The sequence below is a fragment of the Schistocerca gregaria genome, unplaced genomic scaffold, assembly GCF_023897955.1.
Source record: "Schistocerca gregaria isolate iqSchGreg1 unplaced genomic scaffold, iqSchGreg1.2 ptg000066l, whole genome shotgun sequence".
Taxonomy (NCBI): Eukaryota; Metazoa; Arthropoda; class Insecta; order Orthoptera; family Acrididae; genus Schistocerca; species Schistocerca gregaria.
The window spans coordinates 16640794-16712882 of NW_026061707.1; positions in this window are offsets into that span (position 1 = coordinate 16640794).

Sequence of the window (72089 nt, forward strand, 5' to 3'; positions counted from 1 at the left end):
ATCCCGACGCAATTTCTGTGTTTCATCAACACTCAGATAGTTCACAGATTACAGAATGCCTCCAGATGTGCATCGGAAACTACTACTGGTCTTCCAGGGAATGAACAAAGCGTAGACTGTTACAGACATTACTGCCATGGAGGAAAGTGCGCATGACGACTGTTGTATTTAATCCCGATGCAATTTATGTGTTTCATCAACACTCTGATAGTCCACAGATTACAGAATGCCTCCAGATGAGCATCGGTAACTACTACTGGTCTTCCAGGGAACGATCAAAGCGTAGACTGTTTGAGACACTGCTCCCTTGGAGGAAAGTGCGCATGGTGACTGTTATATTCAATTCCGATGCAATTTCTGTGGTTCATCAACACTCAGATAGTCCACAGATTACAGAATGCCTCCAGATGTGCTGCGGAAACTACTACTGGTCTTCCAGGGAACGATCAAAGCGTAGACAGTTTGAGACATTACTCCCATGGAGGAAAGTGCGCATGGTGACTGTTGTATTTAATCCCGATGCAATTTCTGTGTTTTATCAACACTCTGATAGTCCACAGATAACAGATTGCCTCCAGATGTGCATCGGAAACTACTACTGGTCTTCCAGGGAGCGATCAAAGCGTAGACTGTTGGAGACATTACTCCCATGGAGGAAAGTGCGCATGGTGACTGTTGTATTCAATCCCGATGCAATTTCTGTGTTTCATTAACACTCTGATAGTCCACAGATTACAGAATGCCTCAAGATGAGCATCGGAAACTACTACTGGTCTTCCAGGGAACGATCAAAGCGTAGACTGTTTGAGACATTAATCCCATGGAGGAAAGTGCGCATGGTGACCGTTGTATTCAAACCCGATGCAATTTCTGTGTTTCATCAACACTCTGATTCTCCACAGATTTCACATTGCCACCAGATGTGCATCGGAAACTACTACTGGTCTTCCAGGAACGATCAAAGCGTAGACTGTTTGAGACACTGTTCCCTTGGAGGAAAGTGCGCATGGTGACTGTTGTATTTAATCCCGATGCAATTTCTGTGTTTTATCAACACTCTGATAGTCCACAGATAACAGATTGCCTCCAGATGTGCAACGGAAACTACTACTGGTCTTCAAGGGAACGATCAAAGCGTAGACTGTTTGAGACATTACTTCCATGGAGAAAAGTGCGCATGGTGACTGTTGTATTCAATCCCGACGCAATTTCTGTGTTTCATCAACACTCAGATAGTTCACAGATTACAGAATGCCTCCAGATGTTCATCGGAAACTACTACTGGTCTTCCAGGGAATGAACAAAGCGTAGACTGTTACAGACATTACTGCCATGGAGGAAAGTGCGCATGATGACTGTTGTATTTAATCCCGAAGCAATTTATGTGTTTCATCAACACTCTGATAGTCCACAGATTACCGAATGCCTCCAGATGAGCATCGGTAACTACTACTGGTCTTCCAGGGAACGATCAAAGCGTAGACTGTTTGAGAATTACCCCCATGGAGGAAAATGCGCATGGTGACTGTTGTATTCAATCCCGATGCAACTTCTGTGTTTCATCAACACTCTGATAGTCCACAGATTTCAGATTGCCACCAGATGTGCATCGGAAACTATTACTGGTCTTCCAGGGAACGATCAAAGCGTAGACTGTTTGAGACACTGTTCCCTTGGAGGAAAGTGCGCATGGTGACTGTTGTATTGAATTCCGATGCCATTTCTGTGTTTCATCAACACTCTGATAGTCCACAGATTACAGATTGCCTCCAGATGAGCATCGGAAACTACTACTGGTCTTCAAGGGAACGATCAAAGCGTAGACTGTTTGAGACATTACTTCCATGGAGAAAAGTGCGCATGGTAACCGTTGTATTCAATCCCGATGCAATTTCTGTGTTTCATCAACACTCTGATAGTCCACAGATTGCAGAATGCCACCAGATGTGCATCGGAAACTCTTACTGGTCCTCCAGGGAACGATCAAAGCGTAGACTGTTTGAGACATTACTCCCGTGGAGGAAAGTGCGCATGGTGACTGGGTATTCATTCCAGATGCAATTATTGTGTTTCATCAACACTTTGAACGTGAACAGATTACAGAATGCCTCCATATGTGCATCGGAAACTACTACTGGTCTTCCAGGGAAGGATCAAAGCGTAGACTGTTTGAGACACTGCTCCCTTGGTGGAAAGTGCGCATGGTGACTGTTATATTCAATTCCGATGCAATTTCTGTGGTTCATCAACACTCAGATAGTCCACAGATTACAGAATGCTTCCAGATGTGCATCGGAAACTACTACTGGTCTTCAAGGGAACGATCAAAGCGTAGACTGTTTGAGAATTACCCCATGGAGGAAAGAGGGCATGGTGTCTGTTGTATTCAATCCCGCTGCAATATCTGTGTTTCATCAACACTCTGATAGTCCACAGATTACAGATTGCCTCCAGATGTGCTTCGGAAACTACTACTGGTCTTCCAAGGAACGATCAAAGCGTAGACTGTTTGAGACATTACTTTTATGGAGGAAAGTGCGCATCGTGACTGTCGTATTCATTCCCGATGCAATTTCTGTGTTTCATCAACACTATGATAGTCCACAGATTACAGAATGCCTCCAGATATGCATCAGAAACTACTACTGGCTTCCAGGGAACGATCAAAGCGTAGACTGTTTGAGACATTACTCCCATGGAGAAAGTGCGCATGGTGAATGTTGTACTCAATCCCGATGCAATTTCTGTGTTTCATCAACACTCTGATAGTCCACAGATTACAGAAAGCCTCGAGATGTGCATCGGAAACTACTACTGGTCTTCCAGGGAACGATCAAAGCGTAGACTGTTAGAGACATTACTCCCATGGAGGAAAGTGCGCATGGTGGCTGTTGTATTCAATCCCGATGCAATTTCTGTGTTTCATTAACTCTCAAATAGTCGACAGATTACAGAATGCCACCAGATGTACATTGGAAACTACTACTGGTCTTCCAGGGGACGATCAAAGCGTAAAGACTTTGAGACATTACTCCCATTGTGAAAGGTGCGCATGGTGACTGTTGTATTCAATCCCGATGCAATATCTGTGTTTCAACAACAGTCTGATTCTCCACAGATTACAGAATTCCTCCAGATGTGCTTCGGAAACTACTACTGGTCTTCCACGGAACGATCATAGCGTAGACTGTTTGAGACATTACTCCCACGGAGGAAAGTTCACTTGGTGACTGTTGTATTCAATCCCGATGCAATTTCTGTGTTTCATCAACACTCTGATAGTCTACAGATTACAGAATGCCACCAGATGTGCATCGGAAACTACTACTGGTCTTCCAGGGAACGATCAAAGCGTAGACTGTTTGAGACATTACTCCCGTGGAGGAAAGTGCTCATGGTGACTGGGTATTCAATCCAGATGCAATTATTGTGTTTCATCAACACTTTTGAAGGGCCACAGATTACAGAATGCCTCCATATGTGCATCGGAAACTACTACTGGTCTTCCAGGGAACGATCAAAGCGTAGACTGTTGGAGACATTACTCCCATGGAGAAAAGTGCGCATGGTCACTGTTGTATTCAATCCCGAGGCAATTTCTGTGTTTCAATCCACACTTTGAAGGTCCAGAGATTACAGAATGCCTCCAGATGTGCATCGGAAACTACTACAGGTCTTCCAGGGAACGATCAAAGCGAAGACTGTTTGTGAATTACCCCATGGAGGAAAGAGGGCATGGTGTCTGTGGTATTCAATCCCGATGCAATATCTGTGTTTCATCAACACTCTGATAGTCCACAGATTACAGATTGCCTCCAGATGTGCTTCGGAAACTACTACTGGTCTTCCAGGGAACGATCAAAACGTAGACTGTTTCAGACATTACTTTTATGGAGGAAAGTGCGCATGGTGACTGTTGTATTCAATCCCGATGAAATTTCTGTGTTTCATCAACACTATGATAGTCCACAGATTACAGAATGCCTCCAGATATGCATCAGAAACTACTACTGGCTTCCAGCTAACGATCAAAGCGTAGATTGTTTGAGACATTATTCCCATGGAGGAAAGTGCGCATGGTGAATGTTGTACTCAATCCCGATGCAATTTCTGTGTTTCATCAACACTCTGATAGTCCACAGATTACAGAAAGCCTCGAGATGTGCATCGGAAACTACTACTGGTCTTCCAGGGAACCATCAAAGTGTAGACTGTTAGAGACATTACTCCCATGGAGGAAAGTGCGCATGGTGACGGTTGTATTCAATCCCGATGCAATTTCTGTGTTTCATCAACACTCAAATAGTCGACAGATTGCAGAATTTCACCAGATGTGCATCGGAAACTACTACTGGTCTTCCAGGGGACGATCAAAAAGTAAAGACTTTTAGACATTACTCCCATTGTGAAAGGTTCGCATGGTGACTGTTGTATTCTATCCCGATGCAATTTCTGCGTTTCAACAACAGTCTGATTCTCCACAGATTACAGAATTCCTCCAGATGTGCTTTGGAAACTACTACTGGTCTTCCAGGGAACGATCAAAGCGTAGACTGTTTGAGACATTACTCCCTAGGAGGAAAGTTCACTTGGTGACTGTTGTATTCAATCCCGATGCAATTTCTATGTTTCATCAACACTCTGATAGTCTACAGATTACAGAATGCCACCAGATGTGCATCGGAAACTACTACTGGTCTTCCAGGGAACGATCAAAGCGTAGACTGTTTGAGACATTACTCCCGTGGAGGAAAGTGCTCATGGTGACTGGGTATTCAATCCAGATGCAATTATTGTGTTTCACCTCACTTTTGAAGGTCCACAGATTACAGAATGCCTCCATATGTGCATCGGAAACTACTACTGGTCTTCCAGGGAACGATCAAAGCGTAGACTGTTTGAGACACTGCTAATTTGGAGGAAAGTGCGCATGGTGACTGTTATATTCAATTCCGATGAAATTTCTGTGGTTCATCAACACTCAGATAGTCCACAGATTACAGAATGCTTCCAGATGTGCATCGGAAACTACTACTGGTCTTCCAGGGAATAATCAAATCGTAGTCTGTTAGAGACATTACTACAATGGAGGAAAGTGCGAATGCTGACTGTTATATTCAATTCCGATGCAATTTCTGTGTTTCATCAACACTCAGATAGTCCACAGATTACAGAATGATTCCAGATGTGCATCGGAAACTACTACTGGTCTTCAAGGGAACGATCAAAGCGTAGACTGTTTGAGAATTATCCCCATGGAGGTAAGTGCGCATGGTGACTGTTGTATTCAATCCCGATGCAATTTCTGTGTTTCATCAACACTCTGATAGTCCACAGATAACAGATTGCCTCCAGATGTGCATCGGAAACTACTACTGGTCTTCCAGGGAACGATCAAAGCGTAGACTGTTGGAGACATTACTCCCATGGAGGAAAGTGCGCATGGTGACTGTTGTATTCAATCCCGATGCAATTTCTGTGTTTCAATCCACACTTTGAAGGTCCAGAGGTTACAGAATGCCTCCAGATGTGCATCGGAAACTACCACAGGTCTTCCAGGGAACGATCAAAGCGTAGACTGTTAGAGAATTACCCCATGGAGGAAAGAGGGCATGGTGTCTGTTGTATTCAATCCCGCTGCAATATCTGTGTTTCATCAACCCTCTGATAGTCCACAGATTACATATTGCCTCCAGATGTGCTTCGGAAACTACTACTGGTCTTCCAGGGAACGATCAAAGCGTAGACTGTTTGAGACATTACTTTTATGGAGGAAAGTGCGCATGGTGACTGTTGTATTCAATCCCGATGCAATTTATGTGTTTCATCAACACTATGATAGTCCACAGATTACAGAATGCCACCAGATATGCATCAGAAACTACTACTGGCTTCCAGCTAACGATCAAATCGTAGACTGTTTGAGACATTATTCCCATGGAGGTAAGTGCGCATGGTGACTGTTGTACTCAATCCCGATGCAATTTCTGTGTTTCATCAACACTCTGATAGTCCACAGATTACAGAAAGCCTCGAGATGTGCATCGGAAACTACTACTGGTCTTCCAGGGAACGATCAAAGCGTAGACTGTTAGAGACATTTTTCCCATGGAGGAAAGTGCGCATGGTGACTGTTGTATTCAATCCCGATGCAATTTCTGTGTTTCATCAACACTCAAATAGTCGTCAGATTACAGAATGCCAAAAGATGTGCATCGGAAACTACTACTGGTCTTCCAGGGGACGATCAAAGCGTAAAGGCTTTGAGACATTACTCCCATTGTGAAAGGTTCGCATGGTGACTGTTGTATTCAATCCCGATGTAATTTCTGTGTTTCAACAACAGTCTGATAGTCCACCGATTACAGAATGCCTCCAGATGTGCATCGGAAACTACTACTGGTCTTCCAGAGAACTATCAAAGCGTAGACTCTTTGAGACATTACGCCTATGGAGGAAAGTGCGCATTGTTGTATTCAATCCTGTCGCAAATTCTGTGTTTCATTAACACTCAGATAGTCCACAGATTACAAAATGCCTCCAGATGTGCATCGGAGACTACTACTGGTCTTCCAGGGAATGATCAAAGTGTAGACTGTTTGAGACATTACGTTTATGGGGGGAAAGTGTGCATGGTAACTGTTGTATTAAATCCCGATGCAATTTCTGTGTTTCATCAACACTCTGATAGTCCACAGATTACAGAATGCCTGAAGATGTGCATCGGAAACAAACACTGGTCTTCCAGGGAACGATCAAAGCGTAGACTGTTTGAGACATTACTACCATGGAGGAAAGTGCGCATGGTGACTGTTGTATTCAATCCCGATGCAATTATTGTGTTTCATCAAAACTTTGAAGGTCCACAGATTACAGAATGCCTCCAGATGTGCATCGGAAACTACTACTGGTCTTCCAGGGAAGGATCAAATCGTAGACTGTTTGAGACACTGCTCCCTAGGAGGACAGTGTTCATGTTGACTGTTGTATTGAATCCCGATGTAATATCTGTCTTTCATCAACACTCTGATAGTCCACAGATTACAGAATGCCTCCAGATGTGCATCTGAAACTACTACTGGTCTTCTAGGGAACGATCAAAGCGTAGACTGTATCAGGGTTACTCCCATGGAGGAAAGTGCGCATGGTGACAGTTATATTCAATTCCGATGCAGTTTCTATGTTTCATCAACACTCAGATAGTCCACAGATTACAGAATGCTTCCAGATGTGCATCGGAAACTACTACTGGTCTTCCAGGGAATGATCAAAGCGTAGACTGTTTGAGACTTTACTCTCGTGGAGGAAAGTGCGCATGGTGATGGGTATTCAATCCCGATGCAATTTCTGTGTTACATCAACCCTCTGATACTCCACAGATTACAGAATTCCTCCAGATGTGCTTCGGAAACTACTACTGGTCTTCCAGGGAACGATCAAATCGTAGACAGTTTGAGACATTACTCCCACGGAGGAAAGTGCACTTGGTGACTGTAGTCTATCCCGATGCAATTTCTGTGTTTCATCAACAGTCTGATAGTCCACAGATTACAGAATGCCTCCAGATGTGCATCGGAACCTACTGCTGGTCTTCCAGGGTACGATCAAAGCGTAGACTGTTTGAGACATTACTCTCATGGAGGTAAGTGCGCATGGTGACTGTTGTATTCAATCCCGATGCAATTTCTGTGTTTCATCAACAGTCTGATAGTCCACAGATTACAGAATGCCTCCAGATGTGCATCGGAACCTACTGCTGGTCTTCCAGGGTACGATCAAAGCGTAGACTGTTTGAGACATTACTCTCATGGAGGTAAGTGCGCATGGTGACTGTTGTATTCAATCCCGATGCAATTTCTGTGTTTCATCAACAGTCTGATAGTCCACAGATTACAGAATGCCTCCAGATGTGCATCGGAAACTACTGCTGGTCTTCCAGGGAACGATCAAAGCGTAGACTGTTTGAGACATTACTCCCATGGAGGAAAGTGCGCATGATGACTGTTGTATTCAATCCCGATGCAATTTCTGTGTTTCATCAACACTCTGATAGTCCACAGATTACAGAATGCCACCAGATGTGCATCGGAAGCTACTAGGGGTCTTCCGGGGAATGATCAAAGCGTAGACTGTTTGAGACACTGTTCGCATGGAGGAAAGTGCGCATGGTGACTTTTGTATTAAATCCGATGCCATTTCTGTGTTCCATCAACACTCTGATAGTCCACAGATTACAGAATGCCTCCAGATGTGCATCGGTAAGTACTACTGTTCTTCCAGGGAACGATCAAAGCGTAGACTGTTTGAGACATTACTCCCATGGTGGAAAGTGCGCATGGTGACTTTTGTATTCAATCCCGAGGCAATTTTTGTGTTTCAATACACACTTTGAAGGTCCACAGATTACAGAATGCCTCCAGATGTGCATCGGAAACTACTACTGGTCTTCCAGGGAACGATCAAAGCGTAGACTGTTTGAGAATTACCCCCATGGAGGAAAGTGCGCATGGTGACTGTTGTATTCAATCCCGATGCAATCTCTATGTTTCATCAACACTCTGATAGTACACAGATTACAGAATGCCTCCAGATGTGCTTCGGAAACTACTACTGGTCTTCCAGGGAGCGATCAAAGCGTAGACTGTTTGAGACATTACTCCCATGGAGGAAAGTACGCATGGTGACTGTTGTATTAAATCCCGATGCAATTTCTGTGTTTCATCAACACTCTGATAGCCCACAGATTACAGAATGCCACAAGACCTGCATCGGAAGCTACTACTGGTCTTCCAGTGAACGATCAAACCGTAGTCTGTTAGAGACATTACTCCCATGGAGGAAAGTGCGCTTGGTGAATGTTGTATTCAATCCCGATGCAATTTCTGTGTTTCATCAACAGTCTGATAGTCCACAGTTTATAGAATGCCTCCAGATGTGCATCGGAAACTACTTCTGGTCTTCCAGGGAGCGATCAAAGCGTAGACTGTTTGAGATATTACTCCCATGGAGGAAATGCGCATGGTGACTGTTGTATTCAATCCCGATGCAATTTCTGTGTTTCATCAACACTCTGATAGTCTACAGATTACAGAATGCCTACAGATGTGCATCGGAAACTAATACTGGTCTTCAAGGGAACGATCAAAGCGTAGACTGTTTGAGACATTACTTCCATGGAGGAAAGTGCACATGGTGACTGTTATATTCAATTCCGATGCAATTTCTGGGTTTCATCAACACTCAGATAGTCTACAGATTACAGAATGCATCCAGATATGCATCGGTAACTACTACTGGTCTTCCAGGGAATAATCAAAGCGTAGACTCTTAGAGACATTACTACAATGGAGGAAAGTGCGAATGCTGACTGTTATATTCAATTCTGATGCAATTTCTGTGTTTCATCAACACTCAGATAGTCCACAGATTACAGTATGCTTCCAGATGTGCATCGGAAACTACTACTGGTCTTCCAGGGAATGATCAAAGCGTAGACTGTTTGAGACATTACGTTTATGGAAGAAAGTGTGCATGGTGACTGTTGTATTCAATCCCGATGCAATTTCTGTGTTTCATCACCACTCTGATAGTCCACAGATAACAGATTGCCTCCAGATGTGCATCGGAAACTACTACTGGTCTTCCAGGGAACGATCAAAGCGTAGACTGTTGGAGACATTACTCCCATGGAGGAAAGTGCGCATGGTGATGTTGTATTCAATCCCGAGGCAATATCTGTGTTTCAATCCACACTTTGAAGGACCAGAGATTACAGAATGCCTCCAGATGTGCAGCAGAAACTACTACTGGTCTTCCTGGGAACGATCAAAGCGTAGACTGTTTGAGACGATACTCCCATGGAGGAAAGTGCGCATGGTGCCTGTTGCATTCATTTCCGATGCAATGTCTGTGTTTCATCAACACTCTGATAGTCTACAGTTTACAGAATGCCACTAGATGTGCATCGGAAACTACTACTGGTCTCCCAGGGAACTATCAAAGCGTAGACTGTTTGAGACATTATTCCCATGGAGGAAAGTGCGCATGGTGACAGTTGTATTAAATCCCGCTGCAATTTCTGTGTTTCATCAACACTCTGATAGTCCACAGATTACAGAATGCTACGAGACCTGCATCGGAAACTACTACTGGTCTTCCAGTGAACGATCAAACCGTAGACTGTTTGAGACATTACTCCCATGGAGGAAAGTGCGCTTGGTGAATGTTGTATTCAATCCCGATGCAATTTCTGTGTTTCATCAACAGTCTGATAGTCCACAGATTATAGAATGCCTCCAGATGTGCATCGGAAACTACTTCTGGTCTTCCAGGGAGCGATCAAAGCGTATAGACTTTGAGACATTACTCCCATTGTGAAAGGTGCGCATGGTGACTGTTGTATTCAATCCCGATGCAATTGCTGTGTTTCAACAACAGTCTGATAGTCCACCGATTACAGAATGCCTCCAGATGTGCATCGGAAACTACTACTGGTCTTCCAGGGAACGATCAAAGCGTAGACTGTTTGAGACACTGCTCCCTTGGAGGAAAGTGCGCATGGTGACTGTTGTATTGAATCCCGATGCAATATCTGTCTTTCATCAACATTCTGATAATCCACAGATTACAGAATGCCTCCAGATGTGCATCGGAAACTACTACTGGTCTTCTAGGGAACGATCAAAGCGTAGACTGTTTTGGGGTTACTCCCATGGAGGAAAGTGCGCATGGTGGCAGTTATATTCAATAGCGATGCAATATCTGTGTTTCATCAACACTCAGATAGTCCACAGATTACAGAATGCTTCCAGATGTGCATCGGAAACTACTACTGGTCTTCCAGGGAATGATCAAAGCGTAGACTGTTTGAGGCATTACTCCTGTGGAGGAAAGTGCGCATGGTGACTAGGTATTCAATCCGGATGCAATTTCTGTGTTTCATCAACACTCTGATATTCCACCGATTACAGAATGCCTCCAGATGTGCATCGGAAACTACTACTGGTCTTCCAGGGAACGATCAAAGCGTAGACTGTTTGAGACACTGCTCCCTTGGAGGAAAGTGCGCATGGTGACTGTTGTATTGAATCCCGATGCAATATCTGTCTTTCATCAACATTCTGATAATCCACAGATTACAGAATGCCTCCAGATGTGCATCGGAAACTACTACTGGTCTTCTAGGGAACGATCAAAGCGTAGACTGTTTTGGGGTTACTCCCATGGAGGAAAGTGCGCATGGTGGCAGTTATATTCAATAGCGATGCAATATCTGTGTTTCATCAACACTCAGATAGTCCACCGATTACAGAATGCCTCCAGATGTGCATCGGAAGCTACTACTGGTCTTCCAGGGAACGATCAAAGCGTAGACTGTTTGAGACATTACTCCCATGGAGGAAAGTGCGCTTGGTGAATGTTGTATTCAATCCCGATGCAATTTCTGTGTTTCATCAACAGTCTGATAGTCCACAGATTATAGAATGCCTCCAGATGTGCATCGGAAACTACTTCTGGTCTTCCAGGTAGCGATCAAAGCGTAGACTGTTTGAGACATTACTCCCATGGAGGAAATGCGCATGGTGACTGTTGTATTCAATCCCGAAGCAATTTCTGTGTTTCATCAACACTCTGATAGTCTACAGATTACGGAATGCATCCAGATGTGCATCGGAAACTACTACTGGTCTTCCAGGAAACGATCAAAGCCTAGACTGTTTGAGACATTACTCCCGTGGAGGAAAGTGCGCATGGTGACTGGGTATTCAATCCAGATGCAATTATTGTGTTTCATCAACACTTTGAATGTCCACAGATAACAGAATGCCTCCATATGTGCATCGGAAACTACTACTGGTCTTCCAGGGAACAATCAAAGCGTAGACTGTTTGAGACACTGCTCCCTTGGAGGAGAGTGCGCATGGTGCCTGTTGTATTGAATCCCGATGCAATATCTGTGTTTCGTCAACACTCTGATAGTCCACAGATTACAGAATGCCTCCAGATATGCATCGGAAACTACTACTGGTCTTCTAGGGAATAATCAAAGCGTAGACTGTTAGAGACATTACTACAATGGAGCAAAAGTGCGAATGCTGACTGTTATATTCAATTCCGATGCAATTTCTGTGTTTCATCAACACTCAGATAGTCCACAGATTACAGAATGCATCCAGATATGCATCGGAAACTACTACTGGTCTTCCAGGGAATAATCAAAGCGTAGACTGTTAGAGACATTACTACAATGGAGGAAAGTGCGAATGCTGACTGTTATATTCAATTCCGATGCAATTTCTGAGTTTCATCAACACTCAGATAGTCCACAGATTACAGAATGCTTCCAGATGTGCATCGGAAACTACTACTGGTCTTCCAGGGAATGATCAAAGCGCAGACTGTTTGAGACATTGCTTTTATGGAAGAAAGTGTGCATGGTGGCTGTTGTATTCAATCCCGATGCAATTTCTGTGTTTCATTAACACTCTGATAGTCCACAGATTACAGAATGCCTCCAGATGTGCATCGGTAAATACTACTGGTCTTCCAGGGAACGATCAAAGCGTAGACTGTTTGAGACATTACTCCCATGGAGGAAAGTGCGCATGGTGCCTGTTGCATTCAATCCTGAGGAGATTTCTGTGTTTCAATCCTTACTTTGAAGGTCCACAGATTACAGAATGATTCCAGATGTGCATCGGAAACTACTACTGGTCTTCAAGGGAACGATCAATGCGTAGACTGTTTGAGAATTATCCCCATGGAGGAAAGAGGGCATGGTGTCTGTTGTATTCAATCCCGCTGCAATATCTGTGTTTCATCAACACTCTGATAGTCCACAGATTACAGATTGCCTCCAGATGTGCTTCGGAAACTACTACTGGTCTTCCAGGGAACGATCAAACCGTAGACTGTTTGAGACATAACTTTTATGGAGGAAAGTGCGCATGGTGACTGTTGTATTCAATCCCGATGCAATTTCTGTGTTTCATCAACACTATGATAGTCCACAGATTACAGAATGCCTCCAGATATGCATCGGAAACTAGTACTGGTCTTCCAGGAAACGATCAAATCGTAGACTGTTTGAGACGTTACTCCCATGGAGGAAAGTGCGCATGGTGACTGTTGCATTCATTTCCGATGCAATGTCTGTGTTTCATCAACACTCTGATAGTCTACAGATTACAGAACGCCACGAGACCTGCATCGGAAACTACTACTGGTCTTCCAGTGAACGATCAAACCGTAGACTGTTTGAGACATTACTCCCATGGAGGAAAGTGCGCTTGGTGAATGTTGTATTCAATCCCGATGCAATTTCTGTGTTTCATCAAAACTCTGATAGTCCACAGATAACTGATTGCCTCCAGATGTGCATCGGAAACTACTAATGGTCTTCTAGGGAACGATCAAAGCGTAGACTGTTGGAGACATTACTCCCATGGAGGAAAGTGCGCATGGTGACTGTTGTATTCAATCCCGAGGCAATTTCTGTGTTTCAATCCACACTTTGAAGGACCAGAGATTACGGTATGCCTTCAGATGTGCATCGGAAACTACTACTGGTATTCCAGGGAACGATCAAAGCGTAGACTGTTTGAGAATTACCCCATGGAGGAAAGAGGGCATGGTGTCTGTTGTATTCAATCCCGCTACAATATCTGTGTTTCATCAACACTCTGATAGTCCACAGATTACAGATTGCCTCCAGATGTGCTTCGGAAACTACTACTGGTCTTCCAGGGAACGATCAAAGCGTAGACTGTTTGAGACATTACTTTTATGGACGAAAGTGCGCATGGTTACTGTTGTATTCAATCCCGATGCAATTTCTGTGTTTCGGCAACACTATGATAGTCCACAGATTACAGAATGCCTCCAGATATGCATCGGAAACTAGTACTGGTCTTCCAGGAAACGATCAATTTGTAGACTGTTTGAGACGTTACTCCCATGGGGCAAAGTGCGCATGGTGACTGTTGCATTCATTTCCGATGCAATGTCTGTGTTTCATCAACACTCTGATAGTCTACAGATTACAGAATGCCACGAGACATGGATCGCAACTACTACTGGTCTTCCAGCGAACGATCAAAGCGTAGACTGTTTGAGACATTACTCCCATGGAGGAAATGCGCATGGTGACTGTTGTATTCAATCCCGATGCAATTTCTGTGTTTCATCAACACTCTGATAGTCTACAGATTACAGAATGCATCCAGATGTGCATCGGAAACTACTACTGGTCTTCCAGGAAACGATCAAAGCGTAGACTGTTTGAGACATTACTCCCGTGGAGGAAAGTGCGCATGGTGACTGGGTATTCAATCCAGATGCAATTATTGTGTTTCATCAACACTTTGAAGGTCCACAGGTAACAGAATGCCTCCATATGTGCATCGGAAACTACTACTGGTCTTCCAGGGAACGATCAAAGCGTAGACTGTTTGAGACACTGCTCCCTTGGAGGAGAGTGCGCATGGTGACTGTTGTATTGAAACCCGATGCAATATCTGTGTTTCGTCAACACTCTGATAGTCCACAGATTACAGAATGCCTCCAGATATGCATCGGAAACTACTACTGGTCTTCTAGGGAACGATCAAAGCGTAGACTGTTTCAGGGTTACTCCCATGGAGGAAAGTGCGCATGGTGACTGTTATATTCAATTCCGATGCAATTTCTGTGTTTCATCAACACTCAGATAGTCCACAGATTACAGAATGCATCCAGATATGCATCGGAAACTACTACTGGTCTTCCAGGGAATAATCAAAGCGTAGACTGTTAGAGACATTACTACAATGGAGGAAAGTGCGAATGCTGACTGTTATATTCAATTCCGATGCAATTTCTGTGTTTTATCAACACTCAGATAGTCCACAGATTACAGAATGCTTCCAGATGTGCATCGGAAACTACTACTGGTCTTCCAGGGATTGATCAAAGCGTAGACTGTTCGAGACATTACTTTTATGGAAGGAAGTGTGCGTGGTGACTGTTGTATTCAATCCCGATGCAATTTCTGTGTTTCATCAACACTCTGATAGTCCACAGATTACAGAATGCCTCCAGATGTGCATCGGTAACAACTACTGGGCTTCCAGGGAACGATCAAAGCGTAGACTGTTTGAGACATTACTCCCATGGAGGAAAGTGCGCATGGTGCCTGTTGTATTCAATCCCGAGGCAATTTCTGTGTTTCAATCCACACTTTGTAGGCCCACAGATTACAGAATGATTCCAGATGTGCATCGGAAACTACTACTGGTCTTCAAGGGAACGGTCAATGCGTAGACTGTTTGAGAATTATCCCCATGGAGGAAAGTGCGCATGGTGACTGTTGTATTCAATCCCGATGCAATTTCTGTGTTTCATCAACACTCTGATAGTCCACAGATAACAGATTGCCTCCAGATGTGCATCGGAAACTACTACTGGTCTTCTAGGGAACGATCAAAGCGTAGACTGTTGGAGAAATTACTCCCATGGAGGAAAGTGCGCATGGTGACTGTTGTATTCAATCCCGAGGCAATTTCTGTGTTTCAATCCACATTTTGAAGGACCAGAGATTACAGAATGCCTCCAGATGTGCATCGGAAACTACTACAGGTCTTCCAGGGAACGATCAAAGCGTAGACTGTTGGAGAATTACCCCATGGAGGAAAGAGGGCATGGTGTCTGTTGTATTCAATCCCGCTGCAATATCTGTGTTTCATCAACACTCTGATAGTCCACAGATTACAGATTGCCTCCAGATGTGCTTCGGAAACTACTACTGGTCTTCCAGGGAACGATCAAACCGTAGACTGTTTGAGACATAACTTTTATGGAGGAAAGTGCGCATGGTGACTGTTGTATTCAATCCCGATGCAATTTCTGTGTTTCATCAACACTATGATAGTCCACAGATTACAGAATGCCTCCAGATATGCATCGGAAACTAGTACTGGTCTTCCAGGAAACGATCAAATCGTAGACTGTTTGAGACGTTACTCCCATGGAGGAAAGTGCGCATGGTGACTGTTGCATTCATTTCCGATGCAATGTCTGTGTTTCATCAACACTCTGATAGTCTACAGATTACAGAACGCCACGAGACCTGCATCGGAAACTACTACTGGTCTTCCAGTGAACGATCAAACCGTAGACTGTTTGAGACATTACTCCCATGGAGGAAAGTGCGCTTGGTGAATGTTGTATTCAATCCCGATGCAATTTCTGTGTTTCATCAACAGTCTGATAGTCCACAGATTATAGAATGCCTCCAGATGTGCATCGGAAACTACTTCTGGTCTTCCAGGGAGCGATCAAAGCGTAGACTGTTTGAGACATTACTCCCATGGAGGAAATGCGCATGGTGACTGTTGTATTCCATCCCGATGCAATTTCTGTGTTTCATCAACACTCTGATAGTCTACAGATTACAGAATGCATCCAGATGTGCATCGGAAACTACTACTGTTCTTCCAGGAAACGATCAAAGCGTAGACTGTTTGAGACATTACTCCCGTGGAGGAAAGTGCGCATTGTGACTGGTTATTCAATCCAGATGCAATTATTGTGTTTCATCAACACTTTGAAGGTCCACAGGTAACAGAATGCCTCCATATGTGCATCGGAAACTACTACTGGTCTTCCAGGGAACGATCAAAGCGTAGACTGTTTGAGACACTGCTCCCTTGGAGGAGAGTGCGCATGGTGACTGTTGTATTGAAGCCCGATGCAATATCTGTGTTTCGTCAGCACTCTGATAGTCCACAGATTACAGAATGCCTCCAGGTATGCATCGGAAACTACTACTGGTCTTCTAGGGAATAATCAAAGCGTAGACTGTTAGAGACATTACTACAATGGAGGAAAGTGCGAATGCTGACTGTTATAATAAATTCCGATGCAATTTCTGTGTTTCATCAACACTCAGATAGTCCACAGATTACAGAATGCATAAAGATATGCATCGGAAACTACTACTGGTCTTCTAGGGAATAATCAAAGCGTAGACTGTTAGAGACATTACTACAATGGAGGAAAGTGCGAATGCTGACTGTTATATTCAATTCCGATGCAATTTCTGTGTTTCATCAACACTCAGATAGTCCACAGATTACAGAATGCTTCCAGATGTGCAACGGAAACTACTACTGGTCTTCCAGCGAACGATCAAAGCGTAGACTGTTTGAGACATTACTCCCATGGAGGAAATGCGCATGGTGACTGTTGTATTCAATCCCGATGCAATTTCTGTGTTTCATCAACACTCTGATAGTCTACAGATTACAGAATGCATCCAGATGTGCATCGGAAACTACTACTGGTCTTCCAGGAAACGATCAAAGCGTAGACTGTTTGAGACATTACTCCCGTGGAGGAAAGTGCGCATGGTGACTGGGTATTCAATCCAGATGCAATTATTGTGTTTCATCAACACTTTGAAGGTCCACAGGTAACAGAATGCCTCCATATGTGCATCGGAAACTACTACTGGTCTTCCAGGGAACGATCAAAGCGTAGACTGTTTGAGACACTGCTCCCTTGGAGGAGAGTGCGCATGGTGACTGTTGTATTGAAACCCGATGCAATATCTGTGTTTCGTCAACACTCTGATAGTCCACAGATTACAGAATGCCTCCAGATATGCATCGGAAACTACTACTGGTCTTCTAGGGAACGATCAAAGCGTAGACTGTTTCAGGGTTACTCCCATGGAGGAAAGTGCGCATGGTGACTGTTATATTCAATTCCGATGCAATTTCTGTGTTTCATCAACACTCAGATAGTCCACAGATTACAGAATGCATCCAGATATGCATCGGAAACTACTACTGGTCTTCCAGGGAATAATCAAAGCGTAGACTGTTAGAGACATTACTACAATGGAGGAAAGTGCGAATGCTGACTGTTATATTCAATTCCGATGCAATTTCTGTGTTTTATCAACACTCAGATAGTCCACAGATTACAGAATGCTTCCAGATGTGCATCGGAAACTACTACTGGTCTTCCAGGGATTGATCAAAGCGTAGACTGTTTGAGACATTACTTTTATGGAAGGAAGTGTGCGTGGTGACTGTTGTATTCAATCCCGATGCAATTTCTGTGTTTCATCAACACTCTGATAGTCCACAGATTACAGAATGCCTCCAGATGTGCATCGGTAACAACTACTGGTCTTCCAGGGAACGATCAAAGCGTAGACTGTTTGAGACATTACTCCCATGGAGGAAAGTGCGCATGGTGCCTGTTGTATTCAATCCCGAGGCAATTTCTGTGTTTCAATCCACACTTTGTAGGCCCACAGATTACAGAATGATTCCAGATGTGCATCGGAAACTACTACTGGTCTTCAAGGGAACGATCAATGCGTGGACTGTTTGAGAATTATCCCCATGGAGGAAAGTGCGCATGGTGACTGTTGTATTCAATCCCGATGCAATTTCTGTGTTTCATCAACACTCTGATAGTCCACAAATAACAGATTGCCTCTAGATGTGTATCGGAAACTACTAATGGTCTTCTAGGGAACGATCAAAGCGTAGACTGTTGGAGACATTACTCCCATGGAGGAAAGTGCGCATGGTGACTGTTGTATTCAATCCCGAGGCAATTTCTGTGTTTCAATCCACACTTTGAAGGACCAGAGATTACGGTATGCCTTCAGATGTGCATCGGAAACTACTACTGGTCTTCCAGGGAACGATCAAAGCGTAGACTGTTTGAGAATTACCTTATGGAGGAAAGAGGGCATGGTGTCTGTTGTATTCAATCCCGCTACAATATCTGTGTTTCATCAACACTCTGATAGTCCACAGATTACAGATTGCCTCCAGATGTGCATCGGAAACTACTAATGGTCTTCTAGGGAACGATCAAAGCGTAGACTGTTGGAGACATTACTCCCATGGAGGAAAGTGCGCATGGTTACTGTTGTATTCAATCCCGATGCAATTTCTGTGTTTCGTCAACACTATGATAGTCCACAGATTACAGAATGCCTCCAGATATGCATCGGAAACTAGTACTGGTCTTCCAGGAAACGATCAAATCGTAGACTGTTTGAGACGTTACTCCCATGGAGGAATGTGCGCATGGTGACTGTTGCATTCATTTCCGATGCAATGTCTGTGTTTCATCAACACTCTGATAGTCCACAGAATACAGAAAGCCTCGAGATGTGCCTCGGAAACTACTACTGGTCTTCCAGGGGACGATCAAAGCGTAAAGAATTTGAGACGTTACTCCCATTGTGAAAGGTGCGCATTGTGACTGTTGTATTCAATCCCGATGAAATTGCTGTGTTTCAACAACAGTCCGATTGTCCACCGATTACAGAATGCCTCCAGATGTGCATCGGAAACTACTACTGGTCTTCCAGGGAACGATCAGAGCGTAGACTGTTTGAGACATTACTCCCACGAAGGAAAGTGCGCATGGTGACTGTTGAATTCAATCCCGATGCAATATCTGTGTTTCATCAACACTCTGATAGTGTACAGATTACAGAATGCCACGAGACATGCATCGCAACTACTACTGGTCTTCCAGCGAACGATCAAAGCGTAGACTGTTTGAGACATTACTCCCACGGAGGAAGGTGCGCATGGTGACTGTTGTATTCAATCCCGATGTTATTTCTGTGTTTCATCAACTCTCTGATAGTCCACAGATTACAGAATGCCTCCAGATGTGCTTCGGAAACTGCTACTGGTCTTCCAGGGAACGATTAAAGCGTAGACTGTTTGAGACATTACTCATACGGAGGTAAGTGCACTTGGTGACTGTAGTCAATCCCGATGCAATTTCTGTGTTTCATCAACAGTCTGATAGACCACAGATTACAGACTGCCTCCAGATGTGCATCGGAAACTACTGCTGGTCTTCCAGGGAACGATCAAAGCGTAGACTGTTTGAGACATTACTCCCATGGAGGTAAGTGCGCATGGTGACTGTTGTATTCAATCACGATGGAATTTCTGTGTTTCATCAACACTTTGAAGGTCCACAGATTACAGAATGCCTCCAGATGTGCATCGGAAACTACTACTGGTCTTCCAGGGAACGATCAAAGCGTAGACTGTTTGAGACACTGCTCCCTTGGAAGAAAGTGCGCATGGTGACTGTTGTATTGAATCCCGATGCAATATCCGTGTTTCATCAACACTGTGATAGTCCACAGATTACAGAATGCCTCCAGATGTGCATCGGAAACTACTACTGGTCTTCCAGGGAACGATCAGAGCGTAGACTGTTTGAGACATTACTCCCACGGAGGAAAGTGCGCATGGTGACTGTTGAATTCAATCCCGATGTAATATCTGTGTTTCATCAACACTCTGATAGTGTACAGATTACAGAATGCCACGAGACATGCATCGCAACTACTACTGGTCTTCCAGCGAACGATCAAAGCGTAGACTGTTTGAGACATTACACCCACGGAGGAAGGTGCGCATGGTGACTGTTGTATTCAATCCCGATGTTATTTCTGTGTTTCATCAACTCTCTGATAGTCCACAGATTACAGAATGCCTCCAGATGTGCTTCGGAAACTACTACTGGTCTTCCAGGGAACGATTAAAGCGTAGACTGTTTGAGACATTACTCATACGGAGGTAAGTGCACTTGGTGACTGTAGTCAATCCCGATGCAATTTCTGTGTTTCTTCAACACTCAGATAGTCCACAGATTACAGAATGCCTCCAGATGTGCATCGGAAACTAACACTGGTCTTCCAGGGAACGATCGAAGCGTAGACTTTTTGAGACATTACTACCATGGAGGAAAGTGCGCATGGTGACTGTAGTATTCAATCCCGATGCAATTACTGTGTTTCATTAACACTTTGAAGGTCCACAGATTACAGAATGACTCCAGATGTGCATCGGAAACTACTACTGGTCTTCCAGGTAACGATCAAAGCGTAGACTGTTTGAGACACTGCTCCCTTTTAGGAAAGTGCGCATGGTGACTGTTATATTCAATTCCGATGCAATTTCTGTGTTTCATCAACACTCAGATAGTCCACAGATTACAGAATGCTTCCAGATGTGCATCGGAAACTACTACTGGTCTTCCAGGGAATGATCAAAGCGTAGACTGTTAGAGACATTACTCCCATGAAGGAAAGTGCGCATGGTGACTGTTGTATTCAATCCCGAGGCAATATCTGTGTTTCAATCCACACTTTGAATGTCCACAGATTACAGAATGATTCCAGATTTGCATCGGAAACTACTACTGGTCTTCCAGGGAACAATGAAAGCGTAGACTGTTTGAGAATAACCCTCATGGAGGAAAGTGCGCATGGTGACTGTTGTATTCAGTCCCGATGCAATTTCTGTGTTTCCTCAACACTCTGATAGCCCACAGACAACAGATTGCCTCCAGATGTGCTTCGGAAACTACTGCAGGTTTTCCAGGGAACGATCAAAGCGTAGACTGTTTGAGACATTACTCCCATGGAGGAAAGTGCGCATGGTGACTGTTGTACTCAATCCCAATGCAATTTCTGCGTTTCATCAACACTCTGATAGTCCACAGATTACAGAAAGCCTCGACATGTGCATCGGAAACTACCACTGGTCTTCCAGGGAATGATCAAAGCGTAGATTTTTAGAGACATTACTCCCATGGAGGAAAGAGCGCATGGTGACTGTTGTATTCAATCTCGATGCAATTTCTGTGTTTCATCAACACTCTGATAGTCTACAGATCACAAAATGCCACCAGATGTGCATCGGAAACTACTACTGGTCTCCTAGGAAACGACCAAAGCGTTGACTGTTTGAGACGTGGCTCCCATGGAGAAAAGTGCGCTTGGTGACTGTTGTATTCAATCCCGATGCAATATCTGTGTTTCATCAACATTGTGATAGTCTACAGATAACAGAATGCCTTCAGATGTGCTTTCGAAACTAATACTGGTCTTCCAGGGAACGATCAAAGCGTAGACTGTTTGAGACATTACTTTTACGTAGGAAAGTTCGCATGGTGACTGTTGTATTCAATCCCGATGCAATTTCTGTGTTTCATCAACACCCTGATAGTCCACAGATTACAGAATGCCACCAGATGGGCATCGCAAACTACTACTGGTTTTCCAGGGAAAGGTCAAAGCGTAGACTGCTTGAGACATTACTCCCATGGAGGAAAGTGCGCATGGTTACCATTGTATTCAATACCGATGCAATTACTGTGTTTCATCAACACTCTGATAGTCCACAGATTACAGAATGACTCCAGATGTGCATCGGAAACTAATACTGGTCTTCCAGGGAACGATCAAAGCTTAGACTGTTTGAGACTTTACTCCCATGATGGAAAGTGCGCATGGTGACAGTTGTATTCAATCCCGATGCAATTTCTGTGTTTCATCAACACTCTGATAGTCCATAGATAACAGATTGCTTCCAGATGTGCTTCGGAAACTACTACTGGTCTTCCAGGGAACGAACAAAGCGTACACTGTTAGAGACATTACTTCCATGGAGGAAAGTGCGCATAGTGACTGTTGTATTCAATCCCGAGGCAATTTCTGTATTTCAATCCACACTTTGAAGGTCCACAGATTACAGAATGATTCCAGATGAGCATCGGAAACTACTACTGGTCTTCCAGGGAACGATGAAAGCGTAGACTGTTTGAGAATTACCCCCATGGAGGAAAGTGCGCATGGTGACTGTTGTATTCAATCCCGATGCAATTTCTGTATTTCATCAACGCTCTGATAGTCCACAGATTACACAAAGCCTCGAGATGTGCATCGGAAACTACCACTGGTCTTCCAGGGAAAGATCAATGCGTAGACTATTAGAGACTTTACTCCCATGGAGGAAAGAGCGCATGGTGACTGTTGTATTCAATCCCTTTGTAGTTTCTGTGTTTCATCAACACTCTGATAGTCCACAGACAACAGATTGCCTCCAGATGTGCTTCGGAAACTACTACTGTTCTTCCAGGGAACGATCAAAGCGTACACTGTTTGAGACATTAGTCCCATGGAGGAAAGTGCGCATGGTGTCTGTTATACTCAATCCCGATTCAATTTCTGTGTTTCATCAACACTCTGATAGTCCACAGGTAACAGATTGCTTCCAGATGTGCTTCGGAAACTACTACTGGTCTTCCAGGGAACGATCAAAGCGTAGACTGTTAGAGACATTACTCCCATGCAGGAAAGTGCGCATGGTGACTGTTGTACTCAATCCCGATGCAATTTCTGTGTTTCATCAACGCTCTGATAGTCCACAGATTACAGAGAGCCTCGAGATGTGCATCGGAAATTGCCACTGGTCTTCCAGGGAATGATCAATGCGTAGACTGTTGAAGACTTTACTCCCATGGAGGAAAGAGCGCATGGTGACTGTTGTATTCAATCCCTATGCAATTTCTGTGTTTCATCAACACTCTGATAGTCCACAGACAACAGATTGCCTCCAGATGTGCTTCGGAAACTACTACTGGTCTTCCAGAGAACGATCAAAGCGTAGACTGTTTGAGACATCAGTCCCATGGAGGAAAGTGCGCATGGTGACTGTTGTACTCAATCCAGATGCAATTTCTGTGTTTCATCAACACTCTGATAGTATACAGATAACAAAATGCCACCAGATGTGCATCAGAAACTACTACTGAACTCCCAGGAAACGATCAAAGCGTAGACTGTTTGAGACATTGCTCCCATGGAGGAAAGTGCGCATGGTGACTGTTGTATTCAATCCCGATGCAATTTCTGGGTTTCATCAACATTGTGATAGTCCACAGATAACAGAATGCCTTCAGATGTGCTTTCGAAACTACTACTGGTCTTCCAGGGAACGATCAAAGAGTAGACTGTTTGAGACATTAATTTTACGGAGGAAAGTGCGCATGGTAACAGTTGTAATCAATCCCGATGCAATTACTGTGTTTCATCAACACTCTGATAGTCCACAGATTACAGAGTGACTCCAGATGTGCATCGGAAACTAATACTGGTCTTCCAGGGAACGATCAAAGCTTAGACTGTTTGAGACTTTACTCCCATGATGGAAAGAGCGCATGGTTACTGTTGTATTCAATCCCGATGCAATTTCTGTGTTTCATCAACACTCTGATAGTCCACAGGTAACAGATTGCTTCCAGATGTGCTTCGGAAACTACTACTGGTCTGCCAGGGAACGAACAAAGCGTACACTGTTAGAGACATTACTTCCATGGAGGAAAGTGCGCATAGTGACTGTTGTATTCAATCCCGATGCAATTTCTGTGTTTCATCAACACTCTGATAGCCCACAGATTACAGAATGCCTCCAGATGTGCATCGGAAACTACTACTGGTCTTCCAGAGAACGATCAAAGCGTAGACTGTTTGAGACATCAGTCCCATGGAGGAAAGTGCGCATGGTGACTGTTGTACACAATCCAGATGCAATTTCTGTGTTTCATCAACACTCTGATAGTATACAGATAACAAAATGCCACCAGATGTGCATCGGAAACTACTACTGAACTCCCAGGAAACGATCAAAGCGTAGACTGTTTGAGACATTGCTCCCATGGAGGAAAGTGCGCATGGTGACTGTTGTATTCAATCCCGATGCAATTTCTGTGTTTCATCAACATTGTGATAGTCCACAGATAACAGAATACACTAGATCGCGTGTTCGAAACTACTACTGGTCTTCCAGGGAACGATCAAAGAGTAGACTGTTTGAGACATTACTCCCATGGAGGAAAGTGCGCATGGTGACTGTTGTATTCAATCCCGATGCAATTTCTGTGTTTCATCAACACTCTGATAGTCTACAGATTACAGGAAGCTACTAGATGTGCATCGGAAACTACTACTGGTCTTCCAGGGAACGATCAAAGCGTTGACCGTTTGAGACATTACTCCCGTGGAGGAAAGTGCGGTTGGTGACTGTTGTATTCAATCCCGATGCAATTTCTGTGTTTCATCAACACTCTGATAGTCCACAGATTACAGAAAGCCTCGAGATGTGCATCGGAAACTACTACTGGTCTTCCAGGGAACGATCAAAGCGTAGACTATTAGAGACATTACTCCCATTGAGGGAGGTGCGCATGGTGACTCTTGTATTCAATCCCGATGCAATTTCTGTGTTTCATCAAGAGTCTGATAGTCCACAGATTACAGAATGCCTCCAGATGTGCATCGGAATCTACTACTGATCTTCCATGGAACGATCAAAACGTAGACTGTTTGAGACATTACTCCCATGGAGGAAAGTGCGCATGGTGATTGTTGTATTCAATCCCGATGAATATCTGTGTTTCACCAACACTCTAAGAGTCCACAGATTACAGATTGCCTCCAGATGTGCATCGGAACCTAGTACTGGTCTTCCAGGGAACGATCAAAGCATAGACTGTTTGAGACATTACTCCCATGGAGGAAACTGCGCATGGTGACTGTTGTATTCAATACCGATGCAATTTCTGTGTTTCATTAACACTCTGATAGTCTACACATTACAGAATGTAACCAGATGTGTATCGGAAACTACTACTGGTCTTCCAGGGAATGATCAAAGCGTAGATTGTTTGAGACATTACTCCCGTTGAGAAAAGTGCGCATGGTGACTGTTGTATTCAATCCCGATGCAATTTCTGTGTTTCATCAACACTCTGATAGCCCACAGATTACAGAATGCCTCCAGATGTGCATCGGAAACTACTACTGGTCTTCCAGAGAATGATCAAAGCGTATACTGTTTGAGACTTTACTTTTATGGAGGAAAGTGTGCATGGTGACTGTTGTATTCAATCCCTATGCCATTTATGTGTTTCATCAACACTCTGATAGTCCACAGACAACAGATTGCCTACAGATGTGCTTCGGAAACTTCTACTGGTCTTCCAGGGAACGATAAAAGTGTTGACTGTTTGAGACATTAGTTCCATGGAGGAAAGTGCGCATGGTCACTGTTGTACTCAATCCCAATGCAATTTCTGTGTTTCATCAACACTCTGATAGTATACAGATAACAAGATGCCACCAGATATGCATCGGAAACTACTACTGAAGTCCCAGGAAACGATCAAAGCGTAGACTGTTTGAGACATTGCTCCCATGGAGGAAAGTGCGCATGGTGACTGTTGTATTCAATCCCGATGCAATTTCTGTGTTTCATCAACATTGTGATAGTCCTCAGATAACAGAATGCTTTCAGATGTCCTTTCGAAACTACTACTGGTCTTCCAGGGAACGATCAAAGCGTAGACTGTTTGAGACATTACTTTTACGGAGGAAAGTGCGCATGGTGACAGTTGTATTCAATCCCGATGCAATTTCTGTGTTTCACCAACACCCTGATAGTCCACAGATTACAGAATGCCACCAGATGGGCATCGCAAACTACTACTGGTCTTCCAGGGAACGATGAAAGCGTAGACTATTAGAGACATTACTCCCATTGGGGAAGGTGCGCATGGTGACTGTTGTATTCAATCCCGATGCAATTTCTGTGTTTCATCAACACTCTGATAGTCCACAGATTACAGTATGCCTCCAGACGTGCATCAGAATCTACTACTGATCTTCCATGGAACGATCAAAACGTAGACTGTTTGAGACATTACTCCCATGGAGGAAAGTGCGCATGGTGATTGTTGTATTCAATCCCAATGAATTTCTGTGTTTCACCAACACTCTAGTAGTCCACAGGTTACAGAATGCCTCCAGATGTGCATCGGAAACTACTACTGGTCTTCCAGGGAACGATCAAAGCGTAGACTGTTTGAGACATAACTCCTATGGAGGAAACTTCGCATGGAGACTGTTGTATTCAATCCCGATGCAATTTCTGGGTTTCATCAACACTCTGATAGACCACAGATTACATAAAGGATCCTGATGTGCATAGGAAACTACTACTGGACATCCAGGGAACGATCAAAGTGTAGACTATTAGAGACATTACTCCCTTGGAGGAAAGTGCGCATGGTGACTGTTATATTCAATTCCGATGCAATTTCTGTGTTTCATCAACACTCAGATAGTCCACAGATTACAGAATTCTTTCAGATGTGCATCGGAAACTACTACTGGTCTTCTAGGGAACGATCAAAGCGTAGACTGTTTCAGGGTAACTCCCATGGAGGAAAGTGCGCATGGTGACTGTTATATTCAATTCCGATGGAATATCTGTGTTTCATCAACACTCAGATAGTCCACAGATTACAGAATGCTTCCAGATGTGCATCGGAAACAACTACTGGTCTTCCAGGGAATGATCAAATCGTAGACTGTTAGAGACATTACTCCCATGGAGGAAAGTGCGCATGGTGACTGTTATATTCAATTTCGATGCAATTTCTGTGTTTCATCAACACTCAGATAGTCCACAGATTACAGAATGCTTCCAGATGTGCATCGGAAACTACTACTGGTCTTCCAGGGAATGATCAAAGCGTATACTGTTTGAGACTTTACTTTTATGGAGGAAAGTGTGCATGGTGACTGTTGAATTCAATCCCGATGCAATTTCTGTGTTTCATCAACACTCTGATATTCCACAGATAACAGATTGCCTCCAGATGTGCATCGGAAACTACTACTGGTCTTCCAGGGAACGATCAAAGCGTAGACTGTTGGAGACATTACTCCCATTGAGGAATGTGCGCATAGTGACTGTTGTATTCAATCCCGAGGCAATTTCTGTGTTTCAATCCACACATTAAAGGTCCAGAGATTCCAAAATGCCTCCAGATGTGCATCGGAAACTACTACTGGTCTTCCAGGGAACGATCAAAGCGTAGACTGTTTGAGAATTACCCCATGGAGGAAAGTGGGCATGGTGTCTGTTGTATTCATTCCCGCTGCAATATCTGTTTTTCATCAACACTCTGACAGTCCACAGATTACAGATAGCCTCCAGATGTGCTTCGGAAACTACTACTGGTCTTCCAGGGAACGATCAAAGCGTAGACTGATAGAGACATTACTCCCATGGAGGAAAGTGCGCATGGTGACTGTTATATTCAATTCCGATGCAATTTCTGTGTTTCATCAACACTCAGATAGTCCACAGATTACAGAATGCTTCCAGATATGCATCGGAAACTAATACTGGTCTTCCAGGGAATGATCAAAGCGTATAGTGTTTGAGACTTTACTTTTATGGAGGAAAGTGTGCATGGTGACTGTTGTATTCAATCCCGATGCAATTTCTGTGTTTCATCAACACTCTGATAGACCACAGATTACATAAAGGATCCAGATGTGCATAGGAAACTACTACTGGACATCCAGAGAACGATCAAAGTTTAGACTATTAGAGACATTACTCCCATGGAGGAAAGTGCGCATGGTGACTGTTATATTCAATTCCGATGCAATTTCTGTGTTTCATCAACACTCAGATAGTCCACAGATTACAGAATGCTTCCAGATGTGCATCAGAAACTACTACTGGTCTTCCAGGGAACGATCAAAGCGTAGACTGTTGGAGACATTATTCCCATGGAGGAAAGTGTGCATGGTGACTGTTGTATTCAATCCCGAGGCAATTTCTGTGTTTCAATCCACACTTTAAAGGTCCAGAGATTTCAAAATGCCTCCAGATGTGCATCGGAAACTAATACTGGTCTTCCAGGGAACGATCAAAGCGTAGACTGTTTGAGAATTACCCCATGGAGGAAAGTGGGCATGGTGTCTGTTGTATTCAATTCCACTGCAAAATCTGTGTTTCATCAACACCCTGACAGTCCACTGTTTACAGATTGCCTCCAGATGTGCTTCGGAAACTACTACTGGTCTTCCAGGGAACGATCAAAGCGTAGACTGTTAGAGACATTACTCCCATGGAGGAAAGTGCGCTTGGTGACTGTTGTATTCAATCCGGAGGCAATTTCTGTGTTTCAATCCACACTTTGTAGGTAAACAGATTACAGAATGATTCCAGATGTGCATCAGAAACTACTACTGGTCTTCAAGGGAACGATCAAAGCGTAGACTGTTTGAGAATTACCCCATGGAGGAAAGTGGGCATGGTGTCTGTTATATTCAATCCCGCTGCAATATCTGTGTTTCATCAACACTCTGGCAGTCCACAGATTACAGATTGCCTCCAGATGTGCTTCGGAAACTACTACTGGTCTTCCAGGGAACGATCGAAGCGTAGACTGTTAGAGACATTACTCCCATGGAGGAAAGCGCGCATGGTGACTGTTGTATTCAATCCCGAGGCAAATTCTGTGTTTCAATCCACACTTTGAAGGTCCACAGATTACAGAATGATTCCAGATGAGCATCGGAAACTACTACTGGTGTTACAGGGAACAATGAAGGCGTAGACTGTTTGAGAATTACCCTCATGGAGGTAAGTGCGCATGGTGACTGTTGTATTCAATCCCGATGCAATTTATGTGTTTCATCAATAGTCTGATAGTCCACAGATTACAGAATGACTCCAGATGTGCATCAAAAACTAATACTGGTCTTCCAGGGAACGATCAAATCGTAGACTGTTTGAGACATTACTCCCATGGAGGAGAGTGCTAATGGTGACTGTTGTATTCAATCCTGTCGCAATTTCTGTGTTTCATCAACACTCTGATAGTCCACAGATTACAGAATGCCTCCAGATGTGCATCGGAAACTACTACTGGTCTTCCAGGGAATGATCAAGGCGTAGACTGTTAGAGACATTACTCCCATGGAGGAAAGTGCGCATGGTGACTGTTGTATTCAATCCCGATGCAACTTCTGTGTTTCATCAAAACTCTGATAGTACACAGATTACAGAATGCCTCCAGATGTGCATCGGTTACTACTACTGGTCTTACAGGGAACGATCAAAGCTTAGACTGTTTGAGACTTTACTCCCATGAAGGAAAGTGCGCATGGTGACTGTTGTATTCAATCCCAAGGCAATTTCTGTGTTTCAATCCACACTTTGAAGGTCCACAGATTACAGAATGATTCCAGATGTGCTTCGGAAACTACTACTGGTCTTCCTGGGAACGATCAAATCGTTGACTGCTTGAGAATTACCCCCATGGAGGAAAGTGTGCATGGTGACTGTTGTATTCAATCCCGATGCAATTTCTGTGTTTCATCAACACTCTGATAGTCCACAGGTAACAGATTGCTTCCAGATGTGCTTCGGAAACTACTACTGGTCTTCCAGGGAACGATCAAAGCGAAGACTGTTACACACATTACTGCCATGGAGGAAAGTGCGCATGGTGACTGTTGTATTCAATCCCGAGGCAATTTCTGTGTTTCAATCCACACTTTGAAGGTCCACAGATTACAGAATGATTCCAGATGAGCATCGGAAACTACTACTGGTCTTCCAGGGAACGATCAAAGCGTAGTCTGTTTGAGACATTACTCCAATGGAGGAATGTGCGCATGGTGACTGTTGTATTCAATCCCGATGCAATTTATGTGTTTCATCAACACTCTGATAGTCTACAGATTACAAAATGCCACCAGATGTGCATCGGAAACTACTACTGAACTCCCAGGAAACGATCAAAACGTAGACTGTTTGAGACATTCCTTCCATATTGGAAAGTGCGCATGGTGACTGTTGTATTCAATCCGTATGCCATTTCTGTGTTTCATCAACATTGTGATAGTCCACAGATAACAGAATGCCTTCAGATGTGCTTTCGAAACTACTACTGGTCTTCCAGGGAACGATTAAAGCGTAGACCGTTTGAGACATTACTCCCGTGGAGGAAAGTGCGCATGGTGACTGTTGTATTCAATCCCGATGCAATTTCTGTGTTTTATTAAGACTCTGATAGTATACAGATTACAGAAAGCCTCGAGATGTGCATCGGAAACTACTACTGGTCTTCCAGGGAACGATCAAAGCGTAGACTATTAGAGACATTACTCCCATTGAGGAAGGTGCGCATGGTGACTGTAGTATTCAATCCCGATGCAATTTCTGTGTTTCATCAACAGTCTGATAGTCCACAGATTACAGAATTGCTTCAGATGTGCATCGGAATCTACTACTGATCTTCCATGGAACGATCAAAACGTAGACTGTTTGAGACATTACTCCAATGGAGGAAAGTGCGCATGGTGATTGTTGTATTCAATCCCGATGAATTTCTGTGCTTCACCGACACTCTAATAGTCCACAGGTTACAGAATGCCTCCAGATGTGCATCGGTAACTACTACTGGACTTCCAGGGAACGATCAAATCGTAGACTATTAGAGACATTACTCCCATGGAGGAAAGTGCACATAGTGACTGTTGTTTTGAATCCCGGTGCAATTACTGTGTTTCATCAACACTCTGATAGTCTACACATTACAGAATGCCACCATATGTGTATCGGAAACTACTACTGGTCTTCCAGGGAATGATCAAAGCGTAGATTGTTTGAGACATTACTCCCGTGGAGGAAAGTGCGCATGGTGACTGTTGTATTCAACCCCGATGCAATTTCTGTGTTTCATCAACACTCTGATAGTCCACAGATTACAGAATGCCACCAGATGTGCATCGGAAACAACTACTGGTCTTCCAGGGAACGATCAAAGCGTAGACTGTTTGAGACATTACTCCCATGGAGGAAAGTGCGCATTGTGATTGTTGTATTCAATCCCGATGAAATTCTGTGTTTCACCAACACTCTAATAGTTTACAGGTTACAGAATGCCTCCAGATGTGCATCGGAAACTACTACTCGTCTTCCAGGGAACGATCAAAGTGTAAACTCTTTGAGACATTACTCCATCGGAGGAAAGTGCGCATGGTGACTGTTGTATTCAATCCCGATGCATTTTCTGTGTTTCATCAACACTCTGATAGTCCACAGATTACAGAATGCCACGAGATGTGCATCGGCAACTACTACTGGTCTTCCAGGGAACGATCAAAGCGTAGACTGCTTGAGAATTACTCCCATGGAGGAAAGTGCGCATGGTGACTGTTGTATTCAATCCAGATGTAATTTCTGTGTTTCATCAACACTCTGATAGTCCACAGATTACAGAAAGCCTCCTGATGTGTAACGGAAACTACTGCTGCTCTTCCAGATAACGATCAAAGAGAAGACTGTTTGCGACATGACTCCCATGGAATAAAGTGCGCATGGTGACTGTTGTATTCAATCCCGATGCATTTTCTGTGTTTCATCAACATTCTGATAGTCTACAAATTACAGTATGCCACCAAATGTGCATCGGAAACTACTACTGGTCTTCCAGGGAACGATCAAAGCGTAGACTGTTTGAGACTTTACTACTGTATAGGAATGTGCGCTTGGTGACTGTTGTATTCAATCCCGATGCAATTTCTGTGTTTCATCAACACTCTGATAGTGAACAGATTACAGAATGCCTAAAGATGTTCATCGGAAACTACTACTGGTCTTCCAGGGAACGATCAAATCGTAGACTGTTTGAGACATTACTACCGTGGAGGAAAGTGCGCATCGTGACTGTTGTATTCAATCCCGATGCAATTTCTGAGTTTCATCAATACTCTGATAGTCCATAGATTACTGAATGCCACCAGATGTGCATAGGAAATACTACTGGTCTTCCAGGGAACGATCAATGCTTAGACTGCTTGAGAATTACTCCTATGGAGGAAAGTGCGCATTGTGACTGTTGTATTCAATCCCGATGCAGTTTCTGTGTTTCATCAACACTCTGATAGTCCACAGATTACAGAATGCCTCCAGATGTGCATCGGAAACTACTACTGTTCTTCCAGGGAACGAACAAAGCGTAGACTGTTTGAGACATACTCCCATGGAGGAAGATGCACATGGTGAGTGTCGTATTCAACCCCGATACAATTTCTGTGTTTCATCAACACTCTGATAGTCCACAGATTAAAGAATGCCTCCAGATGTGCATCGGAAACTACTACTGGTCTTCCAGGGAACGATCAAAGCGTAGACTGTTTCAGACATTACACCCATGGAGGAATGTGCGGATGGTGACTGTTTTATTCAAATCCGATGCAATTTCTGTGTTTCATCAAGTCTCTGATACTCCACAGATTACAGAATGCCTCCAGATGTGCATCGGAAACTACTACTGGGCTTCCAGGGAACGAATAAAGCGTAGTCTGTTTGAGACATTGCTTTTATGGAAGAAACAGCCCATGGTGACTGTTGTATTCAATCCCGATGCAATTTCTGTGTTTCATCAACACTCTGATAGTCCACAGATTACAGAATGCCTCCTGATGTGCATCGGAAACTACTACTGGTCTTCCAGGAAACGATCAAAGCGTAGACTGTTTGAGACATTACTTTTATGGAGGAATGTACGCATGGTGACTGTTGTATTCAATCCCGAAGCATTTTCTGTGTTTCATCAACAATCTGATAGTCCACAGATTACAGAATGCCACGAGATGTACTTCGGAAACTACTACTGGTCTTCCCGGGAACGATCAAAGCGTAGACTGCTTGAGACATTACTCCCATGGATGAAAGTGCGCATGGTGACTGTTGTATTCAATCCCGATGCAATTTCTGTGTTTCATCAACACTCTGATAGTCCACAGATTACAGAATGCCACGAGATGTGCATCGGAAACTACTACTGGTCTTCAAGGGAACGATCATAGCGTAGACTGTTAGAGACATTACTCCCATGGAGGAAAGTGAGCATGGTGACTGTTTTATTCAATCCCGATGCAATTACTGTGTTTCATCAACACTCTGATAGTCTAGCCATTACAGAATGCCACCAGAAGTGCATCGGAAACTACTCCTGGTCTTCCAGGGAACGATCAAAGCGTAGATTGTTTGAGACATTACTCCTGTGGAGGAAAGTGCGCATGGTGACTGTTGTATTCAATCCCGATGCATTTTCTGTGTTTCATCAACACTCTGATACTCCACAGATTACAGAATGCCTCCAGATGTGCATCGGAAACTACTACTGGTCTTCCAGAGAACGATCAAAGCGTAGAGTGTTTGAGACGTTACTCCCAGGGAGGAAAGTGCGCATGGTGACTGTTGTATTCAATCCCGATACAATTTCTGTGTTTCATCAACACTCTGATAGTCCACAGATTACAGAATGGCTCCAGATGTGCATCGGAAACTACTACTGGTCTTCCAGGGAACGATCAAAAGGTAGCCTGTTTGGGACATTACTCCCATTGAGGAAAGTGCGCATGGTGACTGTTGTATTCAATCCCGATGCAATTTCTGTGTTTCATCAACACTCTGATAGTCCACAGATTACAGAGTGCCTCCAGATGTTAATCGGAAACTACTACTGGTCTTCCCGGGATCGATCAAAGCGTAGACTCTTTCAGACATTACTCCCATGGAGGAAAGTGCGGATGGTGACTGTTTTATTCAATCCCAAAACAATTTCTGTGTTTCATCAACTCTCTGATACTCCACAGATTACAAAATGCCTCCAGATGGGCATCGGAAACTACTACTGGTCTTCCAGGGAACGATCAAAGCGTAGACTGTTTGAGACATTACTGCCATGGAGGAAAGTGTGCATGGTGACTGTTGTATTCAATCCCGATGGAATTTCTGTGTTTCATCAACACTCTTATAGTCACCAGATTACAGAATGCCTCCAGATGTGCATCGGAAACTTCTACTGGTCTTCCAGGGAACGATCAAATTGTAGACTGTTTGAGACTTACTCCCATGGAAGAATGTGCGCATGGCGAATGTTGTATTCAATCCCGATGCAATTTCTGTGTTTTATCAACACTCTGATACTCCACAGATTACAGAATGCCTCCAAATGTGCATCGGAAACTACTACTGGTCTTCCAGGGAACGATCAAACCGTAAACTCTTTGAGACATTACTCTGATGGACGAAAGTGCGCATGGTGACTGTTGTATTCAATCGCGATGCATTTTCTGTGTTCCATCAACACTCTGATAGTCCACAGATTACAGAATGCCACGAGATGTGCATCGGAAACTACTACTGGTCTTCCCGGGAACGATCAAAGCGTAGACTGTTTGAGACATTACTCCCATGGAGGAAAGTGCGCATGGTGACTGTTGTATTCAATCCCGATGCCATTTCTGTGTTTCTTCAACACTCTGATACTCAACAGATTACAGAATGCCTCCAGATGTGCAGTTGAAACTACTACTGGCCTTCCACTGAACGATCAAATCGTAGACTGTTTGAGACATTACTCCCACGGAGGAAACTGCGCATGGAGAATGTTGTATTCAATCCCGATGCAATATCTGTGTTTCATCAACATTCTGATAGTCCACAGATTACAGAATGTCTCCAGATGTTAATCGGAAACTACTACTGGTCATCCAGGGAACGATAAAAGCGTAGACTGTTTGGGACATTACTCCCATGGAGGAAAGTGCGCATGGTGACTGTTGTATTCAATCCCGATGCAATTTCTGTGTTTCATCAATACTCTGATAGTCCACAGATTACAGAATGCCACTAGATGTGCATAGGAAATACTACTGGTCTTCCAGGGAACGATCAATGCGTAGACTGCTTGAGAATTACTCCTATGGGGGAAAGTGCGCATTGTGACTGTTGTATTCAATCCCGAAGCAATTTCTGTGTTTCATCAACACTCTGATAGTACACAGATTACAGAATGCCTCCAGATGTGCATCGGAAATTACTACTAATCTTCCAGGGAACGATCAAAGCGTAGACTGTTTGAGACATTACTCAAATGGAGGAAGGTGCACATGGTGAGTGTTGTATTCAATCCCGATACAATTTCTTTGTTTCATCAACACTCTGAAAGACCACAGATTACAGAATGCCTCCAGATGTTAATCGGAAACAACTACTGGTCTTCCCTGGGAACGATCAAAGCGTAGACTGTTTCAGACATTACACCCATGGAGGAAAGTGCGGATGGTGACTGTTTTATTCAATCCCGATGCATTTTCTGTGTTTCATAAACACTCTGGTAGTCCACAGATTACGGAATGCCACGAGATGTGCATCGGAAACTACTACTGGTCTTCCCGAGAACGATCAAAGCGTAGACAGTTAGAGACATTACTCCCAAGGAGGAATGTGCGCATAGTGACTGTTGTATTCAATCCCAATGCAATATCTGTGTTTTATCAACACTCTGATACTCCACAGATTACAGAATGCCTCCAAATGTGCATCGGAAACTACTACTGGTCTACCAGGGAACGATCAAAGCGTAAACTCTTTGAGACATTACTCCCATGGAGGAATGTGCGCATGGTGACTGTTGTATTCAATCCCGATGCATTTTCTGTGTTTCATCAACACTCTGATACTCCATAGATTACAGAAAGCCTCCAGATGTTCATCGGAAACCACTACTGGTCTTCCAGGGAACGATCAAAACGTAGACTGTTTGGGACATTACTCCCATGGAGGAAAGTGCGCATGGTGACTGTTGTATTCAATCCCGAAGCAATTTCTGTGTTTCATCAACACTCTGATAGTCCACAGATTACAGAATGCCTCCAGATGTGCATCGGAAACTACTACTGGTCTTCCAGGGAACGATCAAAGCGTAGACTGTTTGAGACATTACTCAAATGGAGGAAGGTGCACATGGTGAGTGTTGTATTCAATCCCGATACAATTTCTGTGTTTCATCAACACTCTGATAGTCCACAGATTACAGAATGCATCCGGATGTGCATCGGAAACTAATACTGGTCTTCCAGGGAACGATCAAAGCGTAGACTGTTTGGGACATTACTCCCATGGAGGAAAGTGCGCATGGTGACTGTTGTATTCAATCCCGATGAAATTTCTGTGTTGCATCAACACTCTGATAATCCACAGATTACAGAATGACTCCAGATGTTAATCGGAAACTACTATTGGTCTTCCCGGGAACGATCAAAGCGTAGACTGTTTCAGACATTACACCCATGGAGGAAAGTGCGGATGGTGACTGTTTTATTCAATCCCGATGCAATTTCTGTGTTTCATCAACACTCTGATAGTCCACAGATTACAGAATGCCTCCAGATTTGAATCGAAAACTACTACTTGTCTTCCAGGGAACGAATAAAGCGTAGACTGTTTGAGACATTGCTTTTATGGAAGAAACATCGCATGGTGACTGTTGTATTCAATCCCGATGGAATTTCTGTGTTTCATCAACACTCTGATAGTCCACAGATTACAGAATGCCTCCAGATGTGCAGCGGAAGTTACTACTGGGCTTTCCGGGAACGAGCAAAGCGTAGACTGCTTGAGACATTACTCCCATGGAGGAAAGTGAGCATGGTGACTGTTTTATTCAATCCCGAGGCAATTACTGTGTTTCATCAACACTCTGATAGTCTAGACATTACAGAATGCCACCAGAAGTGCATCGGAAACTACTACTGGTCTTCCAGGGAACGATTAAAGCGTAGAATGTTTGAGACATTACTCCCTTGGAGGAAAGTGCGCATGGTGACTGTTGTATTCAATCCCGATGCAATTTCTGTGTTTCATCAACACTCTGATAGTCCACAGATTACAGAATGCCTCCAGATGTTAATCGGAAACTACTACTGGTCTTCCCGGGAACGATCAAAGCGTAGACTGTTTCAGACATTACTCCCATGGAGGAAAGTGCGGATGGTGACTGTTTTATTCAATCCCGATACAATTTCTGTGTTTCATCAACTCTCTGATACTCCACAGATTACAGAATGCCTCCAGATGGGCATCGGAAACTACTACTGGTCTTCCAGGGAACGATCAAAACGTAGACTGTTTGAGACATTACTGCCATGGAGAAAGTGTGCATGGTGACTGTTGGATTCGATCCCAATGCAATCTGTGTGTCATCAACACTCTGATAGTCCACAGATTACAGAATGCCTCTAGATGTTAATCGGAAACTTCTACTGGTCATCCAGGGAACGATCAAAGCGTAGACTGTTTGGGACATTACTCCCATGGAGGAAAGTGCGCATGGTGACTGTTGTATTCAATCCCGATGCAATTTCTGTGTTTCATCAATACTCTGATAGCCCACAGATTACAGAATGCCATCAGATGTGCATAGGAAATACTACTGGTCTTCCAGGGAACGATCAATGCGTAGACTGCTTGAGAATTACTCCTATGGGGGAAAGTGCGCATTGTGACTGTTGTATTCAATCCCGAAGCAATTTCTGTGTTTCATCAACACTCTGATAGTCCACAGATTACAGAATGCCTCCAGATGTGCATCGGAAACTACTACTGGTCTTCCAGGGAACGATCAAAGCGTAGACTGTTTGAGACAATACTCCCATGGAGGAATGTGCGCATGGTGACTGTTGTATTCAATCCCGATGCAATTTCTGTGTTTTATCAACACTCTGATACACCACAGATTACAGAATGCCTCCAAATGTGCATCGGAAACTGCTACTGGTCTTCCAGGGAACGATCAAACCGTAAACTCTTTGAGACATTACTCCGATGGACGAAAGTGCGCATGGTGACTGTTGTATTCAATCGCGATGCATTTTCTGTGTTTCATCAACACTCTGATAGTCCACAGATTACAGAATGCCACGAGATGTGCATCGGAAACTACTACTGGTCTTCCCGGGAACGATCAAAGCGTAGACTGTTTGAGACATTACTCCCATGGAGGAAAGTGCGCATGGTGACTGTTGTATTCAATCCCGATGCCATTTCTGTGTTTCTTCAACACTCTGATACTCAACAGATTACAGAATGCCTCCAGATGTGCAGTTGAAACTACTACTGGAATCCACTGAACGATCAAATCGTAGACTGTTTGAGACATTACTCCCATGGAGGAAACTGCGCATGGAGAATGTTGTATTCAATCCCGATGCAATATCTGTGTTTCATCAACATTCTGATAGTCCACAGATTACAGAATGCCTCCAGATGTTAATCGGAAACTACTACTGGTCATCCAGGGAACGATAAAAGCGTAGACTGTTTGGGACATTACTCCCATGGAGGAAAGTGCGCATGGTGACTGTTGTATTCAATCCCGTTGCAATTTCTGTGTTTCATCAATACTCTGATAGTCCACAGGTTACAGAATGCCACTAGATGTGCATAGGAAATACTACTGGTCTTCCAGGGAATGATCAATGCGTAGACTGCTTGAGAATTACTCCTATGGGGGAAAGTGCGCATTGTGACTGTTGTATTCAATCCAGAAGCAATTTCTGTGTTTCATCAACACTCTGATAGTACACAGATTACAGAATGCCTCCAGATGTGCATCGGAAATTACTACTGGCCTTCCAGGGAACGATCAAAGCGTAGACTGTTTGAGACATTACTCAAATGGAGGAAGGTGCACATGGTGAGTGTTGTATTCAATCCCGATACAATTTCTTTGTTTCATCAACACTCTGAATGTCCACAGATTACAGAATGCCTCCAGATGTTAATCGGAAACTACTACTGGTCTTCCCTGGGAACGATCAAAGCGTAGACTGTTTCAGACATTACACCCATGGAGGAAAGTGCGGATGGTGAGTGTTTTATTCAATCCCGATGCAATTTTTGTGTTTTATCAACACTCTGAGACTAAACAGATTACAGAATGCCTCCTAATGTGCATCGGAAACTACTACTGGTCTTCCAGGGAACGATCAAAGCGTAAACTCTTTGAGACATTACTCCCATGGAGGAAAGTGCGCATGGTGACTGTTGTATTCAATCCCGATGCATTTTCTGTGTTTCATAAACACTCTGGTAGTCCACAGATTACGGAATGCCACGAGATGTGCATCGGAAACTACTACTGGTCTTCCCGAGAACGATCAAAGCGTAGACTGTTAGAGACATTACTCCCAAAGAGGAATGTGCGCATAGTGACTGTTGTATTCAATCCCAATGCAATATCTGTGTTTTATCAACACTCTGATACTCCACAGATTACAGAATGCCTCCATATGTGCATCGGAAACTACTACTGGTCTACCAGGGAACGATCAAAGCGTAAACTCTTTGAGACATTACTCCCATGGAGGAATGTGCGCATGGTGACTGTTGTATTCAATCCCGATGCATTTTCTGTGTTTCATCAACACTCTGATACTCCATAGATTACAGAAAGCCTCCAGATGTTCATCGGAAACCACTACTGGTCTTCCAGGGAACGATCAAAACGTAGACTGTTTGGGACATTACTCCCATGGAGGAAAGTGCGCATGGTGACTGTTGTATTCAATCCCGAAGCAATTTCTGTGTTTCATCAACACTCTGATAGTCCACAGATTACAGAATGCCTCCAGATGTGCATCGGAAACTACTACTGGTCTTCCAGGGAACGATCAAAGCGTAGACTGTTTGAGACATTACTTTTATGGAGGAATGTGCACATGGTGAGTGTTGTATTCAATCCCGATACAATTTCTGTGTTTCATCAACACTCTGATAGTCCACAGATTACAGAATGCATCCAGATGTGCATCGGAAACTAATACTGGTCTTCCAGGGAACGATCAAAGCGTAGACTGTTTGGGACATTACTCCCATGGAGGAAAGTGCGCATGGTGACTGTTGTATTCAATCCCGATGCAATTTCTGTGTTGCATCAACACTCTGATAATCCACAGATTACAGAATGACTCCAGATGTTAATGGGAAACTACTACTGGTCTTCCCGGGAACGATCAAAGCGTAGACTGTTTCAGACATTACACCCATGGAGGAAAGTGCGGATGGTGACTGTTTTATTCAATCCCGATGCAATTTCTGTGTTTCATCAACACTCTGATAGTCCACAGATTACAGAATGCCTCCAGATTTGAATCGAAAACTACTACTTGTCTTCCAGGGAACGAATAAAGCGTAGACTGTTTGAGACATTGCTTTTATGGAAGAAACATCGCATGGTGACTGTTGTATTCAATCCCGATGGAATTTCTGTGTTTCATCAACACTCTGATAGTCCACAGATTACAGAATGCCTCCAGATGTGCAGCGGAAACTACTACTGGGCTTTCCGGGAACGAGCAAAGCGTAGACTGCTTGAGACATTACTCCCATGGAGGAAAGTAAGCATGGTGACTGTTTTATTCAATCCCGAGGCAATTACTGTGTTTCATCAACACTCTGATAGTCTAGGCATTACAGAATGCCACCAGAAGTGCATCGGAAACTACTACTGGTCTTCCAGGGAACGATTAAAGCGTAGAATGTTTGAGACATTACTCCCTTGGAGGAAAGTGCGCATGGTGACTGTTGTATTCAATCCCGATGCAATTTCTGTGTTTCATCAACACTCTGATAGTCCACAGATTACAGAATGCCTCCAGATGTTAATCGGAAACTACTACTGGTCTTCCCGGGAACGATCAAAGCGTAGACTGTTTCAGACATTACTCCCATGGAGGAAAGTGCGGATGGTGACTGTTTTATTCAATCCCGATACAATTTCTGTGTTTCATCAACTCTCTGATACTCCACAGATTACAGAATGCCTCCAGATGGGCATCGGAAACTACTACTGGTCTTCCAGGGAACGATCAAAACGTAGACTGTTTGAGACATTACTGCCATGGAGGAAAGTGTGCATGGTGACTGTTGGATTCGATCCCAATGCAATCTGTGTGTCATCAACACTCTGATAGTCCACAGATTACAGAATGCCTCTAGATGTTAATCGGAAACTTCTACTGGTCATCCAGGGAACGATCAAAGCGTAGACTGTTTGGGACATTACTCCCATGGAGGAAAGTGCGCATGGTGACTGTTGTATTCAATCCCGATGCAATTTCTGTGTTTCATCAATACTCTGATAGCCCACAGATTACAGAATGCCACCAGATGTGCATAGGAAATACTACTGGTCTTCCAGGGAACGATCAATGCGTAGACTGCTTGAGAATTACTCCTATGGGGGAAAGTGCGCATTGTGACTTTTGTATTCAATCCCGAAGCAATTTCTGTGCTTCATCAACACTCTGATAGTCCACAGATTACAGAATGCCTCCAGATGTGCATCGGAAACTACTACTGGTCTTCCAGGGAACGATCAAAGCGTAGACTGTTTGAGACATTACTCCCATGGAGGAATGTGCGCATGGTGACTGTTGTATTCAATCCCGATGCAATTTCTGTGTTTTATCAACACTCTGATACACCACAGATTACAGAATGCCTCAAATGTGCATCGGAAACTACTACTGGTCTTCCAGGGAACGATCAAACCGTAAACTCTTTGAGACATTACTCCGATGGACGAAAGTGCGCATGGTGACTGTTGTATTCAATCGCGATGCATTTTCTGTGTTTCATCAACACTCTGATAGTCCACAGATTACAGAATGCCACGAGATGTGCATCGGAAACTACTACTGGTCTTCCCGGGAACGATCAAAGCGTAGACTGTTTGAGACATTACTCCCATGGAGGAAATTGCGCATGGTGACTGTTGTATTCAATCCCGATGCCATTTCTGTGTTTCTTCAACACTCTGATACTCAACAGATTACAGAATGCCTCCAGATGTGCAGTTGAAACTACTACTGGCCTTCCACTGAACGATCAAATCGTAGACTGTTTGAGACATTACTCCCATGGAGGAAACTGCGCATGGAGAATGTTGTATTCAATCCCGATGCAATATCTGTGTTTCATCAACATTCTGATAGTCCACAGATTACAGAATGCCTCCAGATGTTAATCGGAAACTACTACTGGTCATCCAGGGAACGATAAAAGCGTAGACTGTTTGGGACATTACACCCATGGAGGAAAGTGCGCATGGTGACTGTTGTATTCAATCCCGTTGCAATTTCTGTGTTTCATCAATACTCTGATAGTCCACAGGTTACAGAATGCCACTAGATGTGCATAGGAAATACTACTGGTCTTCCAGGGAACGATCAATGCGTAGACTGCTTGAGAATTACTCCTATGGGGGAAAGTGCGCATTGTGACTGTTGTATTCAATCCAGAAGCAATTTCTGTGTTTCATCAACACTCTGATAGTACACAGATTACAGAATGCCTCCAGATGTGCATCGGAAATTACTACTGGCCTTCCAGGGAACGATGAAAGCGTAGACTGTTTGAGACATTACTCAAATGGAGGAAGGTGCACATGGTGAGTGTTGTATTCAATCCCGATACAATTTCTTTGTTTAATCAACACTCTGAATGTCCACAGATTACAGAATGCCTCCAGATGTTAATCGGAAACTACTACTGGTCTTCCCTGGGAACGATCAAAGCGTAGACTGTTTCAGACATTACACCCATGGAGGAAAGTGCGGATGGTGAGTGTTTTATTCAATCCCGATGCAATTTTTGTGTTTTATCAACACTCTGAGACTAAACAGATTACAGAATGCCTCCTAATGTGCATCGGAAACTACTACTGGTCTTCCAGGGAACGATCAAAGCGTAAACTCTTTGAGACATTACTCCCATGGAGGAAAGTGCACATAGTGACTGTTGTATTCAATCCCAATGCAATATCTGTGTTTTATCAACACTCTGATACTCCACAGATTACAGAATGCCTCCAAATGTGCATCGGAAACTACTACTGGTCTTCCAGGGAACGATCAAAGCGAAAACTCTTTGAGACATTACTCCCATGGAGGAAAGTGCGCATGGTGACTGTTGTATTCAATCCCGATGCATTTTCTGTGTTTCATCAACACTCTGATACTCCTTAGATTACAGAATGACTCCAGATGTTAATCGGAAACTACTACTGGTCTTCCCGGGAACGATCAAAGCGTAGACTGTTTCAGACATTACACCCATATAGGAAAGTGCGGATGGTGACTGTTTTATTCAATCCCGAGGCAATTACTGTGTTTCATCAACACTTTGATAGTCTAGACATTACAGAATGCCACCAGAAGTGCATCGGAAACTACTACTGGTCTTCCAGGGAACTATTAAAGCGTAGATTGTTTGAGACATTACTCCCTTGGAGGAAAGTGCACATGTTGACTGTTGTATTCAATCCCGATGCATTTTCTGTGTTTCATCAACACTCTGATACTCCACAGATTTTAGAAAGCCTTCAGATGTTCATCGGAAACTACTACTAGTGTTCCAGGGAACGATCAAAACGTTGAGTGTTTGGGACATTACTCCCATGGAGGAAAGTGCGCATGGTGACTGTTGTATTCAATCCCGATGCAATTTCTGTGTTTCATCAACACTCTGATAGTCCACAGATTACAGAATGCCTCCAGATGTTAATCGGAAACTACTACTGGTCTTCCCGGATCGATCAAAGCATAGACTGTTTCAGACATTACTCCCATGGAGGAAAGTGCGGATGGTGACTGTTTTATTCAATCCCGATACAATTTCTGTGTTTCATCAACTCTCTGATACTCCACAGATTACAGAATGCCTCCAGATGGGCATCGGAAACTACTACTGGTCTTCCAGGGAACGATCAAAACGTAGACTGTTTGAGACATTACTGCCATGGAGGAAAGTGTGCATGGTGACTGTTGGATTCGATCCCAATGCAATCTGTGTTTCATCAACACTCTGATAGTCCACAGATTACAGAATGCCTCCAGATGTTAATCGGAAACTTCTACTGGTCATCCAGGGAACGATCAAAGCGTAGACTGTTTGGGACATTACTCCCATGGAGGAAAGTGCGCATGGTGACTGTTGTATTCAATCCCGATGCAATTTCAGTGTTTCATCAATACTCTGATAGTCCACAGATTACAGAATGCCACCAGATGTGCATGGGAAATACTACTGGTCTTCCAGGGAACGATCAATGCGTAGACTGCTTGAGAATTACTCCTATGGGGGAAAGTGCGCATTGTGACTGTTGTATTCAATCCCGAAGTAATTTCTGTGTTTCATCAACACTCTGATAGTCCACAGATTACAGAATGCCTCCAGATGTGCATCGGAAACTAATACTGGTCTTCCAGGGAACGATCAAAGCGTAGACTGTATGAGACATTACTCAAATGGAGGAAGGTGCACATGGTGAGTGTTGTATTCAATCCCGATACAATTTCTATGTTTCATCAACACTCTGATAGTCCACAGATTACAGAATGCATCCAGATGTGCATCGGAAACTACTACTGGTCTTCCAGGCAACGATCAAAGCGTAGACTGTTTGGGACATTACTCCTATGGAGGAAAGTGCGCATGGTGACTGTTGTATTCAATCCCGATGCAATTTCTGTGTTGCATTAACACTCTGAAAGTCCACAGATTACAGAATGCCTCCAGATGTTAATCGGAAACTACTACTGGTCTTCCCTGGGAACGATCAAAGCGTAGACTGTTTCAGACATTACACCCATGGAGGAAAGTGCGGATGGTGACTGTTTTATTCAATCCCGATGAAATTTCTGTGTTTCATCAACCCTCTGATACTCCACAGATTACAGAATGCCTCCAGATGTGCATCGGAAACTACTACTTGTCTTCCAACGAACGAATAAAGCGTAGACTGTTTGAGACATTGCTTTTATGGAAGAAACAGCGCATGGTGACTGTTGTATGCAATCCCGATGGAATTTCTGTGTTTCATCAACACTCCGATAGTCCACAGATTACAGAATGCCTCCAGATGTGCATCGGAAAGTAATACTGGTCTTTCCGGGAACGATCAAAGCGTAGACTGCTTGAGACATTACTCCCATGGAGGAAAGTGAGCATGGTGACTGTTTTATTCAATCCCGAGGCAATTACTGTGTTTCATCAACACTCTGATAGTCTAGACATTACAGAATGCCACCAGAAGTGCATCGGAATTTACTACTGGTCTTCCAGGGAACAATCAAAGCGTAGATTGTTTGAGAAATTACTCCCTTGGAGGGAAGTGCGCATGGTGTCTGTTGTATTCAATCCCGATGCTTTTTCTGTGTTTCATCAACACTCTGATACTCCACAGATTACAGAAAGCCTTCAGATGTTCATCGGAAACTACTACTGGTCTTCCAGGGAACAATCAAAACGTTGACTGTTTGGGACATTACTCACATGGAGGAAAGTGCGCATGGTGACTGTTGTATTCAATCCCGAAGCAATTTCTGTGTTTCATCAACACTCTGATAGTCCACAGATTACAGAATGCCTCCAGATGTGCAACGGAAACTACTACTGGTCTTCCAGGGAACGATCAAAGCGTAGACTGTTTGAGACATTACTCAAATGGAGGAAGGTGCACATGGTGAGTGTTGTATTCAATCCCGATACAATTTCTGTGTTTCATCAACACTCTGATTGTCCACAGATTACAGAATGCATCCACATGTGCATCGTAAACTACTACTGGTCTTCCAGGGAACGATCAAAGCGTAGACTGTTTGGGACATTACTCCCATGGAGGAAAGTGCGCATGGTGACTGTTGTATTCAATCCCGATGCAATTTCTGTGTTGCATCAACACTCAGATAGTCCACAGACTACAGAATGACTCCAGATGTTAATCGGAAACTACTACTGGTCTTCCCGGGAACGATCAAAGCGTAGACTGTTTCAGACATTACACCCATGGAGGAAAGTGCGGATGGTGACTGTTTTATTCAATCCCGATACAATTTCTGTGTTTCATCAACTCTCTGATACTCCACAGATTACAGAATGCCTCCAGATGGGCATCGGAAACTACTACTGGTCTTCCAGGGAACGATCAAAGCGTAGACTGTTTGAGACATTACTCCCATGGAGGAATGTGCGCATAGTGACTGTTGTATTCAATCCTAATGCAATTTCTGTGTTTTATCAACACTCTGATACTCCACAGATTACAGAATGCCTCCAAATGTGCATCGGAAACTACTACTGGTCTTAGCGGGAACGATCAAAGTGTAGACTGTTTGAGTCATTACTCCCACGGAGGAAAGTGCGCATGGTGACTGTTGTATTCAATCCCGATGCATTTTCTGTGTTTCATCAACACTCTGATACTCCACAGATTACAGAAAGCCTCCAGATGTTCATCGGAAACTACTACTGGTCTTCCAGGGAACGATCAAAACGTAGACTGTTTGGGACATTACTCCCATGGAGGAAAGTGCGCATAGTGACTGTTGTATTCAATCCCGATGCAATTTCTGTGTTTTATCAACACTCTGATATTCCACAGATTACAGAATGCCTCCAAATGTGCATCGGAAACTACTACTGGTCTTCCAGGGAACGAGCAAAGCGTAAACTCTTTGAGACATTACTCCCATGGAGGAAATTGCGCGTGGTGACTGTTGTATTCAATCCCGATGCATTTTCTGTGTTTCATCAACACTCTGATAGTCCACAGATTACAGAATGCCACGAGATGTGCATCGGAAACTACTACTGGTCTTCCCGGGAACGATCATAGCGTAGACTGTTTGAGACATTACTCCCATGGAGGAATGTGCGCATAGTGACTGTTGTATTCAATCCCGATGCAATTTCTGTGTTTTATCAACACTCTGATACTAAACAGATTACAGAATGCCTTCAAATGTGCATCGGAAACTACTACTGGTCTTCCAGGGAACGATCAAAGCGTATACTCTTTGAGACATTACTCCCATGGAGGAAAGTGCGCATGGTGACTGTTGTATTCAATCCCGATGCATTTTCTGTGTTTCATCAACACTCTGATAGTCCACAGATTACAGAATGCCACGAGATGTGCATCGGAAACTACTACTTGCCTTCCCGGGAACGATCAAAGTGTAGACTGTTAGAGATATTACTCCCATGGAGGAAAGTGCGCATGGTGACTGTTGTATTCAACCCCGATGCAATTTCTGTGTTTCATCAACACTCTGATACTCCACAAATTACAGAATGCCTCCAGATGTGCAGTTGAAACTACTACAGGCCTTCCACTGAACGATCAAAGCGTAGACTGTTTGAGACATTACTCCTATGGAGGAAACTGCGCATGGAGAATGTTGTATTCAATCCCGATGCAGTTTCTGTGTTTCATCAACACTCTGATAGTCCACAGATTACAGGATGCCTCCAGATGTTAATCGGAAACTACCACTGGTCTTCCCGGGAACGATCAATGCGTAGACTGTTTCAGACATTACTCCCATGGGGGAAAGTGCGGATGGTGACTGTTTTATTCAATCCCGATACAATTTCTGTGTTTCATCAACTCTCTGATACTCCACAGATTACGGAATGCCTCCAGATGGGCATCGGAAACTACTACTGGTCTTCCAGGGAACGATCAAAGCGTAGACTGTTTGAGACATTACTTTTATGGAGGAATGTGCTCATGGTGATTGTTGTATTCAATCCCGATGCAATTTCTATGTTTCATCAACACTCTGATAGTCCACAGATTACAGAATGCCTCCAGATGTTAATCGGAAACTACCACTGGTCTTCCCGGGAACGATCAATGCGTAGACTGTTTCAGACATTACTCCCATGGAGGAAAGTGCGGATGGTGACTGTTTTATTCAATCCCGATACAATTTCTGTGTTTCATCAACACTCTGATACTCCACAGATTACGGAATGCCTCCAGATGGGCATCGGAAACTACTACTGGTCTTCCAGGGAACGATCAAATCGTAGACTGTTTGAGACATTACTGCCATGGAGGAAAGTGTGCATGGTGACTGTTGTATTCAATCCCGAAGCAATTTCTGTGTTTCATCAACACTCTGATAGTCCACAGATTACAGAATGCCTCCAGATGTGCAACGGAAACTACTACTGGTCTTCCAGGGAACGATCAAAGCGTAGACTGTTTGAGACATTACTCAAATGGAGGAAGGTGCACATGGTGAGTGTTGTATTCAATCCCGATACAATTTCTGTGTTTCATCAACACTCTGATTGTCCACAGATTACAGAATGCATCCACATGTGCATCGTAAACTACTACTGGTCTTCCAGGGAACGATCAAAGCGTAGACTGTTTGGGACATTACTCCCATGGAGGAAAGTGCGCATGGTGACTGTTGTATTCAATCCCGATGCAATTTCTGTGTTGCATCAACACTCAGATAGTCCACAGACTACAGAATGACTCCAGATGTTAATCGGAAACTACTACTGGTCTTCCCGGGAACGATCAAAGCGTAGACTGTTTCAGACATTACACCCATGGAGGAAAGTGCGGATGGTGACTGTTTTATTCAATCCCGATACAATTTCTGTGTTTCATCAACTCTCTGATACTCCACAGATTACAGAATGCCTCCAGATGGGCATCGGAAACTACTACTGGTCTTCCAGGGAACGATCAAAGCGTAGACTGTTTGAGACATTACTCCCATGGAGGAATGTGCGCATAGTGACTGTTGTATTCAATCCTAATGCAATTTCTGTGTTTTATCAACACTCTGATACTCCACAGATTACAGAATGCCTCCAAATGTGCATCGGAAACTACTACTGGTCTTAGCGGGAACGATCAAAGTGTAGACTGTTTGAGTCATTACTCCCACGGAGGAAAGTGCGCATGGTGACTGTTGTATTCAATCCCGATGCATTTTCTGTGTTTCATCAACACTCTGATACTCCACAGATTACAGAAAGCCTCCAGATGTTCATCGGAAACTACTACTGGTCTTCCAGGGAACGATCAAAACGTAGACTGTTTGGGACATTACTCCCATGGAGGAAAGTGCGCATAGTGACTGTTGTATTCAATCCCGATGCAATTTCTGTGTTTTATCAACACTCTGATATTCCACAGATTACAGAATGCCTCCAAATGTGCATCGGAAACTACTACTGGTCTTCCAGGGAACGAGCAAAGCGTAAACTCTTTGAGACATTACTCCCATGGAGGAAATTGCGCGTGGTGACTGTTGTATTCAATCCCGATGCATTTTCTGTGTTTCATCAACACTCTGATAGTCCACAGATTACAGAATGCCACGAGATGTGCATCGGAAACTACTACTGGTCTTCCCGGGAACGATCATAGCGTAGACTGTTTGAGACATTACTCCCATGGAGGAATGTGCGCATAGTGACTGTTGTATTCAATCCCGATGCAATTTCTGTGTTTTATCAACACTCTGATACTAAACAGATTACAGAATGCCTTCAAATGTGCATCGGAAACTACTACTGGTCTTCCAGGGAACGATCAAAGCGTATACTCTTTGAGACATTACTCCCATGGAGGAAAGTGCGCATGGTGACTGTTGTATTCAATCCCGATGCATTTTCTGTGTTTCATCAACACTCTGATAGTCCACAGATTACAGAATGCCACGAGATGTGCATCGGAAACTACTACTTGCCTTCCCGGGAACGATCAAAGTGTAGACTGTTAGAGATATTACTCCCATGGAGGAAAGTGCGCATGGTGACTGTTGTATTCAACCCCGATGCAATTTCTGTGTTTCATCAACACTCTGATACTCCACAAATTACAGAATGCCTCCAGATGTGCACTTGAAACTACTACAGGCCTTCCACTGAACGATCAAAGCGTAGACTGTTTGAGACATTACTCCTATGGAGGAAACTGCGCATGGAGAATGTTGTATTCAATCCCGATGCAGTTTCTGTGTTTCATCAACACTCTGATAGTCCACAGATTACAGGATGCCTCCAGATGTTAATCGGAAACTACCACTGGTCTTCCCGGGAACGATCAATGCGTAGACTGTTTCAGACATTACTCCCATGGGGGAAAGTGCGGATGGTGACTGTTTTATTCAATCCCGATACAATTTCTGTGTTTCATCAACTCTCTGATACTCCACAGATTACGGAATGCCTCCAGATGGGCATCGGAAACTACTACTGGTCTTCCAGGGAACGATCAAAGCGTAGACTGTTTGAGACATTACTTTTATGGAGGAATGTGCTCATGGTGATTGTTGTATTCAATCCCGATGCAATTTCTATGTTTCATCAACACTCTGATAGTCCACAGATTACAGAATGCCTCCAGATGTTAATCGGAAACTACCACTGGTCTTCCCGGGAACGATCAATGCGTAGACTGTTTCAGACATTACTCCCATGGAGGAAAGTGCGGATGGTGACTGTTTTATTCAATCCCGATACAATTTCTGTGTTTCATCAACACTCTGATACTCCACAGATTACGGAATGCCTCCAGATGGGCATCGGAAACTACTACTGGTCTTCCAGGGAACGATCAAATCGTAGACTGTTTGAGACATTACTGCCATGGAGGAAAGTGTGCATGGTGACTGTTGTATTCAATCCCGAAGCAATTTCTGTGTTTCATCAACACTCTGATAGTCCACAGATTACAGAATGCCTCCAGATGTGCAACGGAAACTACTACTGGTCTTCCAGGGAACGATCAAAGCGTAGACTGTTTGAGACATTACTCAAATGGAGGAAGGTGCACATGGTGAGTGTTGTATTCAATCCCGATACAATTTCTGTGTTTCATCAACACTCTGATTGTCCACAGATTACAGAATGCATCCACATGTGCATCGTAAACTACTACTGGTCTTCCAGGGAACGATCAAAGCGTAGACTGTTTGGGACATTACTCCCATGGAGGAAAGTGCGCATGGTGACTGTTGTATTCAATCCCGATGCAATTTCTGTGTTGCATCAACACTCAGATAGTCCACAGACTACAGAATGACTCCAGATGTTAATCGGAAACTACTACTGGTCTTCCCGGGAACGATCAAAGCGTAGACTGTTTCAGACATTACACCCATGGAGGAAAGTGCGGATGGTGACTGTTTTATTCAATCCCGATACAATTTCTGTGTTTCATCAACTCTCTGATACTCCACAGATTACAGAATGCCTCCAGATGGGCATCGGAAACTACTACTGGTCTTCCAGGGAACGATCAAAGCGTAGACTGTTTGAGACATTACTCCCATGGAGGAATGTGCGCATAGTGACTGTTGTATTCAATCCTAATGCAATTTCTGTGTTTTATCAACACTCTGATACTCCACAGATTACAGAATGCCTCCAAATGTGCATCGGAAACTACTACTGGTCTTAGCGGGAACGATCAAAGTGTAGACTGTTTGAGTCATTACTCCCACGGAGGAAAGTGCGCATGGTGACTGTTGTATTCAATCCCGATGCATTTTCTGTGTTTCATCAACACTCTGATACTCCACAGATTACAGAAAGCCTCCAGATGTTCATCGGAAACTACTACTGGTCTTCCAGGGAACGATCAAAACGTAGACTGTTTGGGACATTACTCCCATGGAGGAAAGTGCGCATAGTGACTGTTGTATTCAATCCCGATGCAATTTCTGTGTTTTATCAACACTCTGATATTCCACAGATTACAGAATGCCTCCAAATGTGCATCGGAAACTACTACTGGTCTTCCAGGGAACGAGCAAAGCGTAAACTCTTTGAGACATTACTCCCATGGAGGAAATTGCGCGTGGTGACTGTTGTATTCAATCCCGATGCATTTTCTGTGTTTCATCAACACTCTGATAGTCCACAGATTACAGAATGCCACGAGATGTGCATCGGAAACTACTACTGGTCTTCCCGGGAACGATCATAGCGTAGACTGTTTGAGACATTACTCCCATGGAGGAATGTGCGCATAGTGACTGTTGTATTCAATCCCGATGCAATTTCTGTGTTTTATCAACACTCTGATACTAAACAGATTACAGAATGCCTTCAAATGTGCATCGGAAACTACTACTGGTCTTCCAGGGAACGATCAAAGCGTATACTCTTTGAGACATTACTCCCATGGAGGAAAGTGCGCATGGTGACTGTTGTATTCAATCCCGATGCATTTTCTGTGTTTCATCAACACTCTGATAGTCCACAGATTACAGAATGCCACGAGATGTGCATCGGAAACTACTACTTGCCTTCCCGGGAACGATCAAAGTGTAGACTGTTAGAGATATTACTCCCATGGAGGAAAGTGCGCATGGTGACTGTTGTATTCAACCCCGATGCAATTTCTGTGTTTCATCAACACTCTGATACTCCACAAATTACAGAATGCCTCCAGATGTGCACTTGAAACTACTACAGGCCTTCCACTGAACGATCAAAGCGTAGACTGTTTGAGACATTACTCCAATGGAGGAAACTGCGCATGGAGAATGTTGTATTCAATCCCGATGCAGTTTCTGTGTTTCATCAACACTCTGATAGTCCACAGATTACAGGATGCCTCCAGATGTTAATCGGAAACTACCACTGGTCTTCCCGGGAACGATCAATGCGTAGACTGTTTCAGACATTACTCCCATGGGGGAAAGTGCGGATGGTGACTGTTTTATTCAATCCCGATACAATTTCTGTGTTTCATCAACTCTCTGATACTCCACAGATTACGGAATGCCTCCAGATGGGCATCGGAAACTACTACTGGTCTTCCAGGGAACGATCAAAGCGTAGACTGTTTGAGACATTACTTTTATGGAGGAATGTGCTCATGGTGATTGTTGTATTCAATCCCGATGCAATTTCTATGTTTCATCAACACTCTGATAGTCCACAGATTACAGAATGCCTCCAGATGTTAATCGGAAACTACCACTGGTCTTCCCGGGAACGATCAATGCGTAGACTGTTTCAGACATTACTCCCATGGAGGAAAGTGCGGATGGTGACTGTTTTATTCAATCCCGATACAATTTCTGTGTTTCATCAACACTCTGATACTCCACAGATTACGGAATGCCTCCAGATGGGCATCGGAAACTACTACTGGTCTTCCAGGGAACGATCAAATCGTAGACTGTTTGAGACATTACTGCCATGGAGGAAAGTGTGCATGGTGACTGTTGTATTCAATCCCGATGCAATTTCTGTGTTTCATCATCACTCTGATAGTCCACAGATTACAGAATGCCTCCAGATGTTAATCGGAAACTACTACTGGTCTTCCCGGGAACGATCAAAGCGTAGACTGTTTGAAACATTACTCCCATGGAGGAATGTGCGCATAGTGACTGTTGTATTCAATCCCGATGCAATTTCTGTGTTTTATCAACACTCTGATACTCCACAGATTACAGAATGCCTCCAAATGTGCATCGGAAACTACTACTGGTCTTCCAAGGAACGATCAAAGCGTAAACTCTTTGAGACATTACTTCCATGGAGGAAAGTGCGCATGGTGACTGTAGTATTCAATCCCGATGCATTTTCTGTGTTTCATCAACACTCTGATAGTCCACAGATTACAGAATGCCTCGAGATGTGCAGTTGAAACTACTACTGGCCTTCCACTGAACGATCAAAGCGTAGACTATTTGAGACATTACTTTTATGGAGGAATGTGCTCATGGTGATTGTTGTATTCAATCCCGATTCAATTTCTATGTTTCATCAACACTCTGATAGTCCACAGATTACAGAATGCCTCCAGATGTTAATCGGAAACTACTACTGGTCTTCCTGGGAACGATCAATGCGTAGACTGTTTCAGACATTACTCCCATGGATGAAAGTGCGGATGGTGCCTGTTTTATTCAATCCCGATACAATTTCTGTGTTTCCTCAACTCTCTGATACTGCACAGATTACGGAATGCCTCCAGATGGGCTTCGGAAACTACTACTGGTCTTCCAGGGAACGATCAAAGCGTAGACTGTTTGAGACATTACTGCCATGGAGGAAAGTGTGCATGGTGACTGTTGTATTCAATCCCGATGCAATTTCTGTGTTTCATCAACACTCTGATAGTCCACAGATTACAGAATGCCTCCAAATGTGCATCGGAAACTACTACTGGTCTTCCAGGGAACGAACAAAGCGTAAACTCCTTGAGACATTACTCCCATGGAGGAAAGTGCGCATGGTGACTGTTGTATTCAATCCCGACGCATTTTCTATGTTTCATCAACACTCTGATAGTCCACAGATTACAGAATGTAACGAGATGTGCATCGGAAACTACTACTGGTCTTCCCGGGAACGATCAAAGCGTAGACTGTTTGAGACGTTACTCCCATGGAGGAATGTGCGCATAGTGACTGTTGTATTCAATCCCGATGCAATTTCTGTGTTTTATCAACACTATGATACTCCACAGATTACAGATGCCTCCGAATGTGCATCGGAAACTACTACTGGTCTTCCCGGGAACGATCAAAGTGTAGACTGTTTGAGACATTACTCCCATGGAGGAATGTGCGCATAGTGACTGTTGTATTCAATCCCGATGCAATTTCTGTGTTTCATTAACACTCTGATAGACCACAGATTACAGAAAGCCTCCAGATTTTAATCAGAAACTACTACTGGTCTTCCCGGGAACGATCAAAGCGTAGACTGTTTCGGACATTACTCCCATGGAGGAAAGTGCGCATGGTGACTGTTTTATTCAATCCCGAAACAAAATCTGTGTTTCATCAACGCTCTGATACTCCACAGATTACAGAATGCCTCCAGATGTGCATCGGAAACTACTACTGGTCTTCCAGGGAACGATCAAAGCGTAGAGTGTTTGAGACATTACTCCCATGGAGGAAAGTGCGCATGGTGACTGTTGTATTCAATCCCGATGCATTTTCTGTGTTTCATCAACACTCTGATAGTCCACAGATTACAGAATGCCTCCAAATGTGCATCGGAAACTACTACTGGTCTTCCAGGGAACGATCAAAGCGTAAACTCTTTGAGACATTACTCCCATGGAGGAAAGTGCGCATGGTGACTGTTGTATTCAATCCCGATGCATTTTCTGTGATTCATCAACACTCTGATAGTCCACAGATTACAGAATGCCACGAGATGTGCATCGGAAACTACTACTGGTCTTCCCGGGAACGATCAAAGCGTAGACTGTTTGAGACATTACTCCCACGGAGGAATGTGCGCATAGTGACTGTTGTATTCAATCCCGATGCAATTTCTGTGTTTTATCAACACTCTGATACTCCACAGATTACAGAATGCCTCCAAATGTGCATCGGAAACTACTACTGGTCTTCCAGGGAACGATCAAAGCGTAAACTCTTTGAGACATTACTCCCATGGAGGAAATTGCGCGTGGTGACTGTTGTATTCAATCCCGATGCATTTTCTGTGTTTCATCAACACTCTGATAGTCCACAGATTACAGAATGCCACGAGATGTGCATCGGAAACTACTACTGGCCTTCCCGGGAACGATCAAAGTGTAGACTGTTAGAGATATTACTCCCATGGAGGAAAGTGCGCATGGTGACTGTTGTATTCAACCCCGATGCAATTTCTATGTTTCATCAACACTCTGATACTCCACAAATTACAGAATGCCTCCAGATGTGCAGTTGAAACTACTACAGGCCTTCCACTGAACGATCAAAGCGTAGACTGTTTGAGACATTACTCCTATGGAGGAAACTGCACATGGAGAATGTTGTATTCAATCCCGATGCAGTTTCTGTGTTTCATCAACACTCTGATAGTCCACAGATTACATGATGCCTCCAGATGTTAATCGGAAACTACCACTGGTTTTCCCGGGAACGATCAATGCGTAGACTGTTTCAGACATTACTCCCATGGAGGAAAGTGTTGATGGTGACTGTTTTATTCAATCCCGATACAATTTCTGTGTTTCATCAACTCTCTGATACTCCACAGATTACAGAATGCCTCCAGAATGGCATCGGAAACTACTACTGGTCTTCCAGGGAACGATCAAAGCGTAGACTGTTTGAGACATTACTTTTATGGAGGAATGTGCTCATGGTGATTGTTGTATTCAATCCCGATGCAATTTCTATGTTTCATCAACACTCTGATAGTCCACAGATTACAGAATGCCTCCAGATGTTAATCGGAAACTACCACTGGTCTTCCCGGGAACGATCAATGCGTAGACTGTTTCAGACATTACTCCCATGGAGGAAAGTGCGGATGGTGACTGTTTTATTCAATCCCGATACAATTTCTGTGTTTCATCAACACTCTGATACTCCACAGATTACGGAATGCCTTCAGATGGGCATCGGAAACTACTACTGGTCTTCCAGGGAACGATCAAAGCGTAGACTGTTTGAGACATTACTCCCATGGAGGAAAGTGCGCATAGTGACTGTTGTATTCAATCCCGATGCAATTTCTGTGTTTTATCAACACTCTGATACTCCACAGATTACAGAATGCCTCCAAATGTGCATCGGAAACTACTACTGGTCTTCCAGGGAACGATCAAAGCGTAAACTCTTTGAGACATTACTCCCATGGAGGAAATTGCGCATGGTGACTGATGTATTAAATCCCGATGCATTTTCTGTGTTTCATCAACACTCTGATAGTCCACAGATTACAGAATGCCACGAGATGTGAATCGGAAACTACTACTGGTCTACCCGGGAACGATCAAAGCGTAGACTGTTTGAAACATTACTCCCATGGAGGAATGTGCGCATAGTGACTGTTGTATTCAATCCCGATTCAATTTCTGTGTTTTATCAACACTCTGATACTCCACAGATTACAGAATGCCTCCAAATGAGCATCGCAAACTACTACTGGTCTTCCAAGGAACGATCAAAGCGTAAACTCTTTGAGACATTACTTCCATGGAGGAAATTGCGCATGGTGACTGTTGTATTCAATCCCGATGCATTTTCTGTGTTTCATCAACACTCTGATAGTCCACAAATTACTAAATGCCACGAGATGTGCATCGGAAACTACTACTGGTCTTCCCGGGAACGTTTAAAGCGTAGACTGTTTGAGACATTACTCACATGGAGGAATGTGCGCATAGTGACTGTTGTATTCAATCCCGATTCAATTTCTGTGTTTTATCAACACTCTGATACTCCACAGATTACAGAAAGCCTCCAAATGTGCATCGGAAACTACTACTGGTCTTCCAGGGAACGATCAAAGCGTAAACTCTTTGAGACATTACTCCCATGGAGGAAAGTGCGCATGGTGACTGTTGTATTCAATCCCGATGCAATTTCTGTGTTTCATCAACACTCTGATACTCCACAGATTACAGAATGCCTCCAAATGTGCATCGAAAACTTTTACTGGTCTTCCAGGGAACGATCAAAGCGTAGACTGTTTGAGACATTACTCCCATGGAGGAAAGTGCGCATGGTGACTGTTGTATCCAATCCCGATGCATTTTCTGTGTTTCATCAACACTCTGATAGTCCACAGATTACAGAATGCCACGAGATGTGCATCGGAAACTACTACTTGTCTTCCCGGGAACGATCAAAGCGTAGACTGTTTGAGACATTACTCCCATGGAGGAAAGTGCGCATGGTGACTGTTGTATCCAATCCCGATGCATTTTCTGTGTTTCATCAACACTCTGATACTCCACAGGTTACAGAATGCCTCTAAATGTGCATCGGAAACTACTACTGGTCTTCCAGGGAACGATCAAAGCGTAAACTCTTTGAGACATTACTCCCATGGAGGAAAGTGCGCATGGTGACTGTTGTATTCAATCCCGATGCATTTTCTGTGTTTCATCAACACTCTGATAGTCCACAGATTACAGAATGCCCCGAGATGTGCATCGGAAACTACTACTGGTCTTCCAGGGAACGATCAAAGCGTAGACTCTTTGAGACATTACTCCCATGGAGGAAAGTGCGCATGGTGACTGTTGTATTCAATACCGATGCAATTTCTGTGTTTCATCAACACTCTGATACTCAACAGATTACAGAATGCCTCCAGATGTGCAGTTGAAACTACTACTGGCCTTCCACTGAACGATCAAAGCGTAGACTGTTTGAGACATTACTTTTATGGAGGAATGTGCTCATGGTGATTGTTGTATTCAATCCCGATTCAATTTCTATGTTTCATCAACACTCTGATAGTCCACAGATTACAGAATGCCTCCAGATGTTAATCGGAAACTACTACTGGTCTTCCTGGGAACGATCAATGCGTAGACTGTTTCAGACATTACTCCCATGGATGAAAGTGCGGATGGTAACTGTTTTATTCAATCCCGATACAATTTCTGTGTTTCATCAACTCTCTGATACTGCACAGATTACGGAATGCCTCCAGATGGGCTTCGGAAACTACTACAGGTCTTCCAGGGAACGATCAAAGCGTAGACTGTTTGAGACATTACTGCCATGGAGAAAAGTGTGCATGGTGACTGTTGTATTCAATCCCGATGCAATTTCTGTGTTTCATCAACACTCTGATAGTCCACAGATTACAGAATGCCTCCAAGTGTGCATCGGAAACTACTACTGGTCTTCCAGGGAACGATCAAAGCGTAAACTCTTTGAGACATTACTCCCATGTAGGAAAGTGCGCATGGTGACTGTTGTATTCAATCCCGACGCATTTTCTATGTTTCATCAACACTCTGATAGTCCACAGATTACAGAATGTAACGAGATGTGCATCGGAAACTACTACTGGTCTTCCAGGGAACGATCAAAGCGTAAATTCTTTGAGACATTACTCCCATGGAGGAAAGTGCGCATGGTGACTGTTGTATCCAATCCCGATGCATTTTCTGTGTTTCATCAACACTCTGATAGTCCACAGATTACAGAATGCCACGAGATGTGCATCGGAAACTACTACTTGTCTTCCCGGGAACGATCAAAGCGTAGACTGTTTGAGACATTACTCCCATGGAGGAAAGTGCGCATGGTGACTGTTGTATCCAATCCCGATGCATTTTCTGTGTTTCATCAACACTCTGATACTCCACAGGTTACAGAGTGCCTCAAAATGTGCATCGGAAACTACTACTGGTCTTCCAGGGAACGATCAAAGCGTAAACTCTTTGAGACATTACTCCCATGGAGGAAAGTGCGCATGGTGACTGTTGTATTCAACCCCGATGCATTTTCTGTGTTTCATCAACACTCTGATAGTCCACAGATTACAGAATGCCCCGAGATGTGCATCGGAAACTACTACTGGTCTTCCCGGGAACGATCAAAGCGTAGACTCTTTGAGACATTACTCCCATGGAGGAAAGTGCGCATGGTAACTGTTGTATTCAATCCCGATGCATTTTCTGTGTTTCATCAACACTCTGATAGTCCACAGATTACAGAATGCCACGAGATGTGCATTGGAAACTACTACTGGTCTTCCCGGGAACGATCAAAGCGTAGACTGTTTGAGACATTACTCCCATGGAGGAATGTGCGCATAGTGACTGTTGTATTCAATCCCGATGCATTTTCTGTGTTTCATCAACACTCTGATAGTCCACAGATTACAGAATGCCACGAGATGTGCATCGGAAACTACTACTGGTCTTCCCGGGAACGATCAAAGCGTAGACTGTTTGAGACATTACTCCTATGGATCGAACTGCGCATGGAGAATGTTGTATTCAATCCCGATGAAATTTCTGTGTTTCATCAACACTCTGATAGTCCACAGATTACAGAATGCCTCCAGATGTTAATCGGAAACTACTACATTTCTTCCAGTTAACGATCAAAGCGTAGGCTGTTTGTTACATTACTCCCATGGGGGAAAGGGGGCATGGTGACTGTTGTATTCAATCACGATGCATTTACAGTGATTCATCAACAATCTAATAGACCACAGATTACAGAATGCCACGAGATGTGCATCGGAAACTACTACTGGTCTCCAGGGAACGATGAAAGCGTAGACTGTTTGAGACATTACTTTTATGTAAGAAACAGCGCATGGTGACTGTTGAATTGAATCCCGGTGAAATTTCTGTGTTTCATCAACACTCTGATAGTCCACAGATTACAGAATGCCTCCACATAAGAATCGGAAACTACTACTGGTCTTCCAGGAAACCATCAAAGCGTAGACTGTTTGACACATTACTTTTATGGAGGAATGTACGCATGGTGACTGTTGTATTCAATTCCGATGCAATTTCTGTGTTTCATCAACACTCTGATAGTCACAGATTACAGAATGCCTCCAGATGTTAATCGGAAACTACTACTGGTCTTCCAGGGAACGATCAAAGCGTAGACTGTTTGAGACATTACTCCCATGGAGGAAACTGCGCATGGTGACTGTTGTATTCAATCCTGATGCAATTTCTTTGTTTCATTAACACTCTGATACTCCACAAATTACAGAATGCCTCCAAATGTGCATCGGAAACTACTACTGGTATTCCAGGGAACGATCAAAGCGTAGACTGTTTGAGACATTACTCCCATGGAGGAAAGTGCGCATGGTGACTGTTGTATCCAATCCCGATGCATTTTCTGTGTTTCATCAACACTCTGATACTCCACAGGTTACAGAATGCCTCTAAATGTGCATCGGAAACTACTACTGGTCTTCCAGGGAACGATCAAAGCGTAAACTCTTTGAGACATTACTCCCATGGAGGAAAGTGCGCATGGTGACTGTTGTATTCAATCCCGATGCATTTTCTGTGTTTCATCAACACTCTGATAGTCCACAGATTACAGAATGCCCCGAGATGTGCATCGGAAACTACTACTGGTCTTCCAGGGAACGATCAAAGCGTAGACTCTTTGAGACATTACTCCCATGGAGGAAAGTGCGCATGGTGACTGTTGTATTCAATACCGATGCAATTTCTGTGTTTCATCAACACTCTGATACTCAACAGATTACAGAATGCCTCCAGATGTGCAGTTAAAACTACTACTGGCCTTCCACTGAACGATCAAAGCGTAGACTGTTTGAGACATTACTTTTATGGAGGAATGTGCTCATGGTGATTGTTGTATTCAATCCCGATTCAATTTCTATGTTTCATCAACACTCTGATAGTCCACAGATTACAGAATGCCTCCAGATGTTAATCGGAAACTACTACTGGTCTTCCTGGGAACGATCAATGCGTAGACTGTTTCAGACATTACTCCCATGGATGAAAGTGCGGATGGTAACTGTTTTATTCAATCCCGATACAATTTCTGTGTTTCATCAACTCTCTGATACTGCACAGATTACGGAATGCCTCCAGATGGACTTCGGAAACTACTACAGGTCTTCCAGGGAACGATCAAAGCGTAGACTGTTTGAGACATTACTGCCATGGAGAAAAGTGTGCATGGTGACTGTTGTATTCAATCCCGATGCAATTTCTGTGTTTCATCAACACTCTGATAGTCCACAGATTACAGAATGCCTCCAAGTGTGCATCGGAAACTACTACTGGTCTTCCAGGGAACGATCAAAGCGTAAACTCTTTGAGACATTACTCCCATGTAGGAAAGTGCGCATGGTGACTGTTGTATTCAATCCCGACGCATTTTCTATGTTTCATCAACACTCTGATAGTCCACAGATTACAGAATGTAACGAGATGTGCATCGGAAACTACTACTGGTCTTCCAGGGAACGATCAAAGCGTAAATTCTTTGAGACATTACTCCCATGGAGGAAAGTGCGCATGGTGACTGTTGTATCCAATCCCGATGCATTTTCTGTGTTTCATCAACACTCTGATAGTCCACAGATTACAGAATGCCACGAGATGTGCATCGGAAACTACTACTTGTCTTCCCGGGAACGATCAAAGCGTAGACTGTTTGAGACATTACTCCCATGGAGGAAAGTGCGCATGGTGACTGTTGTATCCAATCCCGATGCATTTTCTGTGTTTCATCAACACTCTGATACTCCACAGGTTACAGAATGCCTCTAAATGTGCATCGGAAACTACTACTGGTCTTCCAGGGAACGATCAAAGCGTAAACTCTTTGAGACATTACTCCCATGGAGGAAAGTGCGCATGGTGACTGTTGTATTCAACCCCGATGCATTTTCTGTGTTTCATCAACACTCTGATAGTCCGCAGATTACAGAATGCCCCGAGATGTGCATCGGAAACTACTACTGGTCTTCCCGGGAACGATCAAAGCGTAGACTCTTTGAGACATTACTCCCATGGAGGAAAGTGCGCATGGTGACTGTTGTATTCAATCCCGATGCATTTTCTGTGTTTCATCAACACTCTGATAGTCCACAGATTACAGAATGCCACGAGATGTGCATCGGAAACTACTACTGGTCTTCCCGGGAACGATCAAAGCGTAGACTGTTTGAGACATTACTCCCATGGAGGAATGTGCGCATAGTGACTGTTGTATTCAATCCCGATGCATTTTCTGTGTTTCATCAACAGTCTGATAGTCCACAGATTACAGAATGCCACGAGATGTGCATCGGAAACTACTACTGGTCTTCCCGGGAACGATCAAAGCGTAGACTGTTTGAGACATTACTCCTATGGATCGAACTGCGCATGGAGAATGTTGTATTCAATCCCGATGAAATTTCTGTGTTTCATCAACACTCTGATAGTCCACAGATTACAGAATGCCTCCAGATGTTAATCGGAAACTACTACATTTCTTCCAGTTAACGATCAAAGCGTAGGCTGTTTGTTACATTACTCCCATGGGGGAAAGGGGGCATGGTGACTGTTGTATTCAATCACGATGCATTTACAGTGATTCATCAAGAATCTAATAGACCACAGATTACAGAATGCCACGAGATGTGCATCGGAAACTACTACTGGTCTCCAGGGAACGATGAAAGCGTAGACTGTTTGAGACATTACTTTTATGTAAGAAACAGCGCATGGTGACTGTTGAATTGAATCCCGGTGAAATTTCTGTGTTTCATCAACACTCTGATAGTCCACAGATTACAGAATGCCTCCACATAAGAATCGGAAACTACTACTGGTCTTCCAGGAAACCATCAAAGCGTAGACTGTTTGACACATTACTTTTATGGAGGAATGTACGCATGGTGACTGTTGTATTCAATTCCGATGCAATTTCTGTGTTTCATCAACACTCTGATAGTCACAGATTACAGAATGCCTCCAGATGTTAATCGGAAACTACTACTGGTCTTCCAGGGAACGATCAAAGCGTAGACTGTTTGAGACATTACTCCCATGGAGGAAACTGCGCATGGTGACTGTTGTATTCAATCCTGATGCAATTTCTTTGTTTCATTAACACTCTGATACTCCACAAATTACAGAATGCCTCCAAATGTGCATCGGAAACTACTACTGGTATTCCAGGGAACGATCAAAGCGTAAACTCTTTGAGACATTACTCCCATGGAGAAAAGTGCGCATGGTGACTGTTGTATCCAATCCCGATGCATTTTCTGTGTTTCATCAACACTCTGATAGTCCACAGTTTACTGAATGCCACGAGATGTGCATCGGAAACTACTACTGGTCTCCAGGGAACGATGAAAGCGTAGACTGTTTGAGACATTACTTTTATGTAAGAAACAGCGCATGGTGACTGTTGAATTGAATCCCGGTGAAATTTCTGTGTTTCATCAACACTCTGATAGTCCACAGATTACAGAATGCCTCCACATAAGAATCGGAAACTACTACTGGTCTTCCAGGAAACCATCAAAGCGTAGACTGTTTGACACATTACTTTTATGGAGGAATGTACGCATGGTGACTGTTGTATTCAATTCCGATGCAATTTCTGTGTTTCATCAACACTCTGATAGTCACAGATTACAGAATGCCTCCAGATGTTAATCGGAAACTACTACTGGTCTTCCAGGGAACGATCAAAGCGTAGACTGTTTGAGACATTACTCCCATGGAGGAAACTGCGCATGGTGACTGTTGTATTCAATCCCGATGAAATTTCTGTGTTTCATCAACACTCTGATAGTCCACAGATTACAGAATGCCTCCAGATGTTAATCGGAAACTACTACATTTCTTCCAGTTAACGATCAAAGCGTAGGCTGTTTGTTACATTACTCCAATGGGGGAAAGGGGGCATGGTGACTGTTGTATTCAATCACGATGCATTTACAGTGATTCATCAACAATCTAATAGACCACAGATTACAGAATGCCACGAGATGTGCATCGGAAACTACTACTGGTCTCCAGGGAACGATGAAAGCGTAGACTGTTTGAGACATTACTTTTATGTAAGAAACAGCGCATGGTGATTGTTGAATTGAATCCCGGTGAAATTTCTGTGTTTCATCAACACTCTGATAGTCCACAGATTACAGAATGCCTCCACATAAGAATCGGAAACTACTACTGGTCTTCCAGGAAACCATCAAAGCGTAGACTGTTTGACACATTACTTTTATGGAGGAATGTACGCATGGTGCCTGTTGTATTCAATTCCGATGCAATTTCTGTGTTTCATCAACACTCTGATAGTCACAGATTACAGAATGCCTCCAGATGTTAATCGGAAACTACTACTGGTCTTCCAGGGAACGATCAAAGCGTAGACTGTTTGAGACATTACTCCCATGGAGGATACTGCGCATGGTGACTGTTGTATTCAATCCTGATGCAATTTCTTTGTTTCATTAACACTCTGATACTCCACAAATTACAGAATGCCTCCAAATGTGCATCGGAAACTACTACTGGTATTCCAGGGAACGATCAAAGCGTAAACTGTTTAAGACATTACTCCCATGGAGAAAAGTGCGCATGGTGACTGTTGTATCCAATCCCGATGCATTTTCTGTGTTTCATCAACACTCTGATAGTCCACAGTTTACTGAATGCCACGAGATGTGCATCGGAAACTACTACTGGTCTCCCCAGGAACGATCAAAGCGTAGACTGTTTGAGACATTACTCCCATGGAGGAAAGTGCGCATGGTGACTGTTGTATCCAATCCCGATGCATTTTCTGTGTTTCATCAACACTCTGATAGTCCACAGATTACAGAATGCCACGAGATGTGCATCGGAAGCTACTAATTGTCTTTCCTTGGAACGATCAAAGCGTAGACTGTTTGAGACATTACTCCCATGGAGGAAAGTGCGCATGGTGACTGTTGTATTCAATCCCGATGCAATTTCTGTTTTTCATCAACACTCTGATACTCCACAGATTACAGAATGCCTCCAAATGTGCATCGGAAACTACTACTGGTCTTCCAGGGAACGATCAAAGCGTAGACTGTTTGAGACATTACTCCCATGGAGGAAAGTGCGCATGGTGACTGTTGTATCCAATCCCAAAGCATTTTCTGTGTTTCATCAACACTCTGATAGTCCACAGATTACAGAATGCCACGAGATGTGCATCGGAAACTACTACTTTTCTTCCCGGGAACGATCAAAGCGTAGACTGTTTGAGACATGACTCCCATGGAGGAAAGTGCGCATGGTGACTGTCGTATTCAATCCCGATGCAATTTCTGTGTTTCATCAACACTCTGATATTCCACAGATTACAGAAAGACTCCAGAAGTTCATCGGAAACTACTACTGGTCTTCCAGGGAACGATCAAAGCGTAGACTGTTAGAGACATTACTGCCATGGAGGAAAGTGAGCATGGTGAGTGTTTTATTCAATCCGGATGCAATTACTGTGATTCATCAACATTCTGTTAGTCTACAGATTACAGAATGCCTCCAGATGTGCATCGGAAACTACTACTGCTCTTCCAGGGAACGATCAAAGCGTAGACTGTTTGAGACATTACTGCCATGGAGGAAAGTGTGCATGGTGACTGTTGTATTCAATCCCAATGCAATTTCTGTGTTTCATCAACACTCTGATAGTCCACAGATTACAGAATGCCTCCAAATGTGCATCGGAAACTACTACTGGTCTTCCAGGGAACGATCAAAGCGTAAACTCTTTGAGACATTACTCCCATGGTGGAAAGTGCGCATGGTGACACTTGTATTCAATCCCGATGCATTTTTTGTGTTTCATCAACACTCTGATACTCCACAGATAACAGAAAGCCACGAGATATGCATCGGAAACTACTACTGGTCTTCCAGGGAACGATCAAAGCGTAAACTCTTTGAGACATTACTCCCATGGTGGAAAGTGCGCATGGTGACTCTTGTATTCAATCCCGATGCATGGTCTGTGTTTCATCAACACTCTGATAGTCCACAGATAACAGAATGCCACGAGATGTGCATCGGAAACTACTACTGGTCTTCCAGGGAACGATCAAAGCGTAAACTCTTTGAGACATTACTCCCATGTAGGAAAGTGCACATGGTGACTGTTGTATTCAATCCCGATGCATTTTCTGTGTTTCATCAACACTCTGATAGTCCACAGATTACAGAATGCCACGAGATGTGCATCGGAAACTACTACTGGTCTTCCCGGGAACGATCAAAGCGTAGACTCTTTGAGACATTACTCCCATGGAGGAAAGTGCGCATGGTGACTGTTGTATTTAATCCCGATGCAATTTCTGTGTTTCATCAACACTCTGATACTCAACAGATTACAGAATGCCTCCAGATGTGCAGTTGAAACTGCTACTGGCCTTCCACTGAACGATCAAAGCGTAGACTGTTTGAGACATTACTCCTATGGATCGAACTGCGCATGGAGAATGTTGTATTCAATCCCGAAGCAATTTCTGTGTTTCATCAACACTCTGATAGTCCGCAGATTACAGAATGCCTCCAGATGTTAATCGGAAACTACTACTGGTATTCCAGTTAACGATCAAAGCGTAGGCTGTTTGTTACATTACTCCCATGGAGGAAAGGGCGCATGATGACTGTTGTATTCAATCACGATGCATTTACAGTGATTCATCAACAATCTGATAGACCACAGGTTACAGAATGCCACGAGATGTGCATCGGAAACTACTACTGGTCTCCAGGGCACGATGAAAGCTTAGACTGTTTGAGACATTACTTTTATGTAAGAAACAGCGCATGGTAACTGTTGTATTGAATCCCGATGAAATTTCTGTGTTTCATCAACACTCTGATAGTCCACAGATTACAGAATGCCTCCACATGTGAATCGGAAACTACTACTGGTCTTCCAGGAAACCATCAAATCGTAGACTGTTTGAGACATTACTTTATGGAGGAATGTACGCATGGTGTCTGTTGTATTCAATCCCGATGCAATATCTGTGTTTCATCAACACTCTGATAGTCCACAGATTACAGAATGCCTCCAGATGTTAATCGGAAACTACTACTGGTCTTCCAGGGAACGATCAAAGCGTAGACTGTTTGAGACATTACTCCCATGGAGGAAACTGCGCATGGTGACTGTTGTATTCAATCCCGATGCAATTTCTGTGTTTCATCAACACTCTGATACTCCAGAGATTACAGAATGCCTCCAAATGTGCTTCGGAAACTACTACTGGTCTTCCAGGGAACGATTAAAGCGTAGACTGTTTGAGACATTACTCCCATGGAGGAAAGTGCGCATGGTGACTGTTGTATCCAATCCCGAAGCATTTTCTGTGTTTCATCAACACTCTGATAGTCCACAGATTACAGAATGCCACGAGATGTGCATCGGAAACTACTACTTTTCTTCCCGGGAACGACCAAAGCGTAGACTGTTTGAGACATGACTCCCATGGAGGAAAGTGCGCATGGTGACTGTCGTATTCAATCCCGATGCAATTTCTGTGTTTCATCAACACTCTGATATTCCACAGATTACAGAAAGCCTCCGGAAGTTCATCGGAAACTACTACTGGTCTTCCAGGGAACGATCAAAGCGTAGACTGTTAGAGACACTACTGCCATGGAGGAAAGTGAGCGTGGTGAGTGTTTTATTCAATCCGGAAGCAATTACTGTGTTTCATCAACACTCTGATAGTCTTAAGATTACAGAATGCCTCCAGATGTGCATCCGAAACTACTACTGCTCTTCCAGGGAACGATCAAAGCGTAGACAGTTTGAGACAATACTGCCCTGGAGGAAAGTGTGCATGGTGACTGTTGTATTCAATCCCAATGCAATTTCTGTGTTTCATCAACACTCTGATAGTCCACAGATTACAGAATGCCTCCAAATGTGCATCGGAAACTACTACTGGTCTTCCAGGGAAGGATCAAAGCGTAAACTCTTTGAGACATTACTCCCATGGTGGAAAGTGCGCATGGTGACTCTTGTATTCAATCCCGATGCATTTTCTGTGTTTCATCAACACTCTGATAGTCCACAGATAACAGAATGCCACGAGATGTGCATCGGAAACTACTACTGGTCTTCCCGGGAACGATCAAAGCGTAGACTGTTTGAGACATTACTCCCATGGAGGAATGTGCGCATAGTGACTGTTGTATTCAATCCCGATGCTATTTCTGTGTTTTATCAACACTCTGATACTCCACAGATTACAGAATGCCTCCAAAGGTGCATCGGAAACTACTACTGGTCTTCCAGGGAACGATCAAAGCGTAAACTCTTTGAGACATTACTCCCATGGAGGAAAGTGCACATGGTGACTGTTGTATTCAATCCCGATGCATTTTCTGTGTTTCATCAACACTCTGATAGTCCACAGATTACAGAATGCCACGAGATATGCATCGGAAACTACTACTGGTCTTCCCGGGAACGATCAAAGCGTAGACTCTTTGAGACATTACTCCCATGGAGGAAAGTGCGCATGGTGACTGTTGTATTTAATCCCGATGCAATTTCTGTGTTTCGTCAACACTCTGATACTCAACAGATTACAGAATGCCTCCAGATGTGCAGTTGAAACTGCTACTGGCCTTCCACTGAACGATCAAAGCGTAGACTGTTTGAGACATTACTCCTATGCATCGAACTGCGCATGGAGAATGTTGTATTCAATCCCGATGCAATTTCTGTGTTTCATCAACACTCTGATAGTCCACAGATTACAGAATGCCTCCAGATGTTAATCGGAAACTACTACTGGTTTTCCAGTTAACGATCAAAGCGTAGGCTGTTTGTTACATTACTCCCATGGAGGAAAGCGCGCATGATGACTGTTGTATTCAATCACGATGCATTTACAGTGATTCATCAACAATCTGATAGACCACAGATTACAGAATGCCACGAGATGTGCATCGGAAACTACTACTGGTCTCCAGGGAACGATGAAAGCTTAGACTGTTTGAGACATTACTTTTATGTAAGAAACAGCGCATGGTAACTGTAGTATTGAATCCCGATGAAATTTCTGTGTTTCATCAACACTCTGATAGTCCACAGATTACAGAATGCCTCCACATGTGAATCGGAAACTACTACTGGTCTTCCAGGGAACGATCAAAGCGTAGACTGTTTGAGACATTACTTTATGGCGGAATGTACGCATGGTGACTGTTGTATTCAATCCCGATGCAATATCTGTGTTTCATCAACACTCTGATAGTCCACAGATTACAGAATGCCTCCAGATGTTAATCGGAAACTACTACTGGTCTTCCAGGGAACGATCAAAGCGTAGACTGTTTGAGACATTACTCCCATGGAGGAAACTGCGCATGGTGACTGTTGTATTCAATCCCGATGCAATTTCTGTCTTTCATCAACACTCTGATACTCCAGAGATTACAGAATGCCTCCAAATGTGCTTCGGAAACTACTACTGGTCTTCCAGGGAACGATTAAAGCGTAGACTGTTTAAGACATTACTTTCATGGAGGAAAGTGCGCATGGTGACTGTTGTATCGAATCCCGATGCATTTTCTGTGTTTCATCAACACTCTGATAGTCCACAGATTACAGAATGCCACGAGATATGCATCGGAAACTACTACTGGTCTTCCCAGGAACGATCAAAGCGTAGACTGTTTGAGACATTACTCCCATGAAGGATAGTGCGCATGGTGACTGTTGTATCCAATCCCGAAGCATTTTCTGTGTTTCATCAACACTCTGATAGTCCACAGATTACAGAATGCCACGAGATGTGCATCGGAAGCTACTACTTGTCTTCCCTTGGAACGATCAAAGCGTAGACTGTTTGAGACATTACTCCCATGGAGGAAAGTGCGCATGGTGACAGTTGTAATCAATCCCGATGCGATTTCTGTGTTTCATCAACACTCTGATACTCCTCAGATTACAGATTGCCTCCAAATGTGCATCGGAAACTACTACTGGTCTTCCAGGGAACGATCAAAGCGTAGACTGTTTGAGACATTACTCCCATGGAGGAAAGTGAGCATGGTGAGTGTTTTATTCAATCCGGATGCAATTACTGTGTTTCATCAACACTGTGATAGTCTACAGATTACAGAATGCCACCAGAGGTGCATCGGAAACTACTACTGGTCTTCCAGGGAACGATCAAAGCGTAGATTGTTTGAGACATTACTCCCGTGGAGGAGAGTGCGCATGGTGACTGTTGTATTCAATCCCTATGCATTTTCTGTGTTTCATCAACACTCTGATACTCCAGAGATTACAGAATGCCTCCAAATGTGCTTCGGAAACTACTACTGGTCTTCCAGGGAACGATTAAAGCGTAGACTGTTTAAGACATTACTTTCATGGAGGAAAGTGCGCATGGTGACTGTTGTATCCAATCCCGATGCATTTTCTGTGTTTCATCAACACTCTGATAGTCCACAGATTACAGAATGCCACGAGATATGCATCGGAAACTACTACTGGTCTTCCCAGGAACGATCAAAGCGTAGACTGTTTGAGACATTACTCCCATGAAGGAAAGTGCGCATGGTGACTGTTGTATCCAATCCCGAAGCATTTTCTGTGTTTCATCAACACCCTGATAGTCCACAGATTACAGAATGCCACGAGATGTGCATCGTAAACTACTACTGGTCTTCCCGGGAACGATCAAAGCGAGGACTGTTTGAGACATTACTCCCATGGAGGAAAGTGCGCATGGTGACTGTCGTATTCAATCCCGATGCAATTTCTGTGTTTCATCAACACTCTGATAGTCCACAGATTACAGAAAGACTCCAGAAATTCATCGGAAACTACTACTGGTCTTCCAGGGAACGATCAAAGCGTAGACTGTTAGAGACATTACTCCCATGGAGGAAAGTGAGCATGGTGAGTGTTTTATTCAATCCGGATGCAATTACTGTGTTTCATCAACACTCTGATAGTCTACAGATTACAGAATGCCACCAGAGGTGCATCGGAAACTACTACTGGTCTTCCAGGGAACGATCAAAGCGTAGATTGTTTGAGACATTACTCCCGTGGAGGAGAGTGCGCATGGTGACTGTTGTATTCAATCCCTATGCATTCTCTGTGTTTCATCAACACTCTGATAGTCCACAGATTACAGAATGCCTCCAGATGTGCATCGGAAACTACTACTGCTCTTCCAGGGAACGATCAAAGCGTAGACTGTTTGAGACATTACTGCCATGGAGGAAAGTGTGCATGGTGACTGTTGTATTCAATCCCAAAGCAATTTCTGTGTTTCATCAACACTCTGATAGTCCACAGATTACAGAATGCCTCCAAATGTGCATCGGAAACTTTTACTGGTCTTCCAGGGAACGATCAAAGCGTAAACTCTTTGAGACATTACTCCCACGGAGGAAAGTGCGCATGGTGACTGTTGTATTCAATCCCGATGCATTTTCTG